Source organism: Euprymna scolopes, chromosome 18 (assembly GCF_053919585.1).
Source record: "Euprymna scolopes isolate OS-2025 chromosome 18, ASM5391958v1, whole genome shotgun sequence".
Taxonomy (NCBI): domain Eukaryota; kingdom Metazoa; phylum Mollusca; class Cephalopoda; order Sepiida; family Sepiolidae; genus Euprymna; species Euprymna scolopes.
In genome coordinates this window covers 16480210-16550610 of record NC_136499.1, presented here as the reverse complement: position 1 = coordinate 16550610, position 70401 = coordinate 16480210, and the positions used below count along the sequence as shown (strand labels likewise).

The window sequence follows — 70401 nt, the reverse complement described above, 5'->3', positions numbered from 1 at the left end:
CATTTAGAAACAAACATTAAACTTGACTTAATATGCGGATATATCATACGAATAATTCAGTTTATGTTGAAATTAAAATAAAATTTAGTGTCATTTTTTATCAGTATTCTTTTTAAAAAGTATTTTTTATGGCTTTTCAAGTCACAGTAAATGTAATTTAATTGGGTTTTTTTTATTGTTATATAATAATTCAAGACAAAACAAATATAAATATACTTAAATTTATTCCTCAGTTCATTAGGAGAAAAAAAACACATGCAGTGTAAATTATAAGACTTTTTTATTCCCTGGCATGCTTCTTGTCAAACTCAAAGTCGCCTCAGGGCCATATAAATCGATTATTATTGTCATGGGACCGCAAAAGTTAAACACATTCAATTAAAAAAAATTGCTACTCTTTTTTTCCAATTTAGAAACATACGAACAAATTCAAGTAATGGTGTATATAGTTTGTACCTTATTTTAAAAGATACATAATACTTAATTTTTAAAAAGAGATAATCCTCAAAATTCAATGTAAACTGTCTAACAATTAGTTTAAATAAAGGATGGTATCACCCACACGATAAAAAATATCATTTTCAAAACGTAAAAACTACACCTTAGAATAAGGAAACTTTAGTTAATTCCAGTAGTTAGGTGCACCCATACAAAAATACATTTATGCTAAATTATTATTTAGCTTAGATTTGTTGTTATTGTGTTATAAGACTTGACTGAAAATTGTCGTCACCCCCTTCTACTACACCGGCACGTACTAAACTCCTGCCAATGAATTGTGGGAGAAAAGCAAACCATTTGTACGTACGGGCCGCAAGCGTGGCTACGATGGGTCGCATGCGGCATGCGGGCCACATGTTTGACATGTCTGAACTAGATAACACACACACACACACACACACACACACACACACACACACACACACACACACACACACACACACACACACACACATATATTATATTTTTTGGAGAGAATTAGACCTGGAGTCTAAAGAGCAGAGTTTATTTTAATGTATTAGTAAATGTATTAACACTTTTAAAAGAAAACAGTACTCATGGTACTGTAGATAAGCTCAATAGGTATAGATATTCTAGAGCTATATTAATATTGAGTAAAACAATTCATAATTGTGAATTAAAAATCATTTTCAAAAGGAATAACAAACAAAATCAAAATCGAGTTGATTTTGTTTGTTTTTACTTTTTTTAATTCACAATTATGAATCGGTTTACTCAATATATATATATATATATATATATATATATATATATATATATATATATATATATATATATTGGTGGCCTGGCAGAACCACATGGGAGACAACCAAGCAAAGAAAAGCCTAAGCAAAATCCATCTCAAAACAGCGAAACTAAAGTTAGCCTGCCAGGACACTATAGATACAAATGTAGACAAATGTGGGTATATTTTATTGGTTTGAAAAAAATAGGTTATTTTTTACCAATTGCCATAAAATTTTAAACATACAGTATTATTATAAGAACATTATTCAATTTTGCTACGAGTATATATATATATATATATATATATATATATATATATGTGCATATTATTATGTAATACGTGAATGGTATTATGTAATATATGCATATTCGCATGTAATACACGTACATTAATATGTAATATATGCATATTAGTATGTAAAACATTCATATTATTATGTAATATACGCATAGAAGTATGCAATACATGCATATTATTATGTAATCTGTGCATAGTATGTAATACAGCATGGTATTATGCAACGCACATATGATTATGTAATAGATGCATCTTATGTAAGAGATGCACATTACGCAACATATATTGTTATGTAACGCATGTATATTATTATGTAATACATGCATCTTGTTATGTACTATATATGCATGTTATTATGTAATACATGCATATTATTATGTAATATATGTGTATTATTATGTATTGCATGCATATTATTATGTAATACATGCATGTTGTTATGTGATATATTCATATTATTATGGAATACATGCATATTATTGTGTAATATATTCATATTATTATGTAATACATGCATATTATAAAATTGCTTATTTCTATATTGATTTCAATATGTATCGTAATTATTTTCTTTTTCTCAACACATAATTTTTTTTATATTTATTTAAGTATAATGATATTTATTATTATTTTTTCCTTCGTGGTTTTCATATTATCCATTGTACTATTTTTTCCTTTCAACACATTCTTTTCGGTTTGAAATAATTTATTATACATATTGAAATCAGTAGCGTTTTGGTGCTGGTACCGATTGATACGAACTCTAATGTGTTCAAAATTAAAAGAAAATTAAACAACACAAAAATAATACAACATTCTTAGTTCACAAACATTTAAGAAAATACGCGTGAACTATTTCGAATGTTTTTACAAGGAATGAACGTAGCCTAAGACAAATGTCCAAATTTCCATATACATATCTATCTATCTATCTATCTATCTATCTATCTATCTATCTCTCTCTCTCTCTCTCTCTCTCTATATATATATATATATATATATATATATATATATATAACTAGAAATTTTAATATATTGAAATATATGAAAATTTGGTAATGTTCATATACCAATAAAAAATTAAAGTCAAAATTAATTGACTCACGTATTAAGCTTCATGATTATCGTTAATATTTTTTTTAATCAATCATGCAAATAATATTTTTGGGATTGTCCGGACAATTTCAAACATAATGTCATTCAAAAATATTCAGTAACCTATCTTAATATTATATTAAACCTCTTTGTATTCTTTTATTTAAGTAATTCTTTTTTTTTTTTCTTCAATTTATTTTTTAATTGTTTTATTTTCTAAATACGAGACATCATTATCAAATTCTAGTTGATATTTATATGTCCCAACTATATTCTCTTCAATCTATGATAGTTTCGTACCAATTTTGTTTACATCTACGATCTTATAATGGACTTTGCTTCATATTTTTGTTTCTTAAGAAAGACTTGCATTTAAAAAGTAAATTTAAAAATTATTAATTAAAATTTATTCTCACCCCACACTTATTCTGTCATTCATTTAAATCAGAAATTTATCTTTTAAATTTTTATCCATATATAAGTATTCTATTTTAATTGCTTCTATTTTCCTATATAATACCATTCTTAAAATCTTTCTGTGGTAAGGGAGATAACTATTTTTATTAAATTTTTACCAATTTGCCAATTTCTGTAAGTTTTTTTTACGCATTCTAATTTGAATATTTTGACTTTAGTATTTATTAATCACCCTAATTTAATTTTTAACTTATAATTCTAACTTCTTTTATGCCAGTTTAATCTCTCATTTATTTTTAACTAGTATTCCAGCCCGGCGTTGCCTGGGTGTTTGGAAGTGTATGTTGAGCAAAAAGAGAAAAAAATAAAAAAAAGAAAAAAGCGGTCATTTTTTTAAAACTTTGACCTCTATTATGACCCCTGAACATTTATTGTTTTGAGCTCAAATCAAGTTATTTAGTTAGATCCATGTCCAAGGTACATATATCTAAAATTTCAAGTGTTTAGACCAAAGATTCGCGGAGGAATTTGGTATAGTTCTCAAAGATCAAATCGTTGAACTTTGACCCCTTAACAGCCAAATTTCTGACAAACAACCGATCACAATGATTTCCCAAATCTCAGTAACCTGTATACCAATCTCGAGTCTGTAGACTTAAAATTGACAGAGTTATTGCGTAAGGAAATGTACACGCACAGACACACACACACAGACACGTTCACTTTTATAGATATATAGACTTTATGTTTTGATTAAATTTATTTTCTTCATCTTAGACTGCTTGTCTCAATATTTTGCAGTTATTTAATGTTATATTTTTCTAAACTTTTCTAAATATCCTTTTCAAATTATCTCATTTGTTCTTTTATTTACTGGGGTCTGTACAATTCTATGTAACAATTTCAATCATTTTTTGTTTCTATGAAGACAGCTTTGTATAGCATCTAACCTTTAAGATTTCCTATTAATAATTCAGTATGTGGTATGCTTGAAGTAAGCACAGATTACACCTTTTTTGATTTACTCGGTTTATATTTTTTAGCCTTATTTTGACCATCTTAATCAAATTCATTTTTATTTTTACCTAGTTCCGTAACCCAATCACCTAATGCAGTTGTGTTCCTCTTATTTTTAATACTCATTTTTGTTCTATCCACACACACACACACACACACACACATATATGGCTATTTGTAGCGACCATATGTAACTGTTTACCCCAAATAATATATATATATATATATATATATATATCTTGCGATACCTTTGAACAAATTTAATTTGTGAAAGCGCATTTTACCTTAATGCGAGTTGAAAATAATTTTACTTTCAAATAGAAAGTGACACACGCACATACACATGTTTGTATGTATATCTATTATAATATAAAACTCAAATTGTTTTTCTTGGACGTTGGGACCGTCCATCTGGTTCCGCTTTACGATGCGCATGCGTAAATAAATAAAAACAAAGCCATAAAACCTTTTTTTTAAGTCGGCAATTTACAAATCGTCTTCATTTATTTGTAAATAGATTTATATTTATTTTTCTACACCCCTAACATAAACGAAACGAACATAAATAAATAAATAAATAAATAAATAAATAAAACCGAAAATATATATTTTTTTAATTTGGTTTGAGTTACAAATAAATAAAATCATTTCTCTTAAGTGTCTTACGTTTTTTTTTTATTTCAAATAATAAAATACACAAATATTTTTTCATAATTTTGCGGTGGATGGTTAAGCTAAAATACTTAGTAAAATTTATATACATTTTATATTAAAAATAGAACATCATATTTACTTGCATCCTCATGCAAAAGTCAGATTGTGCGATTGAAGGTGTGTTAAATTTTTTTCGCGTTTAAAATATGTAAATGAAAACAAAACTATTAATGTCTTTCTTTTGTTTTTTTTTTTACATCAGCATTTTACGAATCGTTATTTTCCGTATTTCATTTTTTTTTCATTTCTGTATATTATTTTTTAAGAATTCTAACATAAAGAAAACGATATTAAACCGAAGATAATAAAGACCATGTACGTATTTAGCGTCCTAAATTTTTAAAACGATTATTTTGATTGAATTTTTATTGCAAGTTGGAATCGTTAAAAAAAAAAATCAAAATAAATGTTTTTCTAATGTAAAAAATAAAACAAAACAAAAAAGAACTACTTGAGCAATTTACATATTAAAAAAAATATTTGGTATAGTTTACGACCTAACCTAGCATAGTTTACATCCTAAAAACAATTAAAATCTTTTTTTTTTTGCTAATTCGTTTCAACGGCCTTTAAAGATAATATGAAGAAGGAATTAAAAAAATTAACATTTTAGAGTGGGAGATCAGTTTCCTATATAAATTTAACGTAAAATGAGCACTCACTTTTCGTCACGTAGCAGTAAACGATACATGTAATCGCTAGCATTTTCTTTTCAAGTTTAGTGGTGAAAGATGGCAGAAAAAGAGAATGGGGTGGGATCCAAACATTTGAAAAATACGCAGAAACACCTCAAAACGCGTATGTGTGTGTGGGGGGGGATTTAAAATTTTTATTACAAAGATATTTTTGAAAAGGTCTCGCCATTAAATATTACTTAATGAATTTATTAATATTTTCTGATATTTTTAAGGCTGTTAACATAGACAAAAAATTAGGACCTGTACAATGTACATTCTCTCTTTGTATAATTTTTTTCTTTTCGTCTTTAAAAAAAGTTTTTTCCAACGGATTACATCCCTCTTATATAAAGAATTTTTCATATAATTTAAGGGCCATGATGTTAAGACCTTTATTATTCAATGTAATATGTATTGTTTTCACTGGTCGCCATGTTTTTTTGCGCGTTTATACAATTCTGAATACATATACTGACCCAAAACGTGTAGTATATATATATATATATATATATATATATATATATATATATATATATATATATATATAATAAATTCCACAGCCAAACAACGTCGCAGCCCACAAGAGCCATGACAGTCACAGAACCGGAAGTCCAAGACTCGAGTTTCGCCCTCATGTGGGCTCGTCAGTTAGACACATCCGAACTCAGGATTCGAAACCCGAGCCTCTTGCATGCAAGGCAAGCACTCTACCAACTGAGCAAAAACTCGAGTCTTGGACTTCCGGTTCTGTGACTGTCATGGCTCTTGTGGGTTGCGACGTCGTTTGGCTGTGGAATTTATTATATACACTCTCTCACATTCTGAAAATCATATATATATATATATATATATATATATATATATATATATATATATATATATGTGTGTGTGTGTGTGTGTGTGTGTGTTTAATTATCTACGGATACATGTTTCCTGGTTTTATCTCCCCTTATATCTTATTATTTCGTCAGATCATGTTTCAATTATTGCGTTGCCTTCATTCCTTCTCCCTTCATTCTTTTTCTCCTCTCCTTCCTCCATCTCTTTATTCATACCCCCTCTTACTTCTCCCCTTTCACTCTTTTCTTCCGCTTTTTCGTCTCTCCTTTGCTATGGTTTTGCGTAAGTTTTACCCATTTACCGGTTACTTCTCACCAGGACTGAATGTAACACAATGTCGAATACTTTGCTGTTGGATGTGTCCATTTTTTAACATAATAATGAGGTTCAGTTTTAGGTAGGTTTATGCATGATTGCACTAGCGACATTCTAAACCATGATGTCTGAGTTTGAATCTAGAACGTCTATCACCTTGTCAATGAATGCATCGCTTTTTGTTATTTTTGTTATTTTATTTTTTTATTACATTTTCACCCCAAACAAGGCACATTGCCACTTCGATGTAGGAGGCTACTATCAGCGAAATAAGCTACAGGCGTACTATGTAGGGAGTTGGGTAGCAAGATGTCGGTTCACGTTACATTTGAACTTCTGCATGTCAGTACAGTTGGGGAAGCAGGATCCCGGAAGGGAATTCCAAAGCCTAGCGATTCTGGGAAAGAAACTACTGAAGTAGAAGGCTCTCTTACATCTAGGGATCTCAACTGTGAAGGGGTGGGATTTTGCCGCTTTTCGGGTTTGTCGGGGGTATTTACGTCGAGGGAGTACAAGTGCTTGCAGTTCGTCGGAGCATTCACCGTTACAGTACTTGTAGAACAGGCAGAGGGATGCTACATTTCGTCGATATGACAGTGGCTGAAGCTTAGATGACAGTTCAGGACCTATCAGGTTGGCGACCCTCTTTTTATTTGTTTATATATTTTTTTTAGTAATTTTGTACGAATTTATTTATAGGAAATATCATTTTACTTAAATGCTGACTAGGAATAATTTTCCATTCACTCATATTATGGCCAAAACATCATATCGAAAGAAAAAAATAGGAACAACTAAAGTAAATATTAAATTTGTCTTTATTATTGAGCAATTTTTTTTATTCTCTTTTGCAAACACCACACAGTGGGTATAAATAGCTATATTTTCTGGTTATATATATATATATATATATATATATATATATATATATATATATATATATATATATATATATATATATATATATATATATACTACCTTGATGCCCAGCGTTGCCTGGTCATACAATACGCTTAAACATGATATTTTAATTCATGCAGACTGCGTATGTATTATAATAGAATTAATCCTCTATTGATTATTATATATTACGAGGAATAATTTGCCCGGTGACTAATTCGCAAAAAAAAAAAAAAAATAAATAAATAAAAAATAAAAAAATAAAATAATAATAATAATAATAATAATAATAATAATAATAATGTCGTTCATAAAATTCGTCTGTGTTTGTTTACAATATTAGGTTAGCTAATATTTGGGCTGGACGATGAATGCACTGGAAAAGTAATTTCTGATTAATGGTTAGGTTTAAAATATGAAAACGAAGAAATGATTTGCAACAATTTTAAATGGTACTTCTTTTATCTCTAAGAGAGAAAGACTATTTTTAAGATCGGATTTTTTTTTCGATTTTCGATACTTATCGGATGAAACATATCTAAGAACACTGCCGGCGATATAAATTGGCTTTGTGTGAAATTTGCAAAAGATAGACTCAGCCGTTTCGGAACCTATGAGGAACTCACACACACGTAAAGTGACTTTTATCTAACAGTATATATATATATATATATATATATATATATATGTATGTATGTATGTATGTATGTATGTATGTGTGTGTGTGTGTGTGTGTAAACAGGAACCCCTGAACGAATGTGATCATCAGTGTGTTGATATTTGAAATTTACACCAGCGTATGATGAAAACATCCGGTGAAATCACCAAAAACGTATAAATAACATTGAAAACAACAAAAGAAAACAACAAAAAGAAAACATATTACCTATCACCTTTTATTTTTTATTTTTTTATTGATTTATTAAGTCATCAATGAATTGGTGAATTTCAGTATCGCAATGTTATTCGTTGAGAAATTGAATGAATTGAATAAAAATCTTGGTGCTTAATTTGGATATCGCGCTATTTTTGTACTAGTATTTTTATTTTTAGGTTAAAGTCACGTTTCACGAAATCTTTGTTTTTATTAAATTCTTAGGTGGAAGCACAGTTACAAAACACCCTCCCCACGTAAAGAATGGCTCTCGAAATAATAACGTTATTATTTCAGCACTGTACCAAAAATATATAAGTACCAAAATCTTTTCTTATTCGGGCACAAAATCGACAATGGTGGCCTAAAAAGTTTCCAAGATCATCATCATCATCATCATCATCATCATCATCATCATCATCATCATCATCATCATCATCATCATCATCATCATCATCATCATCATCATCATCATCATCATCATCATCATCATCATCATCATCATCATCATCATCATCATCATCATCATCATCATCATCATCATCATCATCATCATCATCATCATCATCATCATCATCATCATCATCATCATCATCACCATCACCATCATCATCATCATCATCATAATCATAATAATAATAATAATAATAATAATAATAATAATAATACAGAAAGGAGAAGTAAAAGGAGGAGGTGGAAAGAGAAAGAAAAAGGGAAGTTACTGATGAAGAATGAGGTTATTTGCGGAGGGATAAGAAGGCGAAAACATTAAAAAAAAAAAAAAAAAAAAAAAATAGAGGTAGAAAAATAGTACGACGCGGACGCGCCTTGTTCTCCTCGGATTGACGCATTTCCATCTGTTCCATTATTGTGTATAGCAGTCACTACAACATACTATTTTCTCTTGTGAATTAATGCCTTCTTGCTGGCTGATGTGACCACACTGACCAGTCAGCTAGTAGGGCTCATTAATCCTACATGTCCTTTAAGGAACTAATTACCCGGCCAGGAACTAGCCAGCAGCAAGCAGAGGAGCTAAGACCACCAAAGAAGACAGACCTCTCTCCTCTCACCCTCGGTTCACTGACCCCCCATCCCCCCAGGGCACGACTGCTTCCGTTGAACAACCTGAGGACACTTCATGTTTCCACCTGCCGACACGAGAACATCTTAGAACTTTCTATTCCTTTTCTTTTATTCAGCTCGGACACAGTCACTCTTCTGTCAAAATAAACCCCTGCGTTGTTTTATTAAAAAAAAAAAAGGTGTTGGTTAATCATACAATCTTTTTGTGTTGGAATTAATATTTTATTAGGGGTTTTGTGCACTCACACATAAAACCTATCTAAAACTGAACCCCGTTATTATGTTCAAAGAATGGACACATCCAACAGTAAAGTATTCGACATTGTGTTACATTTAGTCCTGGTGAGGAGTAACCGGTAAATGGGTAAAACTTATGTAAAACCATAGCAAAGGAGAGACAAAAAAGCGGAAGAAAGGAGTGAAGGGGATAAGTAAGAGGGGGATATGAATGAAGAGGTGTCGGAAGAAGAGGAGAAAAAGAATGAAGGGAGAAGGAATGAAGGCAACGCAATGCTTGAAACATGATTTGACGAAAGGATAATAATAAGATATAGGAGGAGAAAAAGAAGTTAAAAGAAATAAAGATTGAAAAGAAGAAAAACAAAACAGAAAAGAAAGATAAACAGTGTAAATGTTTCAATTGCTTTTTTTATTTCTTTAAGATACGAGGAGCGTTCCAAATGTAATTCCTCCTATTTTTTTCACTTCGCCCGAATTGATTAGGGGGGCATTGCAAATTGCATTGTTATGATGACTGAACTTATGCATTCTTCCCTTGAAATGATTCATCTATCTGTTGCAGATATTAACGAAGTAACCCGTCGGAAGTGGAGATGTGTCACAGAATTCTTCCATGCAAATAAATAAATAAATAAAAAAATTGGAATCGATCAACATTCATCGACACTTGTTGAGCATTTACTACGAAACCGACGTAATTGGTGTTAGCATAGTTGGGAGATTCGTTCGTTGATTTCAGATTCACGACTAGAATGTGAGTGACACAGCGCGCTCCTGACGCCCATGCACAGCCACCATTTAATCGTCGGCAAAAGTGCCTTGAAGATAGTGATAACTGCGTAGAAAAATAAATTTTGGAGAAGAAAAGGTCGCTAGTTTGACTGGTACTATTCCCGCTTTCGTAGCTATTCATATTTTTTTATCAAAAGATAGGAGGCTTTACTTTTGGACTGACCCACGTAGATTTTCTACATATTTTAAAAAGATGCACAACAATCGACAAACACAGTTTAACGTAACGTGATTTTAACTTGATAATAAATCGACATCACGTGTTTGGAAAATTTCATAAAACACACACACACACACACACACACACACACACACACACACACACACACACACACACACACGACCATACCCACACTCTATCTTTATCTCTCCCTTTTTTTTCTCTCCCTCTTCTCTTTTTCTCCCTGGAAAAAAAAAAACTGTATTAGTGAGATGCAAAATATAAACCCTAACGCCAAAAAGTGTTTATCGAAAGTCAATTTTGGAAAGTGCGGGAAAACTCTAAACAAAGGACAGTTAAATCCGTTGTTAAGCCAATGTCTACAGTTAATTGTTCATAATCGAGTTGTTGTATGTCGTAGAGTGCAGATCCTAGCGAAGATAGGTGATTCCACGCTTTTAAGAGCCTGAAAAGACAAAATCTGAAACAACCGCGCTCTGCTGCCAGCAATTATTTGCAGTTCGTTCACATCGACGCCGGAACCGACGCCAATTACGAACACAGTCGTCCCAGATTTCTGTAATTCGTCAGCAGCCTTTCTTGTTTCTATTGGCGACGACGACTGGCCATCCGTGATAAGAATAACGACATGTGGCACCTCTTTTCGGGCCCCGTGATCCTCGCTGAACCCTTGGTCGCTGATGAAGCGCAGCGCCCGATCAGTGTACGACTCCCCGTAGTTTCGTTTCATGCCTTTGATGGCGTCCAGCATATCTACCATTCTCTGATGTTGGTTTAGGTAGAAACGATTCGTGACGTTAGTATTGAAGGTGACTAAGCCGACCTGCGTGTGCTTTGGACCGATCAAGCTGTCTTTGATGAATCTGTCAACAAATTCGTACTGGTACTCGATGTCACCATTCCAAAGGTTTGTCGACTGGTCCAACACAAAGATGACATCCAACGGAGTGGTACCACACACTAATAATAATAATAATAATAATAATAATAATAATAATAATAATAATAACATTAATAACAATAATAATAATAATAATAATAATAACAACAACATTAATAATAATAATAATAATAATAATAACATTAATAATAATAATAACAACATTTATAATAATAATAATAATAATAATAATAATAATAATAATAAAGGAATACAAGTGACGACATGACAGTATTGCGAGAAAGGTTCATTAGGATATATGCAAGAAAAAAGGGTTGCAATGCAGTGACAAATGGTACTAGAACGTTCCAGAAGGGATGGCGGAGAGTTATAATGTGAAATTATTGTAGCATATGAATACCCAATGTGATCACGTGATTGAAACAAAGAGACCAGAATTAGTCTTGTTGGAATAAAAAGCAACACAAAACAATAATGATTGATATAGCAGTGCCAGGTGATGTGAATCTGGAGGAAAGAAAACACAAAAACGAGAAGGTCGAAAAGTACCAAGACTTGAAAAGAGAGCTAGAAAGATTGTGGAAGTGGAGTAAGAAGATTGGGAATCATTGAATATTTCAGCAGATTGCTTTATAGGGAACCGCCAGAATCTTGCGGAAAATGCTGGAAGACTGAGAAAAGAAGATACAGATAGCCTATGATCAATTTCTAGAGACAGCCGCACAAAACAATATAAAATCCAATAGAGGAAAGAATACCCAGGAAAACGGTAAACCTTTGAGTGAAAATAAAAAAAATAATAAATATTTGTTCGAACTCCTTCTTGCCAACCCCTGACGACAACTGTAATCTTCATCGTCTGTTCTCCACCCCCCCTCTCTCTCTCTCTCAGCTGTTCAAAACCTCCTCTGTACCTTCCCATTCACCCTTTTCACAGCCGTCATTGTCCTGATATGCAAATTAATGCCATATGTATATTAAGTAACCGTCTACCAACAAAAGAGTTTTCCTCTCTATTTCTCTCCTTGATTCTGTCACCCAACAGGATAGACAGATGCGCCATCGTTTGTGTAAGTCACGTTTTGCATTACTTTCATCCCAACCTAATATTAAGCATTAGTCTGCCCCCCCCCCTCCTATAAAAACTGACATGATTGGACCGAAAAGGTAACCCACTGCGAGTATTTGTAACTTGAACACATTTGGAAAATGAAAAAACATCATCTGGGAAATCCGACTAGATAAAATCATGGAAGGACAAACTTATTAAACAATAAATTTTCTTATCCTTATTGATCACAAGGTGAATCTGAAGAAAAGAGAAACTAAATACAAAAGGTGGAACATGAAACATAAAGAAAACTACAGTAACAATGTCAAACTCGGGAATTTGGATGGAATTTTGAACGGAACTCTTTATTTACTGCACGGGGATAGCATGTTCTTGTTCCGTCAGCCATGACTGGATAGAGATTCTAAATAATTCGCAATTGTACTGTTTTACGAATTGCTGAGGACTAACCAGTCATGACTACCAGAATGAGATTCCCCCCCCCCGTTAATTAAATTAAGGCTTCTGTTCGAAATTCCATCCAAATTCCCGAGTTCGACAGAAACATTCCCGAGTTCGGCAAAATACACCTGAAGAAGGTCGAAGGTTACATCAATCGAAGCGTTGTGAAAATCACACTCAAGATGAGAAAAATAGTCCGATGAATCCAAATAATACAAATAACCAATTCTTATCTAAAAAAATCAGAAACATCTTACCAGTTTTGCATATGTTTTCCCTCAAAGGAGCTTCTAAATCCTTTAAGGCTTCCATATCAGAACTAATATAGACGTTGTCAGGTTTGGACGCAATTTCTTGGAGTTCTTTTATATTAAAATGATCAACAGCAATCACGTACACCCGGATTTGCTCCTGATGCAGAAGCCTGGCTTCAGACACGGTCTTTTCCCTGTTTCCCGACAAGTTGTCGGTCAGAATAATAGCGATCTGCGGCACCCCGATTCTACCTCCATTCTCCGCGCGGAAAGCCTTCGTGCGGAGATACTCCAATGCAAGCCACGTGTGCGATCTGCCCTTCGGGTCAGTGATGTTTGTCAAGGCTGCCTTGATTTCCCCTTTCCTTTCGTAGGAGTTCAGAGAGAAATCGACGCGTAACTCGGTTGATATGGTCGCTACTCCCACCCGAACGATATCTTTCGAGACATCAATATCGTCTATGAAACGCTTCACAAAATCAATTTGTTTCGAGAAATCTTTCCATGCTATTATTCGAGAACCGTCCAAGATGAAGACAATATCAGCTGGCTTGTTGCAGTCGAATTCTACAAGAAAAAAAAGAAAAGAAAAGATTAATTATAAATCTATATATCTATAAAACTGAGAATGTGTTGTGAGGACACTTCTCAACCTATATATTCAACGAACTTTTGATTTACAGACATGAAATTTCGCATATAGTATATTCAGACACGTGCAAAACGTTTTAATCGGTTTTCATCCGGAAAGATGCTACTAAGGGGTAAAAACTGAAAATTTGGTACTTGGGTGGGTGGGGGGGGGTCATCGGATTTTTATGTGTTTATTAACTGTTTCATGAGATTGGAAAACACGTTTTAAAGATCGTGTCTAGCTTGTTTAATGGTTACTGTACTTGACTCAGTCTTTAGGTTTTGGTTTCGATTTCAGCTCGAATATTTTGGTTTTACTAACAAGAGAACTGTTTAGAAAAATATATATAATACTTATATGCACATTTCTCTGTTTCTTAACGTTCCTTTTTTAACTTCATTTTTTAAGGAATCTAAAATTAATTTTAATACCGGGCAACTTCGTGTACATCTTCTAGTATATACATGGATCTATTTATTATTGAATACTTTTTATATAAACACAATAAAAATTTAGTGGATGTTACCCAGTGTGGGTATGTGTGTGTGTGTGCGTGTGTGTGTGTGTGTGTGTGTGTGTGTGTGTGTGTGTGTTAGTAAATCTTCTTCTGGTTTTCTCAATAAATCGCACTCGGTATATTTGAATTTTGTACCCATGTTCCATAAAATCCCTTCAAAGTACCCCAAAGTAATTGAACTTCGAAAAATATTAATTAATTGATGTCTAATAGTTAACAGTTAAAACTTTACAAAAAATTGGAATTTTCACGAAAGGTGTCCACTACATATTTATTCTCGTTAAATGAAATTAAATTAAACTTAATCAAGTCAACATTAGGACACCTTACGTACAAATATTTAAACAAATAAACATACTTAAATGTAATATATACATATGCATACACATATACACACACATACATACATACATATTTATGTGGAAATATGTTCATTCAATTATATTTCACCTTCTTATTTATACTAAGTCTTCAATTAACGAATCTCAATGTAATTACAGAGCTTATAACAAATAAATGACAAAATTCTATATTCTAAATATCAAGATGTTGACCATTTTAACATTTATTTCTTTTAAGTATGTTTGACATGCACAATTCTTGACTGTTTGGTAGCGCAAAATCATTCATTTAATTATAACATCAATCAATAAGTTTATTTTATCAGAAGAAAAAAGCACTTACCAATTTTTAAAAGAAAATAAATTCTTATGGCATGATTACAAAATACGAAAATTGGGATGGAAATTACCATCTCTCACACACACACACACACACACACACACACACACACACACACACACACACATATATATATATATATATATGTGTGTGTGTGTATGTATATATATATATATATATATTAAGATGATTGATAATTTATAATTAAAATTAAAAATTAAAAATCGGTTTCATAAGGAAGAACAAACAAAATCAATAAATTGTAAGATCGTTTCGAAAACGATGTTTTTATTGAGATAGACAATAAGTCTTGGACAATAATTTTATCATATAATTTTTTGTAAAGAAAGTCTCCTCGTCAGCAAAAATATTGTTTTTTTTTAAAGACACTAAAAATAAACCTAGCATTTTTGTAAGTAAGGCAGATGTATCTGGAAAATATTTAAAATATAAAGGAAAATAGTTAATTTTTTGATGTTGATAAACAAAGTAAGATAAAATGAAAATAAAATTAAAAATAAAAATAAAATAAAATAAAATGGGGTTGAAAGGTTTGTTATCAATAATTTTCTTATTCGTATATATATATATATATATATATATATATATATATATATATATATATATATATATATAATACAATTATTAAATACAATACAATTAAATATAATACAATCATTAAAGTTTCAACTTACTATAGATACCAACCAAGGCAATCACTCCATGTTACTTTGCTTTTCGTTTAGATCTAATTTGATTTATTTTAACATCAACTCTCCTTTATCGCATAATTGCCCCACTTCTCATTCTCTTTCTCTCTTATATCCTTGTCCCAGGGTACTGAGAAGTCTACAGTTTGCCACTTTTTTGAGACCTTGCCAATGACGACCAAATTCGGACGATTATGTTCCAATTGTTTGGTCGTCATGGCACCTTTGTCTCACCACACCTGTGCATATAGCTGATGCCAACGAGAACTCAATGGTAAGCAGCTTTTCAAAAATGTTTTCGAACGAGGGGAAGAGTACTGGAAATCTGAGAAGACTTGTTGTTACTCAGCTTCCAGGGAACACCACAGGCTGTTTTTAAGGAGAGATATTTGATGACCTGTGTGAAAGCTTCTTGTGAGCCAATAATAATAATAATAATAATAATAATAATAATAATAATAACAACAAAACAAAATCAGTAATAATAACAACAATAATAATAATAATAATAACAACAACAATAATAATAATAACAAGTACAATAATAATAATAACAATTACAATAATAATAATAATGATAATAATAATGATAATAATAATAACTATAATAATAATAATAATAATAATAATAATAACAACAACAATAATAATAATAACAACTACAATAATAATAATAACAACAACAACAATAATAATAACAAGTACAATAATAACAACTAGAATAATAATAATAATAATAATAATAATAATAATAATAATAATAATAATAAGTAGCAGGACCCGTGGAAATTCCACGGTAGTTAAAATCTTTCAAAACACATCAGTAAGAAATTCCTTATTGTTATATTACAAAAATGAACGTATGGAAGCAAGTAGAACAAATAACTTTAGTTTAAACTTTTATTGAAGGTCAATGCGATCGTAACTGATGCTGTTGATATTGTCAGGAAGTGCTGGTGATGATTGAGCCGGTGTCAGGGACGTCGATCAGCTGCTTGGAGTGAGAATAGTGGTCAGTCAGCAGGTTCTGGGGAGTCAGACTGTGAATTTAAAAAAAAAACTGTGACATTGTTGACATCGATTTTGTGAAAGTTCTGATGACCCCAAGTTGTTTAGTATTTCAGGACATCTTGGATTACATGTATAGGTAAGGAATAGGTCTGGCTTTCCATATTTACAGAAAACTGCCATTGAATCTTGATACAGTTGTTGAAGATTCCTAGGACTTCCTGTAAATGAAAATGGTAGAATAACTGGTATACCAGAATCGCCATCTTCATTCCTTGCTAAATGATCCATTAGGCCAGAATATTGAGCAGCTCTTGGTTGACTTTGATAGCTTTTAATGAAGTTAAATAAGCAACCATCAACTTTTACATATGCAATAGACTTTTCTATTTATTTTGAATTTTATTCAATGAAGATTTGGAAATTCACAAATATTTTTTAAGTCGAATTATTGATATAGATTTCAATTAATGCATCACAACTTCCTGATAATATAAATAGAACACTTTGAATTTTCTGTACAAAAGTTTTTTCCATAAAAACATTGTAATCTGTTATAATATTCAGATTCTTGTGTATTACATGCATATAAAATGAAGTGTTTCTGTAAATCTTACGAAGTACAGTTAAATTTTGATTTTTCGATAATCAAAATGATGTGAGGTAGGTTGTATCTATCAAATTTATGTCAATGTTATATAATTAAGTAAAGTTAAACAGACTGTACACTACTTTTTCATCAAATTATGAATTTTAAATATAAGGAAAGCAATTAAAAAATTTTTTTTTCCAAAATCATATTTACATCCAAGTTAATTTTTAGATTCCATAGCTGTTCCTGATTGTTTTCATAACACTTCACGGTAAACAATATTCTTAGTATATGTTACACCACGCTTTCTTCCCTGATTATCATTTCTCTGCAGTTGCATTATCTTAAATTTCACACTGTGCTTAGATCGAGCTCTTGAACATGCCACATACAGTTGACCATGAGAAAATACAGGTTGTTGAAGATATATACCAACCTTATCCAAAGTTTGGCCTTGTGCTTTATTGGTGGTCAGTGAATATGCTAATTGTATTGCAAACTGTATCCAATGAAATGCAAACGGAACATTTGTATCACTTGGCTTTAACTTAATTCTTGGAATGATAACTGTGGAACCTCTATTAGATCCATTAATTAAAATAGCAATGATGCTGTTTTGATGACATTCTTTTATTTTCATCCTAGTTCCATTATAAAGTCCTTGATTTATGGATAAATTTCGCAGTCGCATTACTATTGCCCCTATTTTCACATTAAGTCGGTGAGGTGACATTCCAGATGGAGTTAATGAATTCATGAACTCGATAGGATAATTTTTAAGTTCAGCATCATCATCGGAGATGTAATCTGTACTTAAATATGTATTTATGCCTCCGGGAAGATTATTTAGAATTTCTACATTTACTGTTAAACATTCTGTATTTTTTTGAGTCATGATGATTCTATTTTCCATTTCTTGAGGGCTGCAATCAAATATTTCTGAGATTAGAATCATCAGGAACATCTATGGCATCTACAGGAACGTCATTAAGACTGCTCGTTAGTGTACCATTACAAAGATGAAGGAGCCATCTAGAAAACTCCTGTTCATTTATGTTAGTTCTGACGTTTTGTGTTAGTTGTAATTGACTGAAATGATGCCACAATGGGCATCTTTTAAGACAGGTGTCTATAATAGATGTAGGTGATCCATGTGGCACTACTGGCAAAATTTGCCTGAAGTCACCTCCAAGTATGAGGAATTTTCCACCAAATATTTTATCGTTACCCATTATATCTTGTAAACATCTATCTATAGCAAGCAGTGCATGATTAGGTATCATAGAGGCTTCGTCTATGATGAATACCTTTACCTTTCTCAAAAAAGAAGCAAGCTCTGATACAGGAGAAACGTTACAGACACTGGTTTCTGTCAGAGGTACAGGTAGTTTGAATATACTGTGGAGTGTTTTCCCTGAAGTTAGTAGCATTGCAGCAATGTCGCAGAGGCGGTTACAGTACTGCTGGAGGTGAAGTAATCATATCACATGTTGAATAAAAAGGTTTTTCCTGATCCGGCTGGGGCATCTAAATAGAAGCAATTGTTGTGTGGGGCTTCTTTTTCAGTTGCCATGACAGCCTTGATTATAGTATTAAAGACCTATTTGTTTAACAATTCAATATTAGGCCCGTTTGTATTTCGAGTCATATTGTCTATTGGAGGATCACCTGGCAAGAAGAACCATGCTCATTAAATATTGCTTTTATCAAATGAATAACTGGGGGATATGTAAATACACTGGCCCCCGCTCTTTGCGGCCCGGGCGACAAGATCAAAGTGTAATATCTGTTCCAACAGATACTGCAAGCAAAGACCATATGTGGGGATAACCCCACATATCTACCTTGGTCAATGTAGGGGTAACCCTTCATACAACAGTTCCTATCAAACTCCCATTTCCCACCCATCGGGAGCTGGTCCCCATTTCCCCCTCCCTCTCTCTCCACATTAAAAAACGGCCTTGTGCCTAATTTTCTCAGTGGGGAAGCAAATAAATACAAAATGGGGGATATGTATAATATATCCACCAGTCCACTACACTTTACCGTAAAATTCGGCTAAAACAATTGTTGACGAATTACCTCCTTTGAATCGATATCGTCTGCTGTGACAATTGAAGTGAAAACCTTATTAGGTATTAAATGCTAAAACATTTTAATACAGCTGGCTAATTGGCTATAAAGTAAGTTATTCCGAACTTTGACCTAACATTTTAATTAAAAAAAAAAGCTTAACATTTTCTTGTATCTTTTTTTTTTATATTAAGAAAAATGTAAGCATCATACTGAAATAATAAAAATGCCATTCTTAATAAGGGGAGAGGGCTTAACTATTCTAAACCTTCACCAAAATAACCATTTAATGAAAAAAATGTTTAAAATGTTCTTGTATCTTTTTTTATAATTTTTGTTAAATAAGAAAAATCAATAAACTTTGATAACACTATTGTAAGAATCATGCTGAAAGCCATTCTTAATATGGGGAGGGGGGTTAACTATTCTGAAACTTTACCTAACAATGTAAAAAAAAAAATAAGGGAAAATATATGTATGAATAATAAATATTTCTTCAGTTAAATAAATTATACTGTAAAATCTTTAAATAAGGAAAAAATATTTCTTTAAACCATAATTATTGAAACAGTATTTTACTGCATAAAAAACGGTTATGGGGAGAAGGGTTAACTATTTTGAACCTTCACCTAAATAGCGATTTAATGAAAAGAAAAATTATTGGTCTTGTATCTTTTTTTTATAATTTGTTTTAAAATAAAAAATAAAAAACTTTGATACCGTTATTGTAAGAATCATGCCGAAAGCCATTCTTAATATGGGGAAGGGGGTTAACTATTCTGAAACTTCACCTAATAATGTAATAAAAATAATGGAAAAAATATATGTATGAACAATAAATATTTCTTCAGTTAAATAAAATATACTGAAAATCTTTAAATAGGAAATAAATATTTCTTTAAATAAATGAAATCGTAAGTAATGAAACAAAGTGTTTTATTTCATATTAAAAAAAATTGTTGTGTCCATTTTTTATAGTATTTAAATATGTATGCCCTGTCGGTGGGCATTAGAAGATGATGAATGCCTGTAAAAGAAGCAAAATAAAACAGACAAACCATAAATAATAACTATGTAAACAACATAAAGATGTATAAATGTTACAAAATTACTCGATTCGGCATTAAATAACACGAAAAAGGATTTATATGCCGTAAAACAAAAACAAAACAGAACAAGACGTAAAATATGTTTTGACTCTGTGTTACTCAGTGTATTTGCGAATGGTGACTTTGGTGATTTATTAATCAAAGTAATTCTTGACTTTTGTAACATTTATTTCGAAACATATTTTTTGTTATGTAAGGCTTACTCAAAAGTAAATAAAAAAAAGATAAAGTAGCACAGAAAAAAAAAAACGGACTCGTAACGTAAAATGTAAAAAATATATTTATTACTGAACAAAATAGAATAAGCGTTCCGCATTCACTACAATAATAAACAGAAGACATCGTTAAAAATGTATGTAAAATACTATACTATTTAAACTGTGGAACGATACCTTCTATGAATAATTGTCTTTAAAATAATTCAAAACCATAAATAGACAGTTCATATATATATTTTTTTGTTGTTGTTCGGGAAGTTTTGGAAAATAAAAGGGGTTAATGATTTTTTAACTAATAAAGAGTGAACAATAAAGGGAGATAATTCACATTAATTAATGTTTGCGATGATGATGACGCGTTTCTTCATTAATGTTTGCGATGATGATGACGTGACTTCATACGGACAAGCATATTAATATATAGATAGTAACTACAATAATAATAATAATAATAATAATAATAATAATAATAATAATAATAATAATATGTAATAAAATGTAAGCATCATACTGAAATAATAAAAATGCCATTCTTAATAAGGAGAGAGGGCTTAACTATTCTAAACCTTCACCTAAATAACCATTTAATGAAAAAAATGTTTAAAATGTTCTTGTATCGTTTTTATAATTTTTGTTAAATAAGAAAAATCAATAAACTTTGATAACACTATTGTAAGAATCATGCTGAAAGCCATTCTTATATGGGGAGGGGGGTTAACTATTCTGAAACTTTACCTAACAATGTAAAAAAAAAAATAAGGGAAAAATATATGTATGAACAATAAATATTTCTTCAGTTAAATAAATTATACTGAAAATCTTTAAATAAGGAATAAATATTTATTTAAACCATAATTATTGAAACAGTATTTTACTGCATAAAAAAAACGGTTATGGGGAGAAGGTTAACTATTTTGAACCTTCACCTAAATAGCGAATGTAATAAAAATAATGGAAAAAATATATGTATGAACAATAAATATTTCTTCAGTTAAATAAAATATACTGAAAATCTTTAAATAGGAAATAAATATTTCTTTAAATAAATGAAATCGTAAGTAATGAAACAAAGTGTTTTATTTCATATTAAGAAAAATTGTTGTGTCCATTTTTTATAGTATTTAAATATGTATACCCTGTCGGTGGGCATTAGAAGATGATGAATGCCTGTAAAAGAAGCAAAATAAAACAGACAAACCATAAATAATAACTATGTAAACAACATGAAGATGTATAAATGTTACAAAATTACTCGATTCGGCATTAAATAACACGAAAAAGGACTGATATGCCGTAAAACAAAAACAAAACAGAACAAGACGTAAAATATGTTTTGACTCTGTGTTACTCAGTGTATTTGCGAATGGTGACTTTGGTGATTTATTTAATAAAGTAATTCTTGACTTTTGTAACATTTATTTCGAAACATATTTTTTGTTATGTAAGGCTTACTCAAAAGTAAATAAAAAAAAGATAAAGTAGCACAGAAAAAAAAAACGGACTCGTAACGTAAAATGTAAAAAATATATTTATTACTGAACAAAATAGAATAAGCGTTCCGCATTCACTACAATAATAAACAGAAGACATCGTTAAAAATGTATGTAAAATACTATACTATTTAAACTGTGGAACGATACCTTCTATGAATAATTGTCTTTAAAATAATTCAAAACCATAAATAGACAGTTCATATATATATTTTTTTGTTGTTGTTCGGGAAGTTTTGGAAAATAAAAGGGGTTAATGATTTTTTAACTAATAAAGAGTGAACAATAAAGGGAGATAATTCACATTAATTAATGTTTGCGATGATGATGACGCGTTTCTTCATTAATGTTTGCGATGATGATGACGTGACACCATACGGACAAGCATATTAATATATAGATAGTAACTACAATAATAATAATAATAATAATAATAATAATAATAATAATAATATGTAATAAAATGTAAGCATCATACTGAAATAATAAAAATGCCATTCTTAATAAGGAGAGAGGGCTTAACTATTCTAAACCTTCACCTAAATAACCATTTAATGAAAAAAATGTTTAAAATGTTCTTGTATCGTTTTTATAATTTTTGTTAAATAAGAAAAATCAATAAACTTTGATAACACTATTGTAAGAATCATGCTGAAAGCCATTCTTATATGGGGAGGGGGGTTAACTATTCTGAAACTTTACCTAACAATGTAAAAAAAAAAATAAGGGAAAAATATATGTATGAACAATAAATATTTCTTCAGTTAAATAAATTATACTGAAAATCTTTAAATAAGGAATAAATATTTATTTAAACCATAATTATTGAAACAGTATTTTACTGCATAAAAAAACGGTTATGGGGAGAAGGTTAACTATTTTGAACCTTCACCTAAATAGCGAATGTAATAAAAATAATGGAAAAAATATATGTATGAACAATAAATATTTCTTCAGTTAAATAAAATATACTGAAAATCTTTAAATAGGAAATAAATACTTCTTTAAATAAATGAAATCGTAAGTAATGAAACAAAGTGTTTTATTTCATATTAAGAAAAATTGTTGTGTCCATTTTTTATAGTATTTAAATATGTATACCCTGTCGGTGGGCATTAGAAGATGATGAATGCCTGTAAAAGAAGCAAAATAAAACAGACAAACCATAAATAATAACTATGTAAACAACATGAAGATGTATAAATGTTACAAAATTACTCGATTCGGCATTAAATAACACGAAAAAGGACTGATATGCCGTAAAACAAAAACAAAACAGAACAAGACGTAAAATATGTTTTGACTCTGTGTTACTCAGTGTATTTGCGAATGGTGACTTTGGTGATTTATTTAATAAAGTAATTCTTGACTTTTGTAACATTTATTTCGAAACATATTTTTTGTTATGTAAGGCTCACTCAAAAGTAAATTAAAAAAAAAGATAAAGTAGCACATTAAAAAAAAAAACGAACTCATAACGTTAAATGTAAAAAATATATTTATTACTGAATAAAATAGAATAGGCGTCCCCTATTCACTACAATAATAAACAGAAGACATCGTTAAAAATGTAAGTAAAATACTATACTATTTAAACTGTGGAATGATACCTTATATGCATAATTGTCTTTAAAATAATCCAGAACCATAAATAGACAGTTCATATATATATATATATATATATATATATATATATATATATATATATATATATATATATATATATATATATATATATATATATATATATTTTGTTCGGGAAGTTTTGGAAAATAAAAGGGGTTAATGATTTTTTAACTAATAAAGAGTGAACAATAAAGGGAGATAATTCACATTAATTAATGTTTGCGATGATGATGACGCGTTTCATTAATTAATGTTTGCGATGATGATGACGTGACACCGTACGGACAAGCATATTAATATATAGATAGTAACTACAATAATAATAATAATAATAATAATAATAATAATAATAATAACTACAATAATAATAATAATAATAATAATAATAATAATAATAATAATAATAATAATAATAATAATAATAATATTAATAATGATAATAATAATAATAACTACAATAATAACTACAATAATAATAATAATAATAATAATAATAATAATAATAATAATAATAATAATTGATGGTATTATTTACCAGGAAAGACTCCATCTGGCCGAGTTGTTGTGATGATTTCAATTCTGTGCGCCGAGCTGAATTGAGCGAGAACCAAAAAGGAGAGAAGCAACTTTATTGTCGACGCCATGACATCGGACAAACAGCAAAGAATTAGGTAGATTTGTAGAAACTTGATTTTATACGACAAAACTGCGTCTTAAAAAAAATTATTTATCTTTTTCCTTCCGTTATTTTATTCCCCCCAAAGCCTGAGAAAATGGCCAAATGTTTTTCGGAGATAATTCAAAGCTATGAAAATACAAAATATGTTATCTTTTTAACTCCTCGCACATGTACCATTGATGATTCCACATTTCGAAGCAAAATCTTTGAAAAATTAAATATGATATTTTGATTTATGCAGATTTCGCATTTATTATTATATTATATTATATTGGACCCAACATACAATGATTTAATTGTTTAAAAAGTAAAAAAAAAAAAAAAAAATGACTCGTAGGCTACCATCGAGAATTGAAACCAAAACGTTCAGCTTACGATTTACTTTTGCCCTTGACTTTATGCCTTGATCTATGAAGACATGTTTGTTGCAAGGCTTAAAAATAAAACATGACCCTATAGCTATTACGTTATGCATGCATATTCGTATTGCCGTCGTTCGACCTACACTTGGCAAATTCCACTGTTTTAATTTTCACATATTTGCACAGATTTTCCCCGGCTAAAACCCAAATATAAAGCTTTGCATAGGTTCGAATACCTTATATATTAGGTTTCATGTCTGTAAACCAAAAACTGACAGAGGAATTTGGTAGGCAATTTTTTAAACAAATATATTAATACGCTTACATAAATATATATAGAAAGCGATTTGTGTTTACTGTAAGTTTTTTATGCAAATGTTACGCAAGTATAAATCATGTTGAATATCTGTATGAATATAATTGCTGGTGATGGGACAATTCTCAATTTTTTCCCGATTCCGATACAATTACCGATTCCGTTGTAAATTTCCGATTCCGATATGATTTTCGGTTCCGATTCCGATTCTTTTAAAATTTATAAATATTTAATTAGAGATTTGTCGTTTCTTGTAAATTTTAAAATTATTGCATAAGCCTCGCTAATTTACGCATATATTTTTTTCTGAAATGTTTCCTTGTAATTGATTGAAAATTGTAAGACAACAAAAGCTTTATTTTGATTTTAAAATAAACCTAGATTGTATCATTCGTGGTTAGTGTACAACATGCTACATGCTACTTGGAAGTTTTCATAAACAGTTGAAAATAGTCGACGATTAGAAGGCAAAATGAGAAAAAAATGTAAGAACAAAACATTTAATAATGTCCATTCCCTTTGTTACGAACGAATTTCTAAATAATAATGTTGCTATTTAGAAAACCATTTTTAACATGGAGAGGGTGTGGTCTTTGTTAATTATTCAGTACCTTCTCTCTATGAATGAAGTGAAAATTTTATTTAAATTTTAAAAAAATTGGTGGGTTATTAAATTGATTTGCTTTGCTATAAAAGAAAAGAAAAACGAAATGCATTGAATAAATAAATAAATAATAATAATAATAATAATAATAATAATAATAATAATAATAATAATAATAATAATAATATTTGTAGATTAACACTGTCAGCTAAACCTCCATTCCAAAATGAAATATTACTTATAGGTGATTACGTGTGAAACCCTGAAAGAAAAACTTGACGGAAAAAAGCTATCATTTTAGTATTTAGAGTGGAAGCTCAGTTCCGAATATAAATTTAACGAAAAATAATCATCATTTCTCAGCCATTCTATTTCTTTATGGATGTTAATTCAATTGTTCCTCACTAACTTAAGTTCGATTAGCAACGTCGTAAAACCATGCGTAATCGCTTAAAAAAGTAGATATCCCCCAAATAAAAGTACATAATTTATCTCTAACAGAAAAAAAAAATTGTCTTTGGTTAATTGCCCTAACACACTAGAATATTTCGGAAAAGAGGCTTATTCTACGTTACATTTATGTGTGAAACTGATCCTACACTTTAAATTCCTAAATGAATTATTTTATATTTATTTTTTATAATTTTAAGTGTTTATAGGTAATGATTTATTTAATTTTTTAACAGTCACGTGTAAAACGGTTCATGTAAACACTGTATTCTCATGAAATTATCGGAGTCTTTTTTTCCCGTTTTCATTTTTCGCCAATCGCAATTATAACTTTTGGTTGCGAAAATAAAAATTCGACTCTCCATTGCATGTAAACAATCTGAAAAACAGTTTCGCATATAAATTTAACGTAAAATGATCACCTCTTGCGAACCAGAGAGTATTTTAATAACATGTAACGGATTTTGTTTGTTTTTAATTTTGGCTATGTTCATGTTCCTGGTAAAACTGTAGTATAAAATATATCATTGTCAAAAAATCATAAAGGGCACGATACCTGCCTACTACTAACCCTAAGTCCGGGTGATAATACGAAAAATAAAGCGATTACTTGTGGTTTTATCATTTCGCTGATTGGGCAAGGCAAGGGAAGAAAGGGCAACGGAAAATGGGCTATTTTGGCCAGCTAGGAAAAAGGGCAATTATTGAATAAATATCGATTGAAAAAAAAATTTAGAACAGTTCTTGCGGGAGATATTGTTTTAAATAGAGAATCCCCACCCCTCACTCCAATTAAAAAACAATATTAATATGCTAATTGTTCTGTTTTGTGTTCTCGAAGTCGGGATTTTTTTTTTCTGTTGGACTCTAGAATTTGCATAGAAATTTCGGTCGGGGGTTACATCAGCCGAAACGTTAACAAAGTGTAGTATCTGTTCTGGTGCTGCACTTAACCTATTCTCACCTCGTTCAATGAAGGAGAAATCCTTCTATACTGAGGTAATTTTAATTTTTGTTCCGACCCAGAGTGCCCCTCTTTTGGAGCTGAATATTTTCCCACATTAAAAAAAAAACTTGTGTCTAACTTTACCCGCCAGGGGAGGCAAGTAAATAGGAACACTCAAGATGAGAACAGTAGTACGAAACGTGTCCATAACTTATAAAAATCGATTTTATTTTGTTTTAAAAAACCCTTAATATTTTAAGATATTTTTTAATCATAATTTTGGGGGAGGGGTAGCCGAAAAAAGAATTACAGATTATTTTACGTGAAATTTATATTCGAAACTGATCTTACACTCTAAATACTAAAATGATTGCTTTTCTCTCCGTTAAGATTCTTTTAAGAATTTCATACGTATTCACAAGGGCTAGGACAACAGCATATTCTTTTCATTGTTTTGACTCTCGAGTGTGTGCCTGTTGATATCTTATACGTTTTTATACGAGGTGATATGGTTCTCGATTGATTAACTGTGTCTGTGTCGGATATATACTCGAGAGTGAAAACAACGAAAGGAATATTCTGTTGTCATAGCCCTAGTAATCATTTATAAAAGTAATATTTCATTTTGGAATGAGGATTTAGCTGAGAATGTTAATCTATAAATTTGTCACTATTATTATTATTATTATTATTATTATTATTATTATTATTATTATTATTATTGGCTCACGTGGAGCTTTCACACAAGTTATCAGAGATCTGATTGGAAACCTGCGGTGTTCTCTGGAAGCTAAGTGCCAACAAGTTTCCCCGATGTTCAGCTATCTCCACCTCCTTTGATAGCATTTGCAAATAAATTTGCGTCATCGCAACAGCCACTTACCATTGATTTCCCACTAGCAGCGGCCATTGATCTATACTGGAATTTGAGTGGCACTAAGCATCCCCAAAGTCTAAGTTCTCTTCGCGCTTGTCCAGCGGAGGTCTGGTCAGCACACTCTCCTCGGTTTTTCCACCACCCTTGACCCTTCTCGGCTCTTTGGCATCACTTTTTTTTGGGGAGTGGGGATGGTGATAAGACAATGGGAGGGAATGCGTGATGGGGGTGTAGAACTTGTAGATATGCAGCTTCAGTGTTCTTCATTCCCTGTAACGCTTCTTCATTATATTGTATACTTGTATTATTCTCCGCATTCGAGGGGTTTTCTTAATATTTCAGCCGTTTTCATTATCGTTAGCAGTTGTATTTTTGCAGCCTTTCCTTGATTCTAATTTCTCCCATTCTTTTTTCAAAGTTTTTCGGAATTGTTCCTAGTGATCCTACTATTATAGGTATTATTTTGATTTTCTTCCTCATCCAAATCCCTTTAAACTCTCTGGCTAGCTCTGTGTATTTGCTCCGTTTCTCCTTTTCTTTCGTACTCGCTCTGTGGTTAGCGGGGACAGCAAAATCTACGACAGAATTTTTCTTTTTTGTTAATTATTACGACATCTGGTCTTCTTGTTTGGATGAGTTTGTTCGTCTGTATGTCCATGTCCCATAGGATTTTGTGGTTCTCATTTTCGAGTACTGTTGCAGGTTTATGCTTGTAGCCGTTTGTACAATTCCCAGTGCACCACCCTCCCCACTTGGCCGTGCCTGTTTTTGTATTCCTTTTGGGCCAGTTTGCTGCATTCATTTACTATATGGTTTATCATTTTGTCTCTTTGTCCACAGAGTCTGCATTTGCTGTTTTCTTGTGTTTTATCGATCTTTGCTTTGATATGGTTGGTTCTTATCGAGTTATCTTGTGCTGCAGTTATTAGAGATTTAGTTTCTCGGCTATTATGTCCTTTCGCATCCATGTCCAGATGTTTTCGTTATTTTCATCTTTTGTCATCTTTTGTCATTCTTATAAATCTTCCGTGGAGTTGTTTCTCTTCCTATTTTTCTTTTCTCGTTTTGTCATTTGTCTCTCTGTTTTCTATTTTTTTTCAGTGTCTCTCGCTGCCATAATTATCCTTTCAGTGTTTTGCATTATGCATTTTTCTAGTTCTTTTTTTCTGAGTCTTTGACACAGTCTTCTATGCAGACCAGTCCTCTCCCGCCGTCTTTCCTTTTCACATAGAGTCTGTCAATATCGTCCTTTGGGTGTAGTGCATTATGCATGGTCATGAGTTTCCTGGTCTTGTGGTCGATCTGTCTCAGTTCTTATTTTGTCCACCCTATAAGCAATCTAGTGATGATGTACGTGTGTTTATACCTTTTATTAAGTTTCTGCTAAATAATTATATTACTATTTAGAAAAACATTTTAACATTATTATTATTATTATTATTATTATTATTATTATTATTATTATTATTATTATTATTATTATGTGTATCTCGTGTTTGTTTTGTTTTTTTACAGCAAAGCAAATCAATTTTATAACCCACCAAATTTTTATAATTCAAATAAAAGTTTGACTTCATTTATAGAGAGAGGGCACAGAATAGTTAACAAAGACCACACGCTCTCCATGTTAAATTTTTTTTTCTAAATAGTAATATTTTTATTTAGAAATTCGTGCATAACAGTGGGAATGGACGTTATTAAATATTTTGTTCTTACATCGTTTTTTCATGTTGCCTTCCAATCGTCGACTATTTTCAACTGTTTATTTATTTTTTTTTTTTACATAGACATCACCACTTATCAAGCCCGTGATTTGGATGTTATTTGAAAGATCATTAATGTAGATCAGGAAAAGAGTTGAGCCCAGGATGGATCTCTAAAGGACACCAGCATTAATATTGTGAGCTTTTGATTTTTGCCCATCAACTACTACTTTTATGAACCTATCAGAGAGAAATGATTTAATAATTGAGAAGACATTTCCAGCTATACCATATCTGGAGATCTTGTGAAGTAAACCTTTATGTCATACCCTATCAAAGGCCTTTGATATGTCAAGAGCAATTGCCCTAGAAAGGTTGCCTCTGTCGAGAGATTCGCTAATCCTTTGAGATATAACTGTAAGCACATCTGCTGTCGATCTAGCATAACGGTAACCATATTGTGTATCACTAAGAAGGTTATTTTTGCTGAAATGGTTGATTACTTCTCTATTTAACACAGATTTCAGCAACTTACTCGTGACGCACAGGAGACTTAACGACGGACTGATACAATCTGGCTATGTTTTAAAATCCAAAATGAATCTTTTGCTGTTTTACAATTTTCCATTTGAGAAAAGATTTACTCGGAAATTAGTCGGGGATTTATGAAATAATTTGAAAATTTACAAAAAAAAAAAAAAAAAAAAGAAAAAAAAAGAAAAAACACACAAAAAACCCAACAAATCTCTAATTAGATATTTATAAATTTTAAAAGAATCGGAATCGAGAATCGGAAAAAATTTTGGAATCGTCCCATCGCTAATATATATATATATATATATATATATATATATATATATATATATATATATATATATATATTTCCACAATCAAACAATGCCACAGCTTACACAAAACATGGAATCCGCAGACTGGAAGTTCAATAGCCCTCTTTTAAGCATATGCGAAATCAGGTTTCGAAACCCAAACTCACTTGCATGTGAGTCGAGTACTCTGCAATCTTATCTACCAGGCAACATACAAAAAGCCAATTTACTAACACAGATCAAGCAAACCGTGGAGAAGTCCAACTGTGAATTATACATATTTCTTTTCAACAAACTACAAAGAACTCAGGTCAATATCTCGCAAGTAGTATTTTACACTTACTAGGACGATATCATCCAACAAACTAACTAAGCGAGCAGATTAATATAACATTTTTGAATGCAAGATGAAATGTAATTATTTTCACAATTAAACAACGCTGCAGCTCAGACGAACCGTGGAAACCGCAAAAACTGATTCTTGAAATATTTTTTTAAATTTAATATACAATGGATGCTCCAAAAGTAATGCTTCCTATTTTTATTTCACCTAAATGGATCCAAGGGAATTGTAAATTACATTGTTATGATGACTGAACGTATGCATCTATAACCTGAAACTTTCATCTCTCTATAGCAGATATTAACGGTGTGAGACTAAGAAATCAACCCCTGTCATGGACATACGGCAGAAGCGGAGATGCATCATTAAATTGCTCCATGCAGAAAAAAGTGAATCGATCAACATTTATCGGCGCCTTTTAAACGTTTATGAAGCTGAGACAATTGATATCAACACAGTTAGAAGATGGGTTCGTCGATTTTAGGGTCGCGACAAAGGTGTGAGTGACTAAGCGCTTTCCGGATTTTTACGACAGATGCATAAGGAGAGTCTGGCAAAAGTTTATTGAGGATGGTGCTGAATTGTACCACTCCCGTTTTCGTATCTCTTTAACGTTTAAGTTTAAGAGTAAAAAAGTAGGAGGCTTTACTTTTACAACAGCTCTCGTCCCCCTCTCTCTCTCTCTCTCTCTCTCTCTCTCTCTATATATATATATATATATATATATATATATATATATATATATATATATATATATATATATAGGGGATATTCACATTCTTATCATAAAATTATTGTTTTTTATGAAACACGTTAGGCACCACAATTGTTGTATATATTACGCTAAATAAAAATTTCCTAATTAATACACTTAAAATGAAAATTCACAAATTTTGTGCTTCTGTTTTGTTTGGAATCCGGTTTTTAATTCATTAGGATAATAAATGCCGTCACAAACAGAGGAGGAGACTTACTATGAAGACATCGATACAACGCTAAAATTCATGTTCGATGACTTTAATATTCACTAGATTTATAGTGTCAGTTTCTCCAATGCCACAAACTCATCTGATATCTACACCATGTTACTTGAGCAACCCACCTTCCAGATCGTGATGAAGAGTAAACTTCACCTTTTGCTCTTTTCTTCACAATGTCGCCAGTGGCTTGTGTGGTTGATGCCCAGAGCTGTCTAGCGTACTGATAACCTGATAATAATGGTTGATATCACATAATATCCTCCTCACGGTGGATGTCAACATATTCTTTAACGAAATCAGTTCATTTGTGCAGCGATAGTTTGTGTCAGTATTCCCTCCTGTAAACTGATGAGTTATTTATTTTCAAAATATAAATACAAACCCGGTATCTCACTCAAACAAGACAAATGATGAGGGAAGGTTCTGTCATGATTTCTCCATTGCTTATGACCTCACTCAGATTGTTCACAAACCCATCCGTGTGCCCGATACTGACGGCCAGTATGCAAGTCTCCTAGACCTTTTTCTCCAAACTTGCCCCGAACTGTGATCAGCTTCCGTTCTGTTTCCACTTGGATCTTCCGATACTCTATTGTATCAGTTAAGATAAAAATGAAATGTAATAAGTCTTCAGATGTACCTCTCCATCGTACAGTATATCGATACTCTATGGCTGACTGGGATAGCTTCCGTACATTTATATTAGATCTACCCCTGCCATCCATGTTTAAAAATGATGTGTCCTCTATACTCTATAGTATCGGACATGACGATATGGTTAATTGTAGGTATAGACCGTTTCATACCCTCGAAAATTTCCAGCAAAAACCTAATAGCCAGCCCTGGTTCTCCCCAGAATGTGCTGCTGTCATTGCGCATAGAAACCACCTTTTCCTTTGCTTCCAACATAATAGATATACTGAGACTGCCAGCAACTACTGTAATAAAGTAATAATGAACGCAAGAGAATTATATGCTCAGTCCGTTAAGTCCAAAGTAGCTGAGCAGCGGCTTGGTTCCCACCAGGTTTGGCAAATAGCAAACAGAATCCTGAACAGAAGCGTGTGCTCTATCCCAACTATCATCAATGGACCTGAGTTAATCTCGTCAGCATCAGACAAAGCCAAACTCGTTGCCAAGATCTTTGCAGCTAATTCTACCCTTTGCGACCAAGGCCGCCAACCCCCGATATTTCCTCCTGTATCAGAAAACACGCTATGTGATATACAAATGTCTGTACGTGATGTTGCCAAGCTAATCAAAAGCCTTGATTCCAGTAAAGCACCGGCCCTGACGGTATTTCAATTATAGTACTAAAATAACTTCAACCAGAACTAGCGTCCATACTTACAAAACTGTTTAAACGTTGTCTTAAGGAGAATTGCTTTCCATCACTCTGGAAAATCTCATCAGTATGCCCTGTATTTAAGAATTCAGATGATCGCTTATCTCCCTCTCAATACAGGCCAATAAATCTCGTGTGCGTCATGAGTAAGTTGCTGGAATCTGTGTTAAATAGCGAATCTCTTGAAGGAGGTTACCTTTCTAGGGCAATTGCTCTTGACATATCATAGCTGACAAGCCACCTCTATATAGCTGGAAATGTCTCCTCAATTATCAAATCATTTCTCTCGGATAGATTTATGAGAGTAGTGGTTGATGAGAAGAAATTAGTAGCTCACAGTATTAATGCTGGAGTCCCTCAGGGGTCCATCCTGAGTCCAACCCTCTTCCTGGTCTACATTAATGATCTTCCAAATCACATCCTTATATCATTTGTAGACATTTATGCTGATTAAACTACTATGTATGGTAGCATATCTAAGGCCGTAAACGACCAAGTTCTCTCCGATTCTCTCTCCTCTGATCTTGAGCAAGTGGTACAATTGTTACTTTAAATGTATCTAAAACAAAGCTTTTATCTTTACATCATCAACGCTCTGATCCCCATCTGACATCAATTGAAGTGAATGGCTCTCGTCTTGGGGAGGCCTCATGTTTTGACAAGCTTCTGGGCTTGACCTTTACTCCTGATCTGAAATGGAACACATACATTAAATCCGTTGCCAAGGCCACTGGAAAAATGATGGGATCCTTCTATCGATCCAGTAGATATCTCACTGCTGATGCAATTCTCTATCTTTCCAGTTTGAGACGTTTTGTTTCTTTCATTATTCTCTTCACTTCACTATGTTTTATAATACCATTAAAAATACGAATAGCAAAGCACAATTATTTTTTGTCTCTCCCATATTAAAATGATAACTGAAATCATTTTTAAAATGAAGAAAAACATTTGCATTTAGGTTTTTATAAATTTAATACGTAATATTCTTTACTTCATTCTTGCATATGAGTTTTCCTCGTTTTAGTATTGATTCAATTAATGTTTCAAACCGATAGATGGTTTTTTACCTATATACTCAACGAATTTTGGATTTACAGGCATGAAATTTAGTATATTGGGTATTCAGACATATGGACAACTTTTTAATCGGTTTTTACCCTGAAAAAGGGCTGTTATAGAGTCAAAATTGAAAAATTGTTACGTGGGGAGTCATCGGATTTTTATCTGTTAGTCAACTGTTTCACGAATGCGCATGCGTGAATCGTTCACATGACAGATTACTTATGCTAAGAAGAAGTGGGGTTGGAAACACTTTTAAAGGATCATGTTAAGCTGGCCTAATGTTTATCGTACTTGACTTTAGGTTTTGGTTTCGAAGTCAGCTCGAATATTTTCTACAAGAAGTAAACTGTTTAGATAAAAAAAAAAACCATAATACTTGCATACACATGTCTCAGTTTTTTTCGGTTTTTTTAATTCATTTTTAAAAGAATTTAACGTTACATTTAATATCTACGATATTTCTGTTTATAATAAATAAGAATTCTGCATTAATAAAAAAATATTCATGCGTATTTCACAACCAGGCAGCGACTGGCGGCCTGGTTGTTTTATATAAATATTCATATTAGTGCGAATGCTGGCGAAGCATAATTCTATTTCCGTCATTTTTTACAGGAGGCGTACACGCAAAAACAAACCGGCATAAAATTAATAACAGAAAGGAGGAAAAAGCCAACGTGAACATTGTTGCGTATTTAATAACGAAACTTTGATTTTATTAAACGCTTTTATTTATGATTCTATCCGCTCAACTGTACATACATCATTGAATAAGGCCTTCTCAATATTTTTGAGCGCATCGTAGGAGATAACATGGTGCACTCTAGAGCCGTCTCCAGCGATGACTTTCAGTTCGGCAGGGTCAATTCCAGAGCCAACTCCAATGGCAAAAACGATTATGCCCGCTTTTCGCATTTCTTCGGCGGCGCTTTTCGTTTGAATTGGCATCGTCGACTGGCCATCCGTAATGACGATTACAACGTGGGGCACGCCGTCACGACCGCCATGTTCAGCCGTGAAGGACATTCCTGTGATATAGCGCAGTGCCCGGTCTGTGTATGTGTCTCCGTGGTAGCGTTCAATCGCCAATACGGCATCAAGAAGAGGTCGCCTCTTCGGGTGTGCGTTTAGGAAGAAACGGTTGTAGACGTTCGTGCTGTAGGTGACTACGCCGATCTGCGTGTATTTCGGGCCGATCACAGCCTCCTTTATGAAACTGACAAGGAAAGACATCTGTTTCTTGTAGTCATTATCCCAGATACTTGTGGATTCGTCCAGCATGAACACAATGTCCACTGGATTTAGGCCGCACACTGAGAAGAAAGAAGAAAATACATAAATATTCTGTTTATGAAATTTTGAGATGAAGAATAATAATTTGGATTATTTGGATTATTAGCACTATTGTTCTTATCTTGAATATTTTTTTCACAACAGTTCGGTTGATGTAACCTCCGGCCTTCTTTCAGATGTATCTTATCAAACCCAGGAATCCTTTTTTATTGTCGTTTTACCCCCCCCCCCAAACGAGGTACAGAGTCATTTGTTAGGAGCTACTATTTGGGATCAAATTTGCAGGGATTATTTAATTATGGAATTGGACATCAAGATGTCTGTTCACACTAGACTTGAATTTCTGCATGTCAGTACATTCAGGGAAGCAGTAGAAGGTTTTACGGCATCTAGGGATTTCTACAGTGTATAGATGGTATTTTTCTGCTTACTGGTTTTGTCGAAGGAGTTGTCTTCCAGGGGGTACTAATGCTCGAAGTTCGTCAGACCATTTTCTATTGAAATACTTGTAAAACAGGCAAAAAGATGCCACATTTCGACGATGAGACAGAGGTTTTCGAACTCAGGAATCTGCACAGAATTTCGAACGAAATCCTTTATTTAATCTACGAGGGTAGATTTCTTTCATCGATGATGTTCTACGCGATTCGAAATTGTATTTTGACTGTCGTTTGCACTGATGATTGGATCTTCAACCGCCAGAAAAATGTAAGTTACAACTGAATTTTACGCAATGATCCATAGCGTAGTATATAAAGTACTTGGTAAAATTCAATTGTAAAATTACACTCTTCTGGAGGTTGAAGGCTAAAGCACGGGAGGCACTTAAAATACAATTGTGACTTACTTCGGACTTTTACCTAGTTATGGCTAACAGAAGAAGAGCATACTACCCCCGTGGATTAAATGAAGAATTCCGTTTTAAATTTCGTGTACATTCCCAAATTAGACAAGCTACATCTGAAGAAGATTGTAGGTTATATCGAGGGAAAGATTGTGAAATTAACACTCAAGATGAAGACAGTAGACCGAATAATCCAAATAATACAGCATAAATATTTATGGAAGTTATGTTCCCCGATCATTTAACTTTGTTAATTAGAACAAACATGATGTTAATGTTAAATATAGTTTTTATTTTTATTTTGTGTATCGATACGTTCTTCGCGGCTCTATTATCTCTCATCTAGTTTTTTTTTTTACATTATTACGTTCATTACTCCTATACATCTCTACAATCGGACGTCATCGTAATAACTCATCTGATATTTGTTGTTCGGTTGCAATCAGGCCGAAGTCTTAACTCCTCCTACTGAATCCATGTTTCAGACCAGCATAGTGTGGTACAAGGCCATTGAATATTTAACATGACAACCAGAATGTAACCAGTTTTATATTTGGTGGAAAGAATAAGACGGGAAAAACAAAATGAGAGGAGAAGCAGCTATATAGACGATTTATAAGGCGTGGCATGACTACGAAAAGGCACTTGAACAGAGAAATTGAAGCGCCACTGATGGTTAAAAACACGATCAGAATGAGCTATATAAAAGTTATGATAGTCAAAACCCAGAAAACATGAAATGTAAAATTTGTGGCCAAAGATATGTAACGTTAAACTACATAAAAGTCGAATACAACAAACGAAGAGCCCCAAAAAAAGGAAACTAGACGCGATAAGAATTATAAAGAATGAAAAAAAAAATCTGCCGAATAGTAATTTCGCCGTCTAGCAGATCGCAAGGTAAAGATCAAAGAAACAGAAACGTTGAGCAAATACATGGATTTTGGCAGAGAACTAAAATAAATATGGAACATGAAGAACATTACTGCAATGCCAATAATTTTCGGAGCACTGGGAACAGATATGAAAAATCTGAAAAACAGTCGAAAAGAAATTGAAATCCAAAAAAACGCATTAGTAGAAAAAACAGAAACATTGCACGAATCCAAAGGAACTGAAATAAGAGAAATCCCATAATATGATCAACCATAAAAGAAACACACACACATGCATGTGATGGTATCAGCTTTGGTTGGTACTACATGAAACGGTTGTTATCAGCGAAAAATCAATGGTAACCGCTTGTTGTTATAAGGCAAAACGATTTGTACGGGTTATTGAAAGAAGCTGATAGTGCTAGAAATTGGAGTGACTTATCACTCAGATTCCAGAGAATTCCTTTTGTTATTGTCAGTAAAATAAAAAAAAAATGTATCATTTCCGTAAAAAATCCTGTTAGTACTACACATCTAAAATTGAGAAAAACCCGCTTGTGTCAATGTTATATAAAATAAGCCGAATTTGAACTGATGTCGTATTTATCTAACAGCTAACCTCGAATTTTAACTCTAAATACTTCCTCATTTAATACTTACTAAAAAAGTCCACCCGGCGTTGCCCGGCATCGTATAAGACAATGAGAAAAATTTTGAATATACATGTTATTCTTCTAATAAAGAAGGTTTTTATGTCCATGTATCATTTTGCATCTTGAGAAAAGGAATATTTTACCTACCGTAGGACGGGTATTACACAACATATGTATGGAATAATTGTACCTTCCCTAGGACAGAAAATTTACAGTACGTATGTAGAAAAAAATTTCCTTATCTAGGGCAGGTAATGCACAACACAAATTTAAAATTATTTACATAATTTTAAATTTTCGGTATGCCACAGATAAGAGTTTGTTTTTACATCAGAGTGCTATAGTGGAGAAGCACCGGGTTTTTTTTTTATATAAATGTTATACTACTCGAATGTATTACATGATATTCGATTTTGATAACTTATGTACGTCAGAGATAAGAATTTCTTTGTTTTTTATATGAGTACTTCACTGTGCAAGTACCTTAATTCCTGGGTAGGATACTGTAGAAGTACCTTTTTTCTAATGTAAAAATGAAAGAACTCGATACTGACACCATATACTTGCACGGGAAGAAACAACAAACATGATCGATTGTCAAAAAGATAAGTTAAATGTTGGATGTTCGAAAGGTAATTTTTGGCAAAAAGTATACACACGTGTAATCAAGTTGAACCAAAGTCAGATCAAATTCAATAACAACCCGAAATGGTTATAAGAGTTGGTTAACAATTTGGGCTGGTAAAGTATCAACTTGTCGAATTCCAGTACGTGCATCTACTTCCTACAAACCAACCATCCATCAGTCACCGCCAATAAAGATATATTGTTATATTTTCATATTATCAGCGTATCGGCATTCTTTTAAAAACACCAGTGACACAACAATAATATTAATAATATTTAACAATATTTGCCAAATTTTCCACTACTAACGATTACTACGACATTTTCTCATTAACTACTGTACACTCATAAACTCTTATCCTTGAGTGGCTTCCGGGTCTTGATAAGTGGTTACTCCTTTTGTAAAAAAAAACCCCAACAAAAAACAAAAAAACGAAAGAACAAACAAATAATATAACACTCCTTCTAATGCCAAAACAGATTTTTTTATCGCGTCTTTCCATGACCATGATCTTTGTTAATTAACTAACTCACTACCGCATTAGTTTTGTATCTGGTCGAAAATTTGATCACAAAATCAAAGACTTGTGCAAGTATTAAAGCAACGTCGACCTGATCAAACCAAACAACAAAAGGTTAGAAAGGCAACTTAGAAGAGCGATAAAAATTAACGCAGATTAACTGATTATTGATTCATCTTGCAACGCTGATCAGCACACCCTTGTTAACATTTTAGATCAACAATTCGCCCAAGGTAAATAACATAATTACACCTCAGTTAAAACGTTTCTTTTTGTTTTAATATTGTGTTGGTTTAAATATATATATTTATGGTTGTCACATGAAAAAATGTATTCGAATTTAAGCTAATAATATCAGACCATTTTTTTCCGGTTTGTAGAAAGGCCATTTTAAATCATTGTAATTTATTTTATCCATATTTTTATTACTTAAACATAACATGATTAATTTATAATTTTTTCTTTCCGATTATTAAAGCATGATTCATATTTTTCCGCAATGTTCTCACCATGTTAACCGGAATACGACCTCCTCAGTCAACAGAAAGGGAGTCATCTTCCATCATGATAATGCGCGTCCCCAGACGTCACTATTGACCAAAGATTCACTAGGAAAATTTGGTTGGGAAATCTTGCTGTCTTGACCTCACTCGCGCCATTACTTATTTTAAGGATTACAAAACCATTTAGATTGTCTTAGGCTAACATCACGAGGAGACTGAACATGGGTTGGATTCATATTTCACATTAAAGCCTGGAGAATTTTACAAAGGAGGCATTTATAAGCTCGTTGACAGATGGAATCAGTTATAGCGAGCAAAGATCGTTATTGTTATGAATGAAGATTTTCGGAAAAAAAATAGTTTGTCATTTTCAAGATGGCCTAATACGATAACACGAAAAGCTAGCAGCAAGTCGCAATATGAACACTATAAGCAATCATTTTAGAAAAATGAATAAAACAAGTGATAATTTTAGAATTAGTAAATGTTAATGTTTAATGTTGCGACTTGTCAGAAAACCGGAAATAGCTCTTCAGAAAAACAAAGATCAGTAGTTTATTTTTCTTTGTTTCAAGACACGAGTTGGAACATTTTAACACCGACCTGATATTTTATACTTACAACAGTTGTTCTCTAGATTAATGTTTTAAAAAATCTCACCTTTTTTACATATATTTTCCCTGAGGGCGTCCTCGATAGTTTTTAGGGCATTGAAATCTGGCACTAAATAAATGTTGTTCTTTTTCGATGCAATTGCCGTCAGCTCCTCTTTGTCGGTATAATGGCCTACCCCGATGGTGTAAATTCGGATTGGATCCCTGTGGAGTAATTGGGCTTCTGCGAGGGTCTTTTCCTTGTCATTAGACTCGCCATCTGTCAGAATAATTGCAATCTTTGGTACACCAACCCTACCTCCGTTGTCAACGCTAAAAGCGTGTTTGCGTATATATTCCAGCACCAGCCACGTGTGGGTCCTTCCGTGGGGGTGAGCTATCTTTGAGATGGCTGCTTCAACGTCTTCTTTGGTCTTGTAAGTGTTCAGAGAAAAGGCGGTGTGGACCTCTGTGGAGAACGTGGTGACACCTATCCGAACCTTGTCAGAGGAGACGCCCATGTCATTGATAAAGACTCTGACGAAATTCAGTTGTTTTTGAAAATCTTCTGGGACTATGCTGGTCGAACCGTCCAAGATGAAGACAACATCGGCTGGACTACTGCAATCGGCATCTTTAAAATAAAACATAAAATTATATTAATATTTACAAAAAAACAAACGAACAAATGTGACAAGCATGTATTAGTATTCACATTCTCAATTTAGGGGTTTAAGTAGATGCACATAATGCACAGAACGTGCACCATTGTGCCAAACTAGTGCAGGTGCAAACGAAAAAATAAAATAGAGATTGACCTCTAAAACAATATAATTACACACAGGAATGCTAATTACACGAACAGGTATTGATATATTTAAAAGAAGAAACAGAAATCGTGTATAACAATTGAATCAGCCTTTTTTTTTCAATCTTCAATGAGAAACAGATTGAACATCGAAAACAGGCTCTCCATGTTTTATACTAAGTGCGAGCCAAATCCAATCAATATAAGTTCAGCTGCCCTATAGAGTGTATCTATATATTAATATGTAGTATCTTTAACGTACGTGCGCCACGGTTTCAAGATTATAAATTATTCGATCGGGATATCCTATTTATAAAAAAGGAGAACAGAAAGCGACAACATACCACCGCCATTAAATTAGTGTATAGATACGTTAATTTAATGTTCGCGGCATGTTACCACCTCTACCCCCTCCAATAGATAGGATCTTCTGATCACCAAAAACGCAATGTAAAAAAAAAAAAAAAAAATAATAATAAAAATAAAAATAAATGATATCGCTTTTAGGCTGTATGTGAAACTAAAATATATCTTCTTGGTCTTTTGGATAAGATCTAAGGGTAGTATCTGTTCTGTCTAAAAATTGTATAATGATATCGTGGGGGTTCCGTTCGCGCCGGGCGTTCATAAATGTAAATAAGTCATAAACTCCTATAAGGATATGGGAGATAAACTGTGACAACCAGATATATTCGGATGCTACACTAACCAGATTACTTGTATAAATATTTTTACAGTTTTAACAAAAGGGATACAATAATATCGAGGAGTCTCCATTCATGCTGAACGTTCTCAGAATGTCTAGCAGCAATATATTACACATGAAAGATGCCGCTGCGGAATTTCCACATGCCCCGTTAGTTTTCAATAATTATCATTCAGTATTATTGTTAGATTGGTCGCTGATTGCCTGGGGGACTTAGTCGACTTTATGCCTCTTTGAAATACAGGTGATTATAAAGAGTAAGTGGAGCAATCATGTCAAACGTATTGTGCTCTCCCCTATATCTCGATGTATATTGGAATACGATGCCTCCGTTCAGTCTCGAAAGACAAAGGATACCCCCTGTAGGGGCAGTTGCGCGTGTAATTGTGAGGCAAGGCTCGCGTAATCCCTAACCACCCCTCTCCTGAATCGACACTGTTTGGGTCCAGTGGCAAGGAGAAGACCAGGACGACTGGAAACAATGCTGAGATAAGCGGAGAGCACATACAGCACCTAGAAGTTCCAAATGGTCACCCATTTAGTACTGACCAGGCTCAACGTTGCTTAACTTCGGTAATCCAGCGGAAACCGGTGTGTCAACGTGATTATGCCGTATATTATTGGCTAATAAAAAGAGACTTCCGACGACGGTCGATTTAATTATTTACTAAATAACCAGAATTTTTTTGGTCGCTTGTTTTTGTTTTACGAAATATCAACCCTTTTCAGGTTATTTAATGCCGAATCCGGTGATTTTGAAGATTTTTTTTTTAATAGAATATATTTGTTTTTTGCAAGTCAGTTTCTATTTAACCCATAGTTTGGATTCTAACAGGTACTACCAATCCGGGTCAGAGTGGACCTGGGAGCAATGGCAATTAAAGGATGGCTCCACACTCCCCAGAGCCCGCAAGCTGGGGCCTCGCCATTGGATATAGTTTAAGGTCATATCCAGGACACAGATTTTTTTTAATTTGAAAATTTTAAAAACTCTTGTAATGATGTGTAATTTTTTATTAAAAGAAATATTATTTTTTAAAATTATTTCTTTTATTTCTGATATTTTCGGTAGTGTCAACCCATATCAAAAGGAAACCTTGATATTTTGTCATTTTTTTTGTTCATTTTGTTGGTATTGCTATGTTCTGTGGGGATCGCAGAAGAAACATTGTACGTTCGATCTTATTGACGGTTGTATCAAAGTCATGGGTTTTCTAAAATTTTCAAATTTAATCTTACAAAATAATGCTTTCAAAAGATACAACCCTCTTTCTTTTTTTTATTATTCATGTATACTTCCAAAAATATATAGCACTCTTTACAACATTTAAAAATCAAATGACTACGGTATAACCCGGATATAAGAGGCCTCTCCTGTCACTCTTATATTCGGGTTACACTTATATCCGAGGTTCTTATATCCGGGTTACACTATACATTAACACAGACTCTAACTTGGGACCAGAGAAAATCCCTCTCATACCCGGTTTTTTTTTTATATTCGGGTCTCTTATATCCGGGTTACACGGTATATTGTCTCATTATATATATATTTTTGTTTCTATACAATTTCCGTGGGAGTAAACAAACTAAGCGAAAAATATAAATATGCAATAAATAAATGTTACTGTTACCAATAAAAGTTATGTATCTGGCTCATTTTTCTGTATTTTAAAGTAGTTTTTAATGCCCTTCATTTGATCTCAAAAATTCAGTTTTTACGAGCAAATTTGAATCAAGATGGCGGCAGGTTCTTGTTAGGAAGGAAGCTTCGTTTTCAAATTAGCAGTTTTCATGCTCCGTAAAGTTTTTTTTATATACCTCAGAAAACAATACGTTTTGGGGGGGGGATGAATTTTGGTACTTAGCAGTTAACATTCCGAACATGGACTTAGATTTTAATATTTTTCGGGTTCTTATTTTTTAGGAGGGGTTCATTTTTAAATTTGTGCAGCCGCCATTAGCCCCCACCTCAAAAATGATAGAACTCTTAAAATGTAAACACAGAATTTGCTTGGAAATGTTACGCTGCACAAGTGAAAAAATTAAATACCTCTCCCCAGAAAACGGAAAAAGAATTTGTTAGAAATGTTAAACTGCACATGTTCTATAAAGAACATGAAAGCCGCGAATTTCAAAACGAGGTTTACTTCCCCCCAAAACTTGTCGCCATTTTGATTCAAATTCGCTTGTAATTTTTTTTAGATCAATGAAAAGCAAATAAAGAGCATTTAAAACTACTTTAAAACACAAAAAATGAGCCAGGTAACTTTTATTGGCTATTAACAGTTCTATATTTTTATTGTCACTTTTATTGGCTATTTCGACTTGTGTGGTAATAAAACTCCTCAAATGCACTTCTGATGTTAGACTGTGTAAGACGTTAAAATTCGTCAAAATCGCCTGTTCCTCCTTTAATCGGATTTTTCGATTATCGATTATCGATACTAATTAAAAGAAATTCCGATACAAAACAAACCCTTTCTAAGAACATTGCTTGACACATAAAGTACCATCCATGTGAAATTTCATAAGAATCGGCTCAACCGTTTTCGAGTACATAGGGAATGAACTTACACCAATCACACACACACACACACACACACACACACACACACACACACACACACACACAAACCCCCTTTTATACACCAGATTTATTTTTTTCGTGTAGTTGTTTGTTGGATTCTCTGTTAAACCATCCAATTTTCTTAAGACCTAGGCGGTTTATACAGTTTTCATCTTTTTATCTTGGTCCTAATAAAACAAAGATAAAAATATCACAAATCATTTTGTCGTTTTTTCATTTAAGATTTTCCTTTATTCTCTTATGCAGTCAAGCTTTTTCATTATTATTCTCTCTCTAAAGAGATTCTCATCTAAACAGATACACCGATAAAGCCATGAATCGTGTACAATACTTAGTTAGGTATTCTGCTGGGACATCAAATAGCACAAAAAGGGTTGATACGTCGTAAATCAGGTAAAACTACACAAGTCTTCAATATAAGTTGAGCGGTATTTTCTTGTTTAACTTTTTCAAGCGTTATTATTTAACTCACTTTCAGTTAAAAGTTGATATTTTCAAATTGTACTTCGTGTCCAAATAGAAATTCTACAAAAATAATGTTAGCAGCGTAAGCCATTTTTTGAGATCAGGTCATGTTACCGTCTGAAAACATTTCCTAGTTATTAACAATAACGAATTATTTAAACAGGATAAAAGGTAAATTGAAGTAATATTTCCAATTTGGGAACGTTGCTAGGAAAATACCCTAAAAGAGTTATTAATCTGACTTACAAATTGAAATCATTGAACTAACCTGAGACAACCTTTGTATCTGGCCGGGTGGTTGTGAGAATCTCAATTCTATGAGCGATGCTGTAATGGCAGACGACCACCAAGAAGGTCAAAATTCCGAGAATGGGCGACGCCATGACACTTGTAGGGAATGAGTTAATATGGCGATCCTAGCGCGATTTTTATAAGATCTCTATTTCTTTCGGGAAAACACGTCTGAGAAAGAACGCAAATGGTTCTTAAGATTACGAATTATTTTTTCTCCTCTTCTTTTTTCTTTGAAAAAAATTATCTCTAATTTTGTTTTGTCCTCTCCATTACAAATCAGATATAAATAGCGATGTTTTTTTGTTGTTGAGACATCTTCTGCTTATCATTAAAGAGAAGAATTCACATAACCGTGCTTATCAAAAGTTTATTTATATACTTAGTATTTAATGTGTATCTCGGTAAAACCATATGTAACTTATAAAAACAAATAATCAATGAATATAATGTCGGGATGAAAATATGCTTACTAGTCTCTCCCTCCCCATCTCTCTCACACACATAAATTTCACGCGCAGGCATCACTACGTGGGTATCTATAGTCTGTCAAAGACTGAAGGAGCCTCTGTGTGTATGTATGTATATATATATATGTATACATATATATATGTACATATGTATATATATGTATATAGTATATATATGTTCATATGTATATATATATATATATATATATATATATATATATATATATACTGGTTGTATCAGTTGGTTTCCTGGATGTATGTCCAATAAAACTAGCATGATTATTAAAGAGTGCTCAATGCAGGACAGAACTTGTATGTTTATTAGACAAACATTATTGGTTAAATATGTTCATACATGTTTCAGTAGCGTCCCAATCCAGAGATAACACTTCATCAGACCAAAAAAGAATTGATATTGAAATGGGTGCCAAGACCACATTGGTTTTTATAAGATATGTGTGATGCTGTTTCCAACTATCAACGGTTTAACCATATGAAACTCCCCTCTCTCACCAGTACTCTGAAAACTAGAAAACTAAAAACAAATAAAAAAAAAAACGAACGATAAAGAAATAATAAAACTTGTCACAAAGAAAATAAAAGTCACCATCAATAATAGATATACAACCATAAAAACCCTAAGGATATGGAACATTTTAGATCAAGGACAATAAATAACCACCAAGCTAAATGAATTACATAACGCCTACCAACTAATAGCGGCTTAAACACGGGAAATAGCACCCCCTTCCTCCATCTTACCTCCGAAAAAAAATATACTGCTCACAGTCACACGGCATAACCCTAATTTTTCCCGGAATGTAGATTGCACCCAAATATCTTATAAAAATCAATGTTGTCATAACGTCATTATTGACGTCATCAATGATGTCATGGCATACGTATGATGTGTAAGATTATATTCACAGTGCATTTTAAGACTTATCTTAAATAACCGTGTCAGTTCAATAGTCATTATTTTCATCATCAGACACTGCTTCCTAACTCATATTGTCATTATGCCCTCCTTGACATGGTCTGCATACCCGTGAACAGATAAGCCCGTGTCTTTTGCAAGTGAACCGATGTGTACTACAGTCACCAAAACAGTGTCAGTGAATAATTTCAGAAGTGTTTCTGGAACAGGTGAAGCATCCATCATCACTGGAACTAGAGTACTGTTCTACAATTCTCATCCCAATTAAGTAGTGTCTATGGCCTCACAATTATCCACCTAAAGCATCACTTAGAGGTAACTCCGAAGGGCATGATACTACGTAGCAGGTGAAGTCGGTGGCAGTCGTTCAGGTATTACAAAGGTTTTCGATGAACCAACTTTTTGGCAGAGACTAGGATACAATATTGCAGACAGATTGTCTCCAAGTTTGCCCTCGAACAATGCCGAAATCACTTCACAACCAGCGTCTTCAATCTCAACTATATTTTCCGTAGGCATGGAAAGCATCTTAACACAGCTCTTAAATATAGAGTTTTCCTTCAAACCCTTCTGTAGAGCGGAGTTATATCACATTCCGTGAATGCATGCAGGAACAGAAGACTGTTGCAGACATCGAATCCACGCAACATCTTCATATAACGTTAATGTCGTATAGTCTTGCAGGACTACTTTTATTCGCGTAAAATAAAGTTTGTTGTCATCGCTGTGTTGTATTGTTGTATCTAATAAAGGGAGACCATTGTGTGTGATCGTCTAAATGTTCTGTCTATTTGTGATATATTCATGTATGTGTGTGTGTGTGTGTGTGTGTGTGTGTGTGTTACATGTATTTTGGACATACCTTCTTCATACGTAATTGATCTTGTCCACCTGGAATTCATCTCGTTCTTCGAGGGAAGACTGGAAACCTGTTTTGGACGAATATTCATTCACTCCAAGACGATGAATGGTTTTATGTAGTTTTTTATTTACCTTCCAGATGTCGATCGCAGAAGAATGGAAAGTGAATGTCTTTGCTTGCATAGGTCTTATTTTCACACACGACAGCGCCCCCCTCCTCCAGTGACGAGGAGGGGACGACCTGTTAAGCAGTCCGCTGTTCTCTACGTCCAAACCCAAACTTACTGACTCCAGCTAACCTGATCACGTGACTCACACGCAGATCAGATCAGCTGACCCTCACTTCCAGTAAAGCGTTTCTACAATATGATTTAACATATTTCTTTATCATTTTCGATCTATTTCCTAACAGCTGGTTGATGCATGATGAGGTAACAACACTAGTGGATCTGTATATTCGTCACTGATACTAGTTGGATGTCATTGACACTGCTGCCTTAACAATCTCCACATCTGCATCCACTTTGATTGTATTACGTGACAACCTCTGTCCTTCATGCGTTGTAAAATGAGATTGTTTTCCACATTCGAAAACAAATCCTCCCCTTTTTAGATAAATTTCGTTCTTTCAGCAATGTTCACTTTGCTACTTGTTCAATTTTTGCGGCGTCTGGTAGGTAATGTCCTCAGTGTTTGGTCCTCAAATGTAACCATCAAATACCACTGTAGCCTTACCATAGTGCTTTACTGTGACAGATGCATAGTCATCAACGATTGAACAATATGTTTTACCTTCTGGCACCTTCAATCGATGGAAATAAGAACCTCTATCAAACACGTTATGTTTCACTTCTGGTAAATTCTTGAGTACTGCATCATCTGAGCTTTGTTCTTTCATAGCAACCATCAGTTGTGCTTTTTTTGGTTTGCGTAACAGATTTTTAGCCTAAAAGAGGAATGGTGGGTATAGTGAAAGATGTCGATTTTTAGTATTTCTTTTTATCGAAATCACCCCCCAGACAAGGCATGAAGCCGCTTAGTGTGATTGGCTAACAATAATACATCAAAATAAAAACAATCAACGATAAACTTAGATATATTCCGATAGAGAAAAGAGTCATTCTTCCCTCTTTATCAGAATCATCGCTCATGGGATGTGAGATCTAAAGGATTAAATTAATGATGCGAAAGTTATGAAGCTACCGAAAGGTTCACTTCTATTCTCCTAAGTTTGCTACAGCTGCCTTAAAAATTGATAATAAAAGCTGCGTAATCTAGAAGTGTAAGCCATGTTTAGTTTCAGAACAGTTTTCGATAGTTCGTTGTTCTACACAAGTCCTAGGAGGTGACTGGTTTGCAGTAGACAGAACTGGAGTTGGAATCCACAAAGCAAAATATTCTTCCCGTGTTGAGACGGAGAAAACATATGCGATATTGCTACAGAAAACGTTTAATATTTATGGAGCAATTTTGGTTTCTGATTGGTTGGTAACAGAACGTTAATTAATTCGATTCGTCAGTTCCGAGCAGCATCGTTTATAAATAGAATCTCCCGACTATGCGGGATCATACCCAATTATAACCCAAAAATATTGTAATATCTTCCCTATTTTTTATAATGGGGGAGTCCCTTGTGTTCATTCTGCTCCAAACTAAATATATTTTTATATTCAATTATATATAACAAAAATTAGAAATCATTTGGATCTTATAATTTCAGCATGTAAAAAGACGACATTTTTAATTGTGTTCAAACGTCAAACAGACAGCAAAGATAAATAAAGGCAATGGAAGGTATTTTTTACCTTAAAAAGGGATGAGTATGTGAAAAAGAAGCCGTTTCTTAAATTTTGTTATGCAGTTTTGTTAAATAAAAAAAGAAAACCGCATTCATATATACGTATAAATAAATACAACTAAAAATAAACATACATACAATATCTACCCGTTTAAAGAGAGTTGTCTTTTTTAAACAATGCAAAAATAGGATATTTTTGATGAATAAGAAAGAAAGCTAATGTGCACAAAAATAAAAGTCAATTGTAATTTATGCGCGCCTTAAAATAAGCATGCAACAAGTATTTGTCGAAAAGGAAATTCGCACAGAAAATGTTTGCGAAAAAATGATGCAAAAAATATTTGCGGGTTTCGTGAATACATCAGCGATATTGTGTTCTCATGATATGTAATTATAAATAATGAATTCCTTTTTCACCTCGTTTTTTATGAAATGGTATTTTATATCTATATACTTAGATCTTTGGTTGATTATCGAGTTCTGTGCGAAGACTATACTGGCTTGATTATCAAAATTAATTACTACGGGGCTTTTAGTTAATTCTGGCTCTAAAATAGTCTTTAGGATATTTTTAAGGTAGAATGGTTCCTAGGTCGTGTGTGTGATCACGATGAATTCTGCTTCACACGTAGAGAGAGATACAATCTGTTGCTTTTTAGATTTCCATGAAATAATAGGCCCATTTTCTGAGAGTCTGAAACAATATCCAGAATATACTTTTTCGATCTTCGTCGTTTCCCCAATCAAAATCCGAAAGTACTTCTAATTTAAGGGGATTTTTTGATTTTCTAATTTTTTTTTACAAGGTAGTCACCACTTATCAAGGCCCGGAAGCCATTCGTGGATAAGGGTTATTGCGTGTACAGTACGTTAGTATTGGAGATTTGATAAAGTGTCTTACTTAAGGGGGCGATTCATCAGGAATTTGTTTATGTTGGACTTGAAGACATCCAGGTTGTAGTCAGGTGGGACACAGGCAACCGGAAAAGAGTTCCACAGGCGTGCACTTCTAAGAAAGAATCTTTGTTCATGGAATCTATGTTTTGATTTTGATATAAAAAGTGAGGACAATTTTTGAAGGTGATTTCAGCTAGACGGGTGTTTATCGTGAAAGATTGGCGAGGGGGGCAGAGATTGGAGCTCAGACGAGCACTTGCCATGGTAGTAACGATAAAACAAAGACAGGCTCGCAAGGTCTCTTCTGTGGGAGAGAGGTTGCAGTGAAGAGAAAAGGGCATCACCCATTAAGCCACAAAGTCTATTTTGTACTTTGTCAAGGCAGGATAGGCTGTTTTTAGCAGCTCCTTCACAGATGGTGCAGCAGAACTCCATCATTGGACGTACTTGGCGATAATATAGATAGAGAATTGCATCAGGGTGAGATATCTTCTGGAGTGGTAGAAGGATCCTACCATTTTTTCCAGCGACCTTGGCAACTGACTTGATGTACGTGTTCCATTTCAGGTCAGGAGTAAAGGTCAAGCCCAGAAGCTTATCAAAATATGCCCTCCCCCCCCTAGACGAGAGCTACCCAATTTAAATGATGCCAGATGAGGGTCAGAGCGTTGATGATGTAAAGATAGGAGCTTGATTTTAGATGCATTAAAAGTAACCAGCCACCTCCTCCCCCACTGTACCACGTGCTCAAGATCAGAGGAAAAAGAATCAGAGAGAACTTTGTCATTTACGGCCTTTGATGTGTTGCCATAAATAGTCATGTCATCAGCATAGATGTCAACGAATGATTTAAGTATGTGTTTTGGGAGATCATTAATGTATATCAGGAAGAGAGTTGGGTCCAGGATGGACCACTGAGAGACTCTAGCATTTATATTGAGGGTCTCTAACTTCTGCACATCAACCACTACTCTTATGAGCCTATCAGAGAGAAATGATTTAATGATTAAGAAAGCATTTCCAGTTATACCGTAGCTGGAAATCTTGTGAAGTAGGTCCTTATGCCATACCTTATCGAAGGCCTTTGATACGTCAAGAGCAATTGCCCTAGAGAAGAAGCCTTTGTCAAGATATTCTATGAGATATAACAGTTAGCACATCTGCTGTAGATCTGTCAGAACGGAAACCTTATTGCATGTAACTAAGAAGGTTATTTCTGCTGAGGTGGTTGACTTCTGTTCTTTAGTTTCTTTTCAATAACGAAGGACTTCACCTCAGCAGAAATAACCTTCTTAGTGACACAAAATATGGTTTCCGTTCTGCAAGATCTACCGCAGATGTGCTGACGGTTATATCCCACAGGATTAGTGAATCTCTTGAAAAAGGCTTCCTTTCTAGGGCAATTGCTCTTGACATATCAAAGACCTTCGAAAAGGTATGGCATAAGGACCTACTTCACAAGATTTCCAGCTACGGTATAACTGGAAATGTTTTCTCAATCATTAAATCATTTCTCCCCGATAGGCTCATAAAAGTAGTGGTCGATGCACAAAAATCAGAGGCCTGCAGTATTAATGCTGGAGTCCATCAAGGGTCAATCCTGGGCCCAACTCCCATCCTGATATACATCAATGATCTCCCAAAACACATACTTAAATCATTCGTTGACATCTATTCTGATGACACAACCGTCTATGGCAACACATCAAAGGCTGTAAATGACAAAGTTCACTCTGATTCTCTCTCCTCTGATCTTGAGTGCGTGGTACAATGGGGGAAGAGGTGGCTGGTTACTTTTAATGCATCTAAAACCAAGCTCCTATCTTTACATCATCAACGCTCTGATTCCCATCTGGCATCAATTGAAATGAATGGCTATCGTCTAGGGGATGCTCAATGTTTTGACAAGCTTCTGGGTTTGACCTTTACTCCTGATCTGAAATGGAACACGTACATCAAGTATGTTGCTAAGATTGCTGGAAAAATGATGGGATCCTTTTACCGCTCCAGAAGATATCTCACTGCTGATGCAATTCTCTATCTATATAAAAGCCAAGTACGTCCAAGGCCGGAGTAGTGCTGCCACATCTGGGCAGGAGCTGCTAAAAACAGCCTATCCTGCCTTGACAGAGTACAAAACAGACTTCGTGGCTTAGTGGAGAACACCCTTTTCTCTTCCCTGCAACCTCTCTCCAACAGAAGAGACGTTGCGAGCCTGTCTTTGTTTCATCGTTATTTCCATGGCAAGTGCTCGTCCGATCTCTACGTTCTGGTCTCCCCTCGCCATTCTTTCGCGAAAAACACTCATTCTTTATCTGTGCATAAATCAAAACGCAGATTCCACTAACAAAGTTTCTTTCTTAGAAGTGCACGCCTGTGGAACTCTCTTCCATTTGCCTGTTTCCCACCTGCTTACAACTTAAGTGTCTTCAAGTCTAACATAGATAAATTCCTGATAAACCGCCTCCTTAAGTAAGACACTTTATCAAGTCTCCATTACTAACGATTACTACGATATTATCCCATTGACTACTGTACACGCAATAACCCTTATACCCGAGTGGCTTCCGGGCCTTGATAAGTGGTGACTCCCATGTAAAAAAGGTCTCAGTGTTGAGACACCTTTTAATTGCCACTGCTCCCAGGTTAGGATCTCCCTAAACACATACTTAAATCATTCGTTGACATCTATGCTGATGACGCGACCATCTACGGCAGCACATCAAAGGCTGTAAATGACAAAGTTCTCTCTGATTCTCTCTCCTCTGATCTCGAGCGCGTGGTTCAGTGGGGTAGACTTGGCTGGTTACCTTTAATGCATCTAAAACCAAACTCCTGTCTTTACATCATCAACGCTCATATCTCCATCTGGCATCAATTGAAATGGATGGCTCTCGTCTAGGAGAAACCCCATGTTTTGACAAGCTTCTGGGTTTGTCCTTTACTCCTGATCTGAAATGGAACACGTACATCAAGTCTGTTGCCAAGGTCGCTGGAAAGATGGTAGGATCCTTCTACCGCTCCAGAAGATATCTCACTACTGATGCAATTCTCTATCTATATAAAAGACAAGTACGTCCAAGGATGGAATACTGCTGCCATATCTGGGCAGTAGCTGCTAAAAACAGCCTATCATGCCTTGACAGATTACAAAATAGACTTCGCGGCTTAGTAGGGGATGCCCTTTTCTCTACCCTGCAACCTCTCTCCCACAGAAGAGACGTTGCGAGCCTATCCTTGTTTTATCGTTATTTTCATGTAAGGTGCTCGTCTGAACTCCAATCTCTGGTCACCCCTCGCCAATCTTTCACGAAAAACACCCGTCTAGCTGAATCCACTGTGAAAAATTTTCCCCACTCTTTATTTGTGCCTAAATTAAAACGTAGATTCCATGAACAAAGATTCTTTCTTAGAACTGCACGCCTGTGGAACTCTGTTCCGCCTGCCTGCTTCCCACTTGACTACAACCTGGATGTCTTCAAGTCCAACGTTAACAAATTCCTAATGAACCGCCCCCTTAAGTAAACACTTCATCAAATCTCCATACTAACGTACTGTACTTGCAATAATCCTTATCCCCGAGTGGCTTCCGGGCCTTGATAAGTGGTGACCACCGTGTAAAAAAAAATCCTTCATTGTCGGTTTTGAGAATTTTTGTGCCAGTTTTCTTACTGTATAGCATATGTCGGGTCTGGTTGCAGTCATTAAATATACAAGACTACCTATGATTTCCCGGTGTAATTTATCATTTATTATTTCAGATTCTGTGTGCATATTTTTATAAATATTATTTTTTTATAAAGAAATAATTTTGGGGTTTCCTTTTAATTCTCTCTCAATATGTTCAATGCTTTGCAGCCATCGTCCAGGGCTTCACTCATTACCAGTAATAGACTTCGGTCATCTAAGCACTATATTAATTCCGCAAAGACAGTTGCGTTCTTTTCAATGAAGTCGGGGTCGTTTTTGTTTTCAGGTTGTGTTTGAAGTACTTTGTGTAGCTTTTGAATTCGTAGATATCTGAGAAATCTTACTTGCCACAATTCGAATTTTGATTTGAATCCATCGAAATAAAGACGCACGCTGGTCCCATAACCTCTAGAAGTGTAAGCCATGTTTAGTTTCAGAACAGTTTCCGATGGTTCGTTGTTCTACACAAGTCCTGAGAGGTGACTGGTTTGCAGTAGACCGAACAGTTTCCGATAGTTCCGTGTTCTACACAAGTCCTAGGAGGTGACTGGTTTGTAGTAGACAGAACTGGAGTTGGAATCCACAGAGCAAAAGATTCTTCCCATGTTGAGACGGAGAAAACATGCGAAATTGCTACAGAAAAGTTTAATATTTATGAGGCAATTCTGGTTTCTGATTGGTTGGTAGCAGAACGTGAATTAACTCGCCAAATGTTTCCTAGTGCTTGGCCAAACTCTAACAGAGGTCAATCGATTAACACACGTTAATACACTCGTTAGAGAAGAGTAAATCTACCAAAAATATTTAATCCTCATTTGATCGACGTGTTCATATTGTAAAATAGTAGAAAATCTCGCGTTAAATTGTTAGTCAAAATAACTGATAAAGACAAAAGTGAGCTCGCAGTTTTTCTCTGGTGATTTGCAGTTAATGAATGTGACAAAAAGAGGCAGATTTTGCCATCGACAGGGCTTTCTTCTCTAAATACCAACGCCAATATCTTCTATACCATATGGTTTTCAACTATGGATAAATTTATCCCTAGAGGGTAAAATGATATAGTTGAGTGCAAATAATTGAAGTAACTGATAATTTAAAAATAATTATTTCGTTTCAGATTGTGTCATGTCTAAGAAACGTAATATAAATGAACTTCATAATTTTCTATTTAGGAAAGGTTTATTTATTTGTTTATTTTTGTGATACAAATGTATAACACTGGTTGCGGCAGAAATATCTCCCACATTTTGACATGCGATCTTCCAAGTCGCGCTCGTACAGTTTCTGAGCAATCATTAATTTGTATAGATGGAACTGCATATCAGTGTGTAGAATTCTTCTGTTCCATCAGGCAATCCTAAGGCCAATGCATGTTTGCGAGCTGAACGTGTAGAAGACTAAGTAACAAAAAGTCTCACAGCTCGAATACTCTCTGACGTTCGAGCGCTTCGAGGCCTTCCAGGTGACTTTCTTTTAAGTGCCGAACCTGTATCTCTGAAATTTGCAACCCATAGTTATACTGATATTTTTTTATCTGGAACAGCATCATGTAGTCCTAACTTGTAATGAAACCGGAAATCTCTCTGTGTTGCAGTTACAGATTCACGATTCTTCAAAAACATTTTTGCAGTAAAAGCACGATGTGCACCAGTTCAAACCATATTGCTTGATGAAGGTACTTGAAAAGATGGCAAGTTCTTAGCTCAATGAAAACATTATTGGCACTTGCGTACGTTCATTAGTTTAAAATGTGGGAGGTAGTTTTGCTTCACCCTGTACTATTTTTATACAAAACCAAATCCTATATAATAAAAATGTTCTTTTTGACCTTGTTTTTCTGGCTATGATTTTTTTCGTATAGAAATGGGGATCAACGGAGAAATACATAAAGCCAAGGGGCCAATGGTTAAGGAAAGGTTGGGAATAGTTCGTTCCTTGCTAACTGAGTTATATATATGTTCCTGTGCAGTTCTAGGAGGTCCACTCTCAGGATATGCCTTCTCTCTTTGAAAAAGGTTTAGTTTATTGCTAATCACCCGAGACGCGTCAATCGGGGAATGCCAACGAGGATGGCCAGCTATTTTTGCAGGTCAGGGTGCTCTTTCTCTAGAGCGCTTGCCTTTCAAATCCCACTTTCCGACTCTTTTGTCACATCATCCTGTCGTGGAAGGAAAATAAATAATTTAATGTCCGATGGGTTAATATCTCCCGTAGGAAGAAGATATCTGTCAAACGGGTTCATTTCGGTCACTAATTTTAATGAAAAATTTACATCGTAGATCAAAGACCACAGAATCTTTATAATGTAAGAAATGGATAATCACCGCAATTCGTATATTGCTCATATCACAATCAGTGATCAGTCCGGTGGATTTCAGAGCGATCTCTAAAGAAAGATGATAATCGGATATGACTTGATCGGCAAGAAAGTCGTGCATTGCTCGAAAGTCAAGATTGAATTCGAACTGCACCGAGAGTATAACGTTACAGAAAAATAAGATATCTTTGTAGAATAAATTACATGAACCGAAAAAAAGACTCCAAAGGAAGGCCAATAAGAAATACAAAATGAAAGCTTAAAAAGCACAAATAAAAATCGCGAACTGCTTTGAACAGTAAAAATGCCACATGGGCAGCAGAAATTTCGCCATAGCAAATGTTATATACGAAAGTATTTAAACCGATGATCCAAAATGGTACTGATTCGGTAGACGTGTATTTCATTCGTTTAAAAGCCGAATATTATGAATATCACCCGAAGGTAAGCCCAATTTTATTAGTGAGGCATTTTTTTTTACCGAAATAACTACACGAAACGGTGGGTACACTTGAGAACAGTCGGAGAATTACAAACATTAATATAAAACACCTGATTAATGCACTTATATAATACGAGGAGTTTTCCTAAAGTAATGCCTCCTATTTTTTCATTCCGCCTGAATGGACCAGAGGGATCGCAAATTGCATTGTTATGATGACTGTACTTATGCATTCATGACCTGAAAGTTTAACTTCTTTAAATAGGAACATTTGAAAACATGAAAATTTTATGAAATGATAAAATCATTTTTATTTTTTTGTTGTTGTCGTTAACAAAAAAAAGTAAAAAGAGTAAATAAAAATGTTATCATTTCATAACAGTTTCAGGTTTTCAAATATTCTCATTTAAATTTATATATACAAAAATATTTTCTAAACTGTAGGACTCTCCATGTCTTTAATTTCTCTGTTGCAGATATTGACGGTGTGAGACTCTAAGAAAGCAACCCCTGTCATGGAGGTGCGTCAGAAGCAGAGCTGCGTCATTGAATTCCTGATAGCAGTGCATGTAGAATGGTGGTGACTACATAAAAAAAAACATTGAGCACAAAATGTTGCTCGTTTTAATGGTCCTGGATATGACCTAAAACTATATCCGATGGTGAGGCCCCACCTTGCGGGCTTTGGGGTGTGTGGAGCCACCCTTTAATTGCCATTGCTCCCAGGTCCACTCTGACCCGGAGTGGTAGTACCTGTTAGGGTCCCAACTATGGGTTAAATAGAATCTGACTTTAAAAAAATATATACTCCATTAAAAATCGTTCCTCATAATAACTAGATTCGGCATTAAATAACCTGAAAAAGGTTGATATGCCGTAAAAAAAAAAACAACCAACCAACCATCGTTTTAATGGTACCGTTCCCGTCTTTGTAGCCCTTCAACATTTTTATTTAAAGAAATAGGAGTCTTTACTTTTGAAACGAGCCTTGTGTGACAAAGCGCACTCTGGACACCCATGCAGCACAACAATCGTTCATCGCTGGCGTCTATAATATGTTTATTTTAATTTATCTTTGTTTTTGCTAAGCTGGTTAAGACATTTTAGCAAACGCATGTGTTCGTAGCGGAATCACATGGAAAACTGAAACTTAATAATCAACCCGAGAAAAAAAATTGAATTCAACCGCGTTCTCAATCATGACAGACCTCCCCAACCTCCACTTTTCCCGTACATACCATGGTTTTAACCTTTACATATCACTGCTTAAATACGGGATAGAGAGGCGGTAGTTTATCCCTCTCAGTTATTTATATTTATATTTATAATCTCTGCATTTTTAATCAGTCACGTATTCACGAGACAAAACCAGATTTGACTGAAAAAGATATTTTGTCTCATTTTGTTTAGTCATATATAGTTCAAGGTTGCGGAAAAGGGTGCCTCGGTCCTATTTGAACCACGCCGCAGATCTAAACTGTTATTATTATTATTATTATTATTATTATTATTATTATTATTATTATTATTATTATTATTGTTGTTGTTGTTGTTGTTGTTGTTGTTGTTATTATCACAATTCCTTTATCAAAACGTTGACTTGCTTGTTAAATCGTAAAATGTCATTTGATCTTTTGCTTTTTAATAATACGCTTTCCTTTCTTTATTATTTTTAGTAATTAATTATTCCGCATGCGTTTGTTTTAGTTATCTTAGATTATAACAATTACTTCTCTTTAATTGTTATGTTAGTGTTACGGTGACTTACCGATTCACTCATAATGAGTTGTTTTTTTTAACCATTATAAAAACCTCGAGATTTAATACTTTCGAGGGCAAATATCGCGACTTAACTCGAGACTAGATAGTGTCTAACTCAACAGTCGGTAAATACCGACCATTTTTCTTTGTATTCACTTTCTTGTACAATATATTCTTTCTAACTAACCCTGTTGTTCGCGCCATTCTACCCTTTTCAGTACCTTTTACTCTTAAGCCCGACAGTTATCCCCAAACTTGAGCGACAGACCAGCAGGGGGTGACGGCTGCTCAGTAGTTAACGACACAAACTGAGAGCCTGGGTATACCAGGTTCGAATCCAGTGCGTTCCACAGAAATACTTTCACTTAAATTGTTAGCAACATTCAATGTGTTCCTAGAAAGAATTCTAACGTGAAAAATATCGGAGAAATCAATGTTAACAATAAAACCGTCTAATTCACGCAAAATGAATGAATAACCTCAGACCAAGAAGAACTGCGTTCGAGTGGCCAGACCTATCGAAACGTCTCTCCAAACGCGAAGACGTCCATATTCGATAAGGTGAGGAACTAGATCCACTGGGCTGCCCCTCAACTGCAACAACGTCTACATTCGAACGACAACGTTGGAGAAACAACCATAGCGACCGAACTAATCAGCCCATCACTTTAGCCTCGACCAGCAATGTTTGCAAATTAAATCAAATACTCCTTCTCATTAATTATTGAAACATCCGTGACAGAAGCAACCCCTCCTTTTATGACGTGTACATCTATCAGTCATTTTTTATTTATTTAACATGAAAATTTTCTATTTGCTATATTCATTTCCCCATATTTACTCTCCATCCTGCAATGAGGTAATGTGACACAAGGATCGAAAAGATGTGTTTGAAGATTTAGCGCCATAGAAGAAGAGCACTGACCTATAAAAATGCTTGAGCAACTAACCTCTTCTTATAGGGACAGCCAGATCCTGGATGAGTGGGCTTCCTAGAACTACACAGGAACTCAGCCATACCTTAACCAACAGGAAAAGACCATTTCAACTATGACCTATGCTAGGTTTGGGGCAAGAAAACCCCCCGTCTTTGCGATTGTCGTAACCCTAACTCTAACCCTACCCCCGACTTTGTCATTGCTGTATTTGTTTTGCAAATCTAAATAGTTGTAAAGAGGGATCATCATTATCGGATCCAGCAACAACTTCTTATATTTGGGTATGTGCTATTTAAAACTTCAATAGAAACTGAGTAGAGTAGAGACTATGTAAACCGATAATAAATAAAAGGTCTTAGTCATCCAGAATAGGTCATCGCCATATTTAATGCGCATATCGTCGATTTATCTCATAGTCAATTTATCAACTTTTATCACGTTTGTCGTTGATTTGTGAGGTGCCACAGCTGACACACATAAAAAAAAACACAAATTAAATTTTATATTAAAATATCAAAAAAAAAAAAAAAGTCTTGAGAATTTTTTGCTTGAACAGATTAAGGTCAAATGTTGTTTGGATTTCAATACAGTTTTGCCATCGTCACTCGCCCGATTTACCACACCTATAGAAAAAAAACAAGAAAAAAACAAACAAACAAAAAGTAAATTAAATTTGGCCTTAGTATTAAAAAGTTAAAAATCGTCAGACAGCATAGTGCATGATAGATAACCTTATGACCTGCGAAGTGTTATTTGACTGTTTTTGCTTTTATTTAATATATATTATATATTTTAGTTAATAATATAAAGCTGAACGTCTGTGTGTGTGTGTGTGTGTGTGTGCGTGCCTGTGTGTGGTCACGAATAGGCTCCTATATGTATATATATTATTCCTTAATTGGAATTCATTTTTGAGATGAGCATTATATATTAATTTATTTTTATTTCGGACTATTATTCTCATCTTTATTAGTTGTTGTTTTTGATCTTTTATTGTTTTTTTTTATTCAGGACGTTTCGGCCAACCATTCCTCTGGCCTTCGTCAGGAGGCTCCAATATGGTTGACTATTTTAAAAAACTGATTACATATAATGATAGAAGATATATCGAGGATCAGGAATGGGTATGTTTGATCTGGCAGAACGGTAGTTCATTAAAATTGCGGGGTCTGCGTTCACGCCTGTACTCCATGGAAATATGGCACAAGCTTTAACAAAGACTTTTCGTATCTATTTGCGTAAGTATACGTTGATAATTATGTTTCAGTTTGAAGAAATATGGTATAATAAAATTATTGGGTGTTCGTTCGCGCCTGACCTCCATAGAATGTCACAAAGTTTAACAAGTTTTTTTTAAAAGGGGTGAGGGTCCACAATAACACCTTAATTTTAATCTTAATTCACGTTAGCTTTTATTTATTTTTTTAGTTGAATCATATTGTGTCGAATAAATTCACCTCATAAATTCACGTTCTTATTAAAGTGAAAGCCAAAAAAAAAAAAAAAAGTCGGAACTTTAGACAATTCTCGACACAAATTTTGCATAACTCTGTTTTATTTTCCTTCTCCACTTGCACGTGGCACTCTTTCGAAGAGAGATAAATAAATAACTAATAAAAAATAAGAACGCTACTTGTTATCGTGTCAAAAGAAGGAAAAAATCCTGCTCACGTGATTATGTGTCTTTTTTAAAACATTTACATAACATTTTTATTTTTATTTATATATCTGTTTAAGCTTTTTTTGTCAGTGTACTAGAAGGAATTCAGTTGATTACAACCATTTCTGTGTGCTTTTTACATTACAATAGTACAACCCTGAATTCGACGGCGCAATACTACACCGTTCAATACTGTAAAACTGAAACGAAGCTGTTCTGCTTGAAAAGGTCGCCATTTTCTTCTTATTCATATTTTTATCGATTCTTTGCATAAAAAAACTAAAGTAATTACGTGTTTACTTTTTTAATATCCCATTTTACTGTTTCGAATTATTTTACTAAAGTAAGTAAAGCTTCATTATTTTTCGAAATTGTTTTTGTTTCTTTATTTTGAATTTAAGTTAAAAATGCAAAATTCAAGTATCGTGATGCAATTCTGATCTGAAATGGAACACGTGCATAAAATCCGTTGCCAAGGCCGCTGGATTAATGGCAGGATCCTTCTATCGATTCAGTGGATATACCACTGCTGATGTAATTCTCTATCTATATAAGGGCCAGGTACGTCCAAGGATGGAGTACTGTTACCACATTTGTGCAGGAGCTGCTGGAAAGGTTCTTGCCTTGTTAGAATTCAAAATAGACTTCGTAGCCTCGTAGGATATGTCATTTTCTCTTCCCTGCAACCTCTATCTTGCAAGTTTGTCTTTGTTTTATCGTTATTTTCATGGCAAGTCCTCGACTGAGCTTCAATCTATGGTCCCCCCTCGCCAAACTTTCACAAGAAACACTCGTCTAGCTAAAAACACTATCAATAATTCTCCCCACTCTTTAACTGTGCCTAAACCTAAACGTAGATTCCATGAACAAAGCTTCATTCTTAGAAGTGCACGCCTGTAGAACTGTCTTCCGTTTTCCTGCTTTCCAACTGACTACAATCTGATTGTCTTCAAGTCCAACATAAACAAGTTCTTGATGAGCCGAATTTCTATTACCAACGATTACTATATTGTCCAATTAACTACTGTACACTCTTAACCCTTATCCTCGAGTGGTCTCTGAGCCTTGAAAAGTGGTTATGCCTATGTAAAAAAAGATTGTGTCTTAATAGATACATTCATTTCAAATGCGTTCCTGTTATATAAAAGCATACAGTGTTGATTTTTTATGTCAGGCTTTTCGGCTTATGTGATAATAAAACTTCTAATAATAGAAGGGCTAGGACAACAGCATATTCTTTTCATTGTTTTGACTTTCAAGTGTGTATCCGTTGATATCTTACATGCTTTTATATGAAGTAATGTGGTTCTCGATTGATTAACTGTGTCTAACTGTGTCGGATATATACTCGAGAATCAAAACAACGAAAAGAATATTCTGTTGTCATAGCCCTAGTAATAAGCCTCCAAGCAGAAGAGTTCTTAAAATTTTGCCTGTATTTCAGGTTTTGAAATAGAAAATCAAGCAGAGCACGGTCGACTTCTAATGTTTTTATTTACTACATAAAAAGCAAAAAAAACAAAAACAAAAAACAAACAAAGGAAAATTCCAGAGAACACGTGCATAAAAATATGTCATTTGCATGGAGATAATAATGTTACAGAACGGCTGTGCCAGAAAATGTTTGCTAGATTCCGAAAAATAAAATTTTCAGTGATAGACTCTTTCTCTGTGGTTGATCAAAGATAATCGATATTGTCCAAATGAAAGCAATAGTTAAACAAGATTTGCCGTTTGACAACCAGACAAATCACACACATTTACAAGATTTACAAATGGAACATGGAAAATGAATTGCATTTGAATCGATTAAGTTGCTAAACTTTACATTTAGATTCCACCATAAACTGACAAAACCAAATAGGGTGCAAATGGTTTCTATTGGTGATTCGTTACTTAAACAAGAAATCAATGAAATATTTTTGTAAACGAATTGTTACTATAGTTGAAAAGTGGATTATTTACAGTAATGTGACACGTGAAAGGTCATGAAAAAAACAGCATTCTTCATGATCTAACATTCTTATGAATACCTTTTCTTGGGGTTTCTGATGAGCAGTGTGTAATTGCTTCTGATTTTAGGATCTTGCAAGTTAGGGGACGACTGCACAACTACTGATAAGATAATGAGATTGTAAAGACATTCTTCTTGTATGATTAAACTTACTATTTATCTTACTTTTATATTATTGTTAACACGCTAGGAGCTTGTACATCATCATCATCATCATCATCATCAATAATAATTGCTCACTGAAAATAACCAGTGGGTTTCCCTAGAGTCTGTGTAACAAAAAAAAATCCCCAGACTTCTCCACCTCGTCCGACAGTTATTACAAATGAGTTTGCGTTATCACAACCGCCGCTTACCATTGATTCCTCACTGGCAACAACCACTGAGGTGTTCTGGTGATTAAGTGGCAATAAGCCCCCCCCAAGGTTCCAGTGACCATTGTACCTTCCTAGTCGCGGTCTGGCTAGTGCTCTCCCTCCCCAATCTTTTAATTCTCTTTCACATCTTGACTGATATCAGCCGATGACATCAGATTGTGTTTTATTTGTGGGAAGATGCACCTGATGAAATTCTTTTGGGAGATGCAGTTGATGAAATTTTTTGGAAGATGCAGCTGATGAATTTTTTGGGGAGATGCAGCTGATGAAATTTTTTGAGAGATGCAGTTGATGAAATTTTTTGGGAGATGTAGCTGATGACATTTTTTGGGAGATGCAGCTGATGAAATTTTTTGGGAGATGCAGCTGATGAAATTTTTTGGGAGATGCAGCTGATGAAATTTTTTGGGAGATGCAGCTGATGAAATTTTTTGGGAGATGCAGCTGATGAAATCTTTTGGGAGATGCAGCTGATGAAATTTTTTGGGAGATGCAGCTGATGAAATTTTTTGGAAGATGCAGCTGATGAAATTTTTTGGGAGATGCAGCTGATGAAATTTTTTGGGAGATGCAGCTGATGAAATTTTTTGGAAGATGCAGCTGATGAAATTTTTTGGGAGATGCAGCTGATGAAATTTTTTGAGAGATGCAGCTGATGAAATTTTTTGGGAGATGCAGCTGATGAAATTTTTTGAGAGATGCAGCTGATGAAATTTTTTGGGAGATGCAGCTGATGAAATTTTTTGGAAGATGCAGCTGATGAAATTTTTTGGGAGATGCAGCTGATGAAATTTTTTGAGAGATGCAGCTGATGAAATTTTTTGAGAGATGCAGCTGATGAAATTTTTTGGGAGATGCAGCTGATGAAATTTTTTGGAAGATGCAGCTGATGAAATTTTTTGGAAGATGCAGCTGATGAAATTTTTTGGGAGATGCAGCTGATGAAATTCTTGTTTTATTTCCTGCAAGTACATGTTATGTTGTTCCTTTCATGCTTTTGTTTTATTTCTACTGCAATTTACGTATTTTATGTTAGCCTCAGCATTTTTTACATCATTACATTTCGTTGTAAAGTGCCAGTCTTCCCTGTGATTCCTATTTCTCCGAATCTATTTCATATATGTCGAGGCCGTCTCTACTGCTCCAACGATTATTAGTACTATATAGCCTGTGTTCATGTTTCATATTCCTTTCCGCTCTCTGACAAGTTCGTTTTTTCCGTCTCTGACGTTTACCCTATGGTTTGATGGGTGAAAAAGCGACAATTTGACAGATTTTCTTTCTTGTTGACTATTATGATATCCAGTCTCCTTAATAAGGTGAGTTTATTCATATTCCAGATGATTTTGTGAGCTTTATTTTCGAGTATCTATCTCCGGTTTGTGTCTGTACCATTCGTCATCGTATGCAAAAGTAGACGTTTACATACTCAAGAGTGTAAACTTCAACCCCAAATTCTTCTTGGCTAGTTTACTTATTATGTAATTTAAAATTTTTCCTCTTTATACACAGTCTATATTTACTGTTTTCCTGATTTTTATCTATTTTAATTTTGATGTAGTTAGTTCTAATCACATTGTTTTGTGCAAATATCAGTAGTAATTCCATTTCTCTATTCAAATGTTCTTTTCGCATTCGTGTCCAAGTGGTTTCGTGTTTTTTATTCTCTTGTTATTCAAATTAATCGTCCATGTAGCTTTCTCTCTCTTTCCACTTTTCATTTTTTTGTTTCTTGTTTCGCTGCTTGCTGAATTTTTTTACAATTTCTCTTGTCGAAGTTATCAGCCTTTCTGTGTCCTGGGTTATATATTTTTTCAATTCTTTTTGTGCGTCTTCCGCAGTTTCCTTCTTTTTTCCTTTTCATAGACGCACAGAATCATCTTGTGTGTATCGTGCATTAGCTTACTTTGGGTTGACTTTGCATTCCTGTTGTGGCGGTATAGAAGACTCAAGTCCGGAAAGCCCTTCTACAACTCAAAAATCAAAACTTTCGACCCAGTTGAGATATGGAAAGAGGAATGGAGAAACGATACTCTCAAAAGAGGATACATCACGGATAACGCTACTTTGTGCCTCCCAGGTTTTGTTACAAATAGTAAGAAGCAGTGAGTAGCTGCAAACCGGATCAGAACAAGACACTGCAGGACTGTATTAAACAAACACAGGTGGAGACACATAGACTCCCCAATCTGCCCAAAGTACAAGGAAGATCTCCGTCCAGGACACAGACCACCTTATCTTACATTGTCTAGTCAGCCGACTGAAAGGAGGCCATGCGACTGCCCATCTATCTGAAGACAATTTTTCAGACTGGCTAAAAATAGCAGTATAGAGGTCTAACCCATACGATACTACGATGTGTTTACTAGTATTATGATCGAGATGTCTAAGTTTATTATTTGTCTAGCCTAGAAATGGTCCAGGCAATCTTACTAGTGGTACTGCCCAGGAGTTTATTGCTTTTACTACGTTCTTACTATATAATTTAGTTTTCTTTCTTTCCTTCTTCCTTTCTTTCTTCTTCTTCTTCTTCTTCTTCTTCTTCTTCTTCTTCTTCTTCTTATTATTATTATTATTATTATTATTATTCGTTAAGAGTTCTGGCACAAATCATTATCAATGATAACGAAAAGCTTTAAATTTCCCAAACTCTCCAACTCTTTTGATGACTGATTTAATATCATTTTATTGCAATAGCCTTTTACCATTTCCCGTTGACAAGCACTCTTAATTTTCTCAGGAATTTGAGTAGAATTATGTCTTTCCAAGGCTTCAGTATCTTCCATGCGTGGGTGTCTCGTTGGTGTCCTCTCTTCTCCAGCTATCCACCCTGCTTGACCATTCATAACAATTTTTCTGTGATACCAGCAACAGCTGGTACTATCATGTGCGCATGTGTGGGACATTTCGTATTAATATATTATACTAATCTCATGACAGATGTTTCAGGTTCTTGCAATTTATCTCTATCTTTGATAAACTCAGTAATTATAGTAAACAAAAAATAATAACTTGCGATAGCTGTAGAAATTCTATAATGAAATAAAGAAAATAGGTTTGGATCTGTTTGTGCGTCTACTAAATGTTAAGCTAATAGATACAATTACTTAAAAATTGGAAGGAAGGCGGATTGTTTTTCTCAGTGTTGTGGAACATGCCACTCCTTTAAGCTGTAGGTAGCTAATTGTAAAGAATTGTACATTTTTTCCAAACCCATAACTCTAAGTGATTTAATGTTCATTTTCATACAATTATCACTATTTGAAACTGTTTATTTTTTTTTTATTTATTTGTACCTATTAAGTTAAAAACGGCGCTATGTATTTTGCGTCTTCTGGAAGTTTGGAATCAAAATTAAAGTTACATGAAATGTATTATGTAGCTAAGGAAACATGCTATTTTTATTATGTATAATAAACTATTTTCATAGCACAATATAAAATTTGCGCTAATCGGGTGGTAGTTTTGTCTACTATCGCTGAATCTCTCTCTTTCCCCCTCTCTCTCTCTCTCTCTCTCTCTCTCTCTCTCTCTATCTATTATATAAAACGAACTTTGTCTGTGTGTGAGAGCTTCTTATGGGCTCATAAACAGCTGGGCCGAGATTTTGAAATTTCACACAAATGTAATTTAATTGCCCGCTGTGTTTTTAGTCGCGTGGAAGGTACGCTATAAGTCACCCCTTCAGTCGGTCGGTCGGTCGGTAAGACGGACGGACGGACGGTTGGTCGGTCGGTCTGTCGATCGGTCGGTCGGTCCGTCGGTCTGTCGGTCTGTCCGTAACACTTTTGTGCTTGGCCTTTTTGGTTAAGATCAAAGGTCTGTTGTTAATAAATGCTGTTATTAGCTTTTTAATATTTTTTTGGCCTTCGGACCGGGATCAAAGTGTAGCATCTGTTCCGGTAGATACTGCAAGCAAAGACCATACGTGGGGACAACCCCACATATAAGACCTTGGTCAATGGAGGGGCAACCCTTCATACCAATTGTCACTATCCAGCTCCCCTACTCCCCGGGGAGTTGGTCCCCATTTTCCCTTCACTCCTCACATTAAAAATCGGCCTTGTGCCTAATTTGCTCGGTGGGGGAGCAAATGAATACCCTTTTCTTGGTCTTTTGGCCAAGATCAAAGTGTAATATCTGTTCCTATTACATGCTGTAGTGTTGTAACTTTGTGATATAAAGTGGGGGATCACTTTTCTGTATTAATTTAATGTAAAATGATCACCCACTTTACAACCAGTCAGTCTCAAAGCCATTCAAGTCATTCTCCAGATCATTCAAGTCGTTTTTGAAGGAGTCCAGTTATTTTTTAAGCATTCAAGTCATTCTTAAGGTCATTCAATTCATCCTTAAGTTCATTAAAGTCATTCTAAGTCATTTATTTTTTATTTATTTAAGTCATTTCAGCCCATTTTTCGGTCATTTTAGTTTATCTTTAGAATTTCATGTCAATCCTACATTCACGCATTCATTCATTACACGAGAGCATGCGACTAATGGCTATCGGCCTTATTTTTTTTTCTTTTAGATAGGCTTCGTATCAGAATATCTTCTGTAATAATGAAAAATCCGATGAAAGAAGAAACAGGCGATTTGGACTAAAGTTAACACCTTATACAGCCTAACATCAAAATGCATTTGACAAGTTTTATTACATCACAAGCAGAAATGCCCGGCATATAAATCAACAGTCCGTTATTTTATATGACAGGGGCGCGTTCAAAATGACTGTTTCTGTTTAGAGGACAATTTAACAATGACACTTGACTTTTAAAACACAAATGAACCGTGATACTTGACTTTTGCATTTAAAATTTTAATTCACACCATTATATAAAATAATTTTATAAAATCAACAGTAATCCAATGTAAGCTACAATGTATTGTGGACTAAGTCACTGCGGGAAGACATATTAAGCTTCCTTCCGGTACACGGCGGTGGGGCCCCAATTAGAGCAGACAATCGGTTTGTTGAATAATGGGCGATTTTACCGATTTTGATGGCAATAAAATGTGGGTGGGTGAAATATTCGTTGATCCTAATTGCATCCCTGGCAACATCGGGTCTTCCTGCCAGTGTCTTATGAATAATAGATTGTTTTACAAGCACTTTAATGAAATGTGCTATAACGAACTCGTATCACTTGTGCCCCACTCGATGTTAATACTCCCGATTAACCTGACAACCAAGAAAATCTTATTCATTCTCTGCTGAGGTTCTGGAAATTCTGTAAATTCTTCTACTCTAATAGTTGCTTTTCTTGAACAGTTCAACTTTGGAATTCATTTTCTATCACTTGATTCCCTTACTCTGCTAACATGCAAAAATTTAAATGTAATGTAAACACACATCTAGCTGCTCAACCTCCTACATAGTGACCTTGTGAACATGATCTCAAATAGAAGTCCTTTACGTTCAAGTGGCACTATGGCTTGTTTGGGGTGAATAAGAGTATAAAAATCAGGTGGCTTGCTTTTCATCGCTAAACTATTTATTGTTCTAATCCCTAAATGTATAGTCGCAATGTTTGGAAGACCATTTTTTAGCAAATCCTTTTCCAATTTATACAAACCCAATCAACCCACTATGCTTTTTATCACCTTACCAGCAGGTCGACCGGCGTTGCCCGGTCGTAAATGCCCTTAAAAGTGATATTTTAATTTATGTAGATTTCGTACTTATTATTAAAAAGCTAATACGTTGTACGTATTATACAGTAGTGTCCCGGTCGTAAAATACGCTTAAATGTGTTATCTTAATTCATGCAGAGTTCATATTTCTTATTATACAACCAATACTCTATTGTATGATTATATCTTTCTCACTATATAATGGTTTCATAAATAAATGATAAAAAAGTATAGCGTTGCTGCATGAGCTAGAATCGAAACCAAAACGTCTAGCTCTCCAGCCTTATTCGTTACCGCCTGATATAAGTCCATCTGCATATAAAAATAAAAGAATAAAGTTGTTAAAGATATGAATGTCTATTTGCGCATATGTAAAAGTAATAAGTTTAGTCGACTTACGCGTGTCAAGTTCCAATTGTTTTCAATTTTGATCCCTTAGCTAAAAACTAAATCGAATTTATTCCGCTGATCCGAATTACCCATATACCTGTACTGACATGCAGAAGTTCAAGTGTAATGTGAACAGAGATCTTGCTGCTAAACTCCCTACATAGTACCCCTGGAAATTAGGTCCCTGATAGTAGCCCCTGCATCACAGTGGCAATATGCATTGTTTGGGGTTAAAATGTAATAATTTGTTTTTTTTTAAATATCAAGTTTTAAGTCCGCAGACCAAAAATTGAGAGAGTAGTTTGGTAGAAACTGTTCCTCGTACAGAGAGACGAACAGACATTTTCGGAAGCATGATAAAAATAAAACTGTAACTGGATTGAGATGGTTTTACTATCTTGCAATTTTATCTTTATTTTGTTGTATTTTTTTTATTTTAGTTATTTTTCGTATCTTTTTATCATAATTTTATTTTTAAGGAGGTCAACCAAGAGAGTGAATTATGGCGTTTGTGCTGTGAATGAGACAGAACTAATTATGACGAATGGCATTTTTAGTGTGTATGGATATTAAATATGTGTGTGGACATTGGATATGTTTATATTTAGATAAAACTAAAGCCACTTTCCCTGTTCCCCTACCAAATTCGAACCTTGTCTTCTATTATGACAAAAATCATAATAAATACTGTATTTTGTTTAAGTGTTTTATGTTGTTCGTGCGATTTTTGTTTCAAGTGCATACTTACAATATTTTTTAGAAAGGACACTGTACGTTTTATATCGTTCCACTGCGTAGGATATTCGGAACGTAAATTGCTTATTGTCCTGCTGCACTTAGACATTCGGCAGAGGCTAGCTTACCTACTTAAAGTTTAATACCTAGTTACCATGGAATCAGATTCAAGTACTAATTCAGGGAACATTGGT

The 70401-nt window shown here is 34.0% G+C and overlaps 1 protein-coding gene across 1 annotated transcript; it reads right to left on the bottom strand.

The window, feature by feature from the left end:
• Nucleotides 1-10111: 10111 nt before the first annotated feature.
• LOC145297933 (collagen alpha-6(VI) chain-like) lies at nt 10112-45489 on the bottom strand. The gene is made up of 6 exons (XM_080144274.1): nt 45264-45489; nt 40494-41060; nt 35253-35830; nt 24556-24706; nt 13366-13929; nt 10112-11654 (listed from the first exon to the last, which is right to left on the bottom strand). Exons 1-6 carry the CDS (start codon nt 45376-45378, stop codon nt 11068-11070), a joined length of 2562 nt encoding a protein of 853 aa, XP_080000400.1. The 5' UTR covers nt 45379-45489; the 3' UTR covers nt 10112-11067.
• Nucleotides 45490-70401: the final 24912 nt, after the last annotated feature.

What these genes read in the sequence shown, in the direction of transcription:
- LOC145297933 (XM_080144274.1), bottom strand. Translation starts at nt 45,378, where the DNA reads ATGGCGTCGCCCATTCTCGGAATTTTGACCTTCTTGGTGGTCGTCTGC. An exon ending in GGAAAATATATGTAAAAAAG is followed by an intron (nt 35,831 to 40,493) that starts GTGAGATTTTTT and finishes CTTTCTTCTCAG; the next exon opens with TGTGCGGCCTAAATCCAGTG. An exon ending in GGAAAACATATGCAAAACTG is followed by an intron (nt 11,655 to 13,365) that starts GTAAGATGTTTC and finishes TATTATTATTAG; the next exon opens with TGTGTGGTACCACTCCGTTG.